General features: G+C 41.9%; 2 protein-coding genes across 3 annotated transcripts; one reads left to right on the top strand and one right to left on the bottom strand.

Annotated features, from left to right (window-relative positions):
• Positions 1-6711: 6711 nt before the first annotated feature.
• Positions 6712-8784, top strand: tmem121ab (transmembrane protein 121Ab). Its single transcript, XM_069657378.1, has one exon. The coding sequence runs from the start codon at positions 6712-6714 to the stop codon at positions 7654-7656; it is 945 nt and encodes a 314-aa protein (XP_069513479.1). The 3' UTR covers positions 7657-8784.
• A 14483-nt stretch (positions 8785-23267) lies between these two features.
• On the bottom strand, positions 23268-65268 carry slc24a4b (solute carrier family 24 member 4b). 2 transcript variants are annotated; one of them, XM_069656422.1, is made up of 17 exons: positions 64531-65268; positions 57550-57657; positions 43917-43993; positions 39260-39334; positions 39080-39164; positions 38871-38974; positions 38444-38518; positions 38338-38363; positions 37597-37650; positions 34337-34428; positions 30681-30850; positions 30274-30415; positions 29932-30098; positions 29537-29651; positions 28228-28340; positions 28025-28090; positions 23268-26621 (listed from the first exon to the last, which is right to left on the bottom strand). In XM_069656422.1, the coding sequence occupies exons 1-17, from the start codon at positions 64691-64693 to the stop codon at positions 26472-26474; spliced, it is 1782 nt and encodes a 593-aa protein (XP_069512523.1). In that variant the 5' UTR covers positions 64694-65268; the 3' UTR covers positions 23268-26471. The 2 variants fall into 2 exon arrangements, with proteins under 2 accessions (XP_069512523.1, XP_069512532.1); XM_069656431.1 differs by having other exon boundaries at positions 30274-30409.
• Between the last annotated feature and the right edge of the window lie 6821 nt (positions 65269-72089).

The raw sequence follows: 72089 nt of genomic DNA, 5'->3' as shown, positions 1-72089 counted from the left end.
TGAATTGCAAAAGGAAGGTGAAAAGGAGTAAACCTGTCAGAAATAATGGCAAAAAAATGCAAAACAGACGTGTTTAGAATTCCAACGAGCGGCGCACGGATCCATTAGATACAGTAGATATTCACTGTGGATAATGCACCGCAGACAAGGCTAAGCCCTACGGGGGCAGCTGAGTCTGGGGGTTTTAATACGTGAAGGAAAATGTGCTGAGCCCCTCGGAGATGTCACACACATTCATCAGTGCGACGTGGGGGAATCAAGCCGACGTCCCTGAATGCAGGCAGGTTGGTTGTTGGAGACACGTCTTAACATGTATTCAGGGATTTGGGGATATAATAGCGTGCCGTGTTGTAATCAGTGCGGGACGTATGTGATCAGTGTTTGGCTACGGGATGTAATCAGGAAGTGAAGGATGGGATAAAGACGTGACCTGCAGATCCAGTCAGCAAAAGTTTCATGCAGGGAACGTGTGTGCGTGTTTGTGTGAGCTTTTCCCCGCACGCACACACGATTTACATATGTGTGTGTACAAAGCGTTTGTTCGGCTGAGCTGTGCTGAGCTTTACTCTGTGTACTCAGAGAATTCAAAGCAATCTGCCACCTCTCCCGAAACTAGCCAAGCGCCGACTGTAACACAAAGGACGGCGCAGAACACCTGCCGAGATGATGGAGATGGCGGGCAGCCAAGACGGCATATGGGTCTCATTCCGGCCCTAATGAAGACAACCTGACATAAATATCGGACAAAACGGACCGCTCTGGAGACCGGCGCCGTCCCACTGCAGCGCTGCTGACATTGACGGAAAGATCTGATCAAACCTCGGTGGTGTGGAGGCAGAAAGGAGAAGTAAAAGCGTGAAAGGAAAGCAGAGTTGTGGGTGTAATACGGTAGATTTAATGCATAACAATGTGGCTTTCGGAGAGCAAAAACATCTCACGCTCCTTTGAAGCCTACAGGTATCAGAGCAAACCATTCACAGTTTGGCGGATGAAATGATTTTGTTGCTGTAAACAAGTGTGAGCTCAAGGTGTATGAGGTGTCAGAACATCTGAGCGTTGTGCTTCTTGAAGCTTGGAAGACGATCCTATCCTTAAGCCCTGAGACGGTGTCAGAAAGACAAACATCAGAGGCAGAAATAAGGTAATTAAGATAAGTCAGTTTCAAAGGGGAGTGTGTTTGCGCATATTCAAAAGAAACACCTTAAAACAGGAGCGATTATACACTTTGACTTGATTTTCTCCCACGTGTGAGAGAGTGGAAGAATCCGGTGCCAACATATTCTTCTTCCAGTTGTGCTGACTGTCTTGTTCTTTGGCCCGACCAGACCTTTTCATTGTTTTTCAGAACAATTGGCAACAAAGCAAAAAAAACTAGCAGCAATGCAACTCTGTGCCCCGACCTTTGTCCTTGTAGTGATCCATGTTTAAGCCTGCGGCCAGTAAGGGAGCCCAACTGTTAATACAACTGCCTGATCAGGAAACTCTGGCTGTTTGGAGAGATAATAACTTGGTCCACAGACGCAGTAATAGCCTCCGTCTGAGAAGAAATGTCGAACTGCCTGTGTGCAGCCCTCCATGTTGTCTATTTATAGTGCACCATAATTAATATGCTGTAATTGTAGCATATAAGCAAAGCTGAAATGTACAGAGGCAGTCCAGATTGGCTCCTTGCTATTACAGGGAATAAAAAGTCCAGCAAAGATGTAAAACGATAGTCGACACGGCTGTCAAATCACATATCAGCGGACATTTCTTCCCTTCTTCTCTCCATGTCTGCGCTGACACCGAGGGCTAATCTCCAGCCTGGGGTTATACATTATAAATGCTCAACAGAATATGCAAAACAGAGCAGTGCATTTCTGTCATGATTTCACACTGACAAAGGCACTTTTCTACACTTGTCGACAGAACGGATTAATAATCATCCATTACTGTCAGAGTTCATCAGCTTCCTGTTTCGTGCACCGCCAAATCACACGATGGATCCGTGTTTCGCAGCCGATGTCATAATTCCTGGGAGGTTCAAACCATCCAATTTAGCGCACTCTGGTATTATCACGGCGGCTGTAATCCGTTCATTAGGGAAACAATCTCAAAGTCTTTTTTGATAATTAATGGCATTTAAATGATGTGATGTACTGTATATGTGGGAGCAGCCTCCCTTATAGTATGTCAATGATCCACAGCATTCTGCTAATCAGTCAATTAATCACCATCTTATGAATTTAATCTCTTACTTAGGCCCTGTTTTACATAATGGGTTTTAAACATTCAAATCCATGCTTGGATTACAGATGAGGCTTGTTCTGATGCCATGCTCTTCTTTGACTGGGCTTCTATTGACAGATTCGAGATGTTACTAGATGTTACATTTCTTTAGCACAAGGATATGTCGGAAGTACTTAGCAAAGCACATCCACTGAAGTTTTTCGCAAGTAGCTCTCCGTGGATGTACATTGAGTTCATATCCTTCAAGGGTGGTATTTTCTGATGTAAAATAACCTCTTCACAATCCGTGGATCTCCTCCAAAAAGGCTCAAAAGCCCATTTTGCTTTGTTGATTTCACACAGCGCGCCTGAAAACAAACTCATGTTTATTTATCACATACTTAAATCTCTCATATCAAGAGCTCAGTTAGTCAGAAAGAGAGTGAAATCGAAGCTTTTGGTTGAGAAGAGTAAACATAGCCGTGGAGCGATTTGTGTATTGACTTTTTAGAATGGATCCAATTAATGTTGCTTAAGAGTTTGGAGTTGTTTTGATAAAAATGATTAGTTCATGGCAAGTGCACAAATTAACGCAGTTGGCAGTCAGTTTTTGTAAGAGACACGGAGCTGATGACAAATTCACAGCTTCAACATTTCTTACATTATTGATTTTGAACAACTTCCTTACAAGATGACCTTTACAAAGGGATTAAAGAGCAGCTAAGAGTTTAAATCCAATAAAACAAAGTTTTTGGTTTACAAGTTGTTAGAACTAAGTGGAAAAGTTCTTCAGAACATATGGACATACTATTTCTTTCAAGGAATACTTTGACACTTTGGGGAATATGGTCATTTGTCTTGTTGTCCACTTTGGAGCCAGCAGCCAGTTAGCTTTGATTAGAATGGAAACACAGCTAGCCTAGCACCGTGAGAGGGTACAAAATCTACTCCCCACGGCACTTTTCATAACTAATTTCCATTTGTATAATTTTTATTGAGTTTAATATGTTCAGATACAAAAACAAGTTAAAATGTTTATGTTCTTAATAGCTTACCGTCACTTTCCCACTTAAGGCGTTGGCAGGGCCTGAACTTCAACACGGCACTGTGGGTATCCGCACAAAATATTCAATCTCGGAAGTCTAGCACTTAAAATGCGGGAGATTCCCGCACAAATTTACCATAATGTTTACAAAGCTCTTTGTCACACAGCCAACATTTGCACGGTTGAGTTCAGGACAGAGGAGATGAAGGTGCCTCATCAGAATGAGTGACTCAGTCTGGACTCCGCAACAGCTTGCTCTGTCCCTCTGGCCAAAGATTTATCAGAACTTAATAATTTATTCAGGAAGTAATGCGGTGAAGGGGGAAGAGACTGCCTGACAACAGACCACTTTACCAAATGTAAGCACATATACGTGCATCCTGAATGTTTTTCACATATAAAACTATTACGTTAGGTCAAAACAACAGAAAGGAAAATTATCTCTTTTCACTGGCTGTAGTGTCTTTGTGCCCAGCAGAGATCCGTGCTATTTTAATCTGAGATGGAAAGGACTCCGTCATCGGTCTAAAACTTTTCTGGTTCAGCCACTCAGTGACTGTATTGAGCTAACCCCAGCGCAAGCTAACGCTAACATAGTTGCACCAGCTTAATAGCTCAAGACAGTAGCTGTGCAGTTTAATTTGCTTGTTATTCCCCTCGTGATTGCTAACTGCAGATTAATTAAACGTTTAATGTATCCCTCTCCAGTCAAAGTGAGACTTTAGAGCATCAGCTGATGTGTAACTGCTTAATTACCAATAAGAAATGATACAGATTTGCTCACCACCTGGCAACCCAAAATGTGTTACTTTTCTATTAATTGGTAACAAATGATTAAATAGGTATAAATATAAGATTCAGTTCCAGTTTATAAAGGGTAGGCTACATTATTAAAAGGTGGTAATCTACTCTTTGTTGAAGAGGCACTTCACAGACACCAAAAAGTCAAAGTAATTATCGTGGAGAGGGCACCATTCAGCCCATGGAAACATGAAATGAAAAACACTCTGGGAGCTCTCCAAAGTGTGAAAATATAATCCTGACGTTGTCACTGTCATTTTATTCCATTATTAGATAGAGATAGAAGAGAGATGACAGGAAATGAGAGGGAGAGAGAGATAGCAATGAACGTGTATCAAAGGTCCCTTCATGCTCGGTGTATGTTGCTTTGATTTTAACCTTCTTTAAAATTGTCTCATCTAGCTCCTCCATCTTTATGGAAAAGCAAGAATAACTCAGAAATACTTAAATAAGCCTTAGTAAACCAGGTATAACCAGTTCCTGGCGGTGCAGAGAGTTAGATTAAACATTACTAATTCCTGTCTGGGTCTGTATGTCAACCTAGATTACCCTCATTGGTGGAAAAGTGGAATATTTTGGGAAGGCTGCATACCCTCGAGGCAGAAGTTTCATGGTCGCTTGCTTCAGTCTGGATACGGGAGCTCTGCGGTGCTCTCTGAATGCTACTTTCATATCTGGAATTGAAACGTAACTCAACTGACAGAAACGCTAATGTGATTTATTTGTGTTCCGCTTGGAGGACTCGGTGACAGGAGGAGCAGACAAAAACGAACAAAGTGACAGATAAATTCCAGTTTCCACTAAAGCTCACCAAACTCCGAGGGAGACTTTTCTGCTCAATTAACACATTTCACTTCCTGTTACCCAGCCTTGATTTCTCTATATGCAAATATTTAGACATGCTGGGTTATTTATTGATGAGGCGGGGGCACAAGGTGGTCGGCTCCTGCTGGCGAGCTAAGCACTCAGCATCTGTACAGCTTTCTTTCGGTTAACGTTCGACTGGACTGTTGATGAGATGCTCCCCCTGACCCAACCCGTCACGCGCTTCAACGCACGCATCAGCGAGAATGCTAAAACAGGTCAAAACAGAAACACCTTGAGACGTCATTTAAGAAAAATAGGTGTAATTAGAGACTGTAAATCGAGCTTAAAGAGAGGGTAAAATGAAATATAAAGAAGACCATTATTATGGTTGAAAATAGTAAAATCACAGAAAGATTTTAGGGAATGTTTTCAGTGAGTGTAAGAAATTCAACCATTCAAACTGCAATCATAATGTCACTGCTTCAGAGTAGAAATTGCCACATTGAATCAAAAAATGTGCAAGAAATGTTCAATCATTTTTCCAATTTACCCTCGCATAAGACAAAAAAGTCGTGCCAAGTAATGCAGAAAAAAGAGGAGGTGCTGGGCAGTTAGCTTCAATGTGAGACTTTAGAATTGCTTATTACAATCTCGTAATAAATCCTGTATTAATATAACTCCTGAAATAAAACCAGAGGGTGTTACGGCTCCAAATATGCGGAATATAATAACATTACCATCAGAGTATATTAAGCCATGAATCCAGATGTTATGTGACACATCCCAGACAACAGAGAGGTAATGACATCCTGAAGCGGGCTCCCTCCGACATGTGCAATATGTTCTGCCCTATCAATAGTGCAGGAGGCTTTATTTGAGCCAAGCTGACACGTTACTTGGCTCCTCATATGTGGAGGGCCATTGGCAATGAAAACTGTGTTATATGGCCCAGTAGTGCTGACAGGTTTCTTTCTCCTTCTCCTTCTCCTCCCCCTTTCTCTCTGCTCTCTCCTCTTTATTTCTCCCTCTTCTAGGCAGTGGAGAGGCCGGCACGTGGCAGGAGGAGGAGGGGGGGAAGGATGGATCTTCAGTTCGGTGTAAGAGCCTCCCCCCAGGGAAGCCGGCGTCGGACGCAAGGCCTCATGGGCCGTTGACCTGCTGTCTCTGTGATTTATGGCGGCTGGGGGCCTCTGGCCACTGCAGACTCCTCTCCTCGGCTTCACGTCACACACACACCGCAGGACTGCAAGGAGCCACACACACTGCACCACCGTCTACAGGAGGATCAGAAGAGGAATTCCTCGCACATGCTGAGCTGCAGCACACCCGCTGATTCCTACACCATCTCGTATTAAAATAAATACCCTAATGAACCTTTCTACGCTGCAGCACCGTGCCCCGCAATCCCATTCCATGTTCGTTAGGCCAAACCGAGTATTCTCCATTTGACTGTGTGTGGATTACTATCAGTCATGGTGTGTCAGCTGTAGAGCCCTCAGTGTAGCTGCTGCTCATGAGCAGAGGCGGATCAATGGAAGTGCGCTGAGTAACGAGGTGATGTTCCTGTTTCCACGTGGTCTGAGAGCAATCAGCAGCCAGCATATCTCCGCTGACTCCACACACTACTCTGCTTCTACATTGAAATAACCACCTTCCTCTGTGGACTATTAGTACCGTGACTTATAGTATTATTTTAATATCCGACAAACTTGCTGGACGTTTGCTTCTAAAATCTTTTTTTTCCTTCAACTGGAAAGGTTTGGCGTGGACACGGTGCCGTTATCACTCCTTGGACTAGTTTAAATTCGAGAGCTGGGGACTGAGAGTGAGAGCCAGCAGGTGCCCTCACCATGGTTCTGCCGCCCCCGGACAAACGCCACGTGTGCCTAACCACCATCGTCATTATGACCAGCATGGCCTTCATGGACGCCTACCTGGTGGAGCAGAACCAGGGTCCCAGGAAGATTGGGGTATGTATAATAGTGCTGGTAGGGGATGTTTGCTTCCTCATAGTGCTGCGATACGTTGCAGTTTGGGTCGGAGCCGAGGTACGCACAGCCCGAAGAGGATACGCCATGATCCTCTGGTTTCTGTACATCTTTGTCCTGGAGATCAAGCTCTACTTTGTCTTCCAGAATTGCAAGGCAGACAGGAAGAGTTTGGAGACGGTAGCCCGGAAGGCTTTGACGTTATTATTATCTGTATGCGTCCCAGGCTTATACTTGGTTCTAGTGGCTCTGGATAGTATGGAATATGTGAGAACTTTCCGGAAGAAGGAGGACATGAGGAGTCGTCTGTTCTGGGTGGCACTGGACCTGCTGGACCTCCTAGATATCCAAGCCAACCTGTGGGAGCCCCAGCGGACAGGCCTGCCCATCTGGGCCGAGGGTCTGATGTTCTTCTACTGCTACATCCTGCTGCTCATCCTGCCCTGCGTGTCGCTCAGTGAGATCAGCATGCAGGGCGAGCACATGTCACCCCAGAAGATGATGCTGTACCCGGTTCTGAGCCTGGTCACCATAAACGTGGTCACTATCCTTATACGAGGTGTCAACATGGTGCTGTTTCAGGACAGCCGTGTTTCCACCATCTTTGTTGGGAAGAACGTGGTGGCCATCGCTACCAAGGCATCCACCTTCCTGGAGTACCGCAGACAGGTGAAGGAGTTCCCCCACCCGCAGAACGCCATGGCGCTCGAGCTGCAGCAGAACTCTGTCAGCCACACACAGCCGCTGCCAAATGCCACCAGTTTGCCACATGAACCTTCGCCGGCGCAGGACGTCATTGACACATGACCGCCAGCGCTGGACTGAACACCATTAGAAACCCTGACTGCTTTTTATGACAGCTCCAGGAGTGGAGGTAGATAGAGAAATCAGCTGCATGACAGGATGATATTCAGCTCTTGTCATGCCCACATGAACTGCTGTGAAACCATAAAAGAGATTTTCAGCATCACCTGCCTGTCAGAACACACTGTAAACCTACACTTGACTTGAGTGCAGCGTGCAGACTTTAGAAATCAAGTCAAAGGTTTTTATTGTGCTATTGTGTTTTTAATTGTTTCCAATGTTTTAAAAGTTCAAAATTTTATTAAGAGACAATCTCTGCACTGCGCAGACAGCTGACATTATGTTGTGTAAAATGGACAGTTGGTTCCCCCTTGGTGAGTATCTTGTAATTTTTTTTAAAGGTCACATTTTCAACAGTGCATCAGTGGCATTTCCTTTGAATTCCAGCACCAAAGGACAGAGCACTCAGCGTGAAGCACTGATGGAGAGGAGGAGCACAGAGTGACAAGGGTCAGTCATGGGGGGCTAACTGTGCAGTGCCAGAGCGCGGGTGGTGTCAGAAGAATGCTTATCTGTCTGTGTTTGGGTTGTGCTGAGAAATGAGCTCTGTGGAAGCTGCTGCCTCGGTCAGTGTGGCGCTTTACGACCAAAGGTCTGATTAAAGCACCAGAGCTCAGCACTATACCATCTACTGCAGGCATCCAAGCGTGTGTTTACCGTGTGCGTGTGTGTTTGTGTGTGTGTGTGTGATGTGCACTCACACTAGTCTATAGAGTATGTATGCCTGCAAGCGTAGGCGTTCACCACAGGAGGTTCAGGCTATTTCACATTGTTTTGGAGCAGATGTGAGTGGTTGATGTGTGTAATGACTTGCAAATGAGAAAAAATATGTGGAGAAAAAAATATATATATGATGGCGGTGAGATACTTTGTTTCCTGTACTGTACATTCCTCTAAAACTAGCTGAAGCCTTGAAGTCAGAGAATGCAGAGATCAGAGTCCAGCGAGCGCCTCACTGAAGAATTGACAAAAAATAACAAAAACATACATACAGAAAATACTTTTTCTGATATTATTCAGTTTATTATTATTATTATCATTATTATAATTATATGTATATTCTTTACTTGTTGGAGGCAAATGATGTTTTAATAAAAGTCTATATAAAAGAACAATGAGAGCATGGTTTCTTTCTCTTAATGCTCATTCTGATTGAGTCAATATTATTTTTAGCTAAGTTAAGGAGCATCTGGTGCTCTGGTTGTAAAAGAAAGCAGCCGCTACACAACAGCAACATACTGCAAAGTCTTTTCTTTGATGTTTTGCATCAAGGACATAAATATTTAGGCGGAGCAGCCGCCTTCTGGACTCCAGCATTAGTTTTCTTCCCCTCAGGCTACTACGTTTGGGGAAAGCAAGTGATGAATTTCTGCTTTAAATGTGATGAAAATGTATGAACCCTTTCTGCACTGGTTTCTTTTATCACCAACTTGTTTTTTGTTCTAATCTCCTCTTGCACTGATCCGTTATCAGTTATAAACTACAGATACAGCTGCTGCCTTTCTGTCTTCATAGACAATTTTTTAAACTGACTCAAAGTGTTGTGCCGAGGTCAGCCACTTGGGTGAAGTCACTTTAGTGTGGTCAGGTTAGCAGAGGTTAACTGCTGATCTCAGCTCACAGAGACGCTCAGACCCTGAATGGCCCCTCTCCATTATCGATAGCCGTCAGCTGCAGAGTGACAAAGAGGCTGAAGGATTACCGGCGCAGCGACGATTCTTTTTTGCTTTACATAAGCACGTTAAAAAGATCTTTGTGATCATTCATGGTTCCCAAAATAGCGCCAAGCAGATCTTTTCTTTTTAAACATTGAAGCTACATAAAACTGAAAGGACTACAAATACCAGAACAAACTACTCCTATTCTGAATTACATAAAAGACACATATGAGTTGATTTAATCTTAAAGCAGTTATTGATTAAAGTTGTACTAATTTTCTGGTGTAAAAATGCAGAAAGAGGAAGGATGCAAGTATAGGTCTGCTCACTGCCAAATACTCTGACAGCCGAGCAACAGCTTAATTATATTTTTTATTTATATTCAGGTAAAATTGTGCTTCGTTGGCAAATTGCTACAAGACCCAATTTAGAGTGTATTTGCTTACCTACAAACTTGGAAGTTTTCTGCACAATATGCAAAATATAGAGACGCAGACTCACCGAAATCTGCATGAAACTAAATATACACATTGAGGCTCGTATTTCATCCCCATTCCTGCTCTATGGTTGCTTCAAGCTCATCAAAACAACTGATCGTTTAACTATGCAAGCAGGATCAGTTTGGGGGCTTCCAGTATCTGTACCAATTCTTCTCTTGGAGTCTCTTCTGCAGACATATTGATTCGCTCCTGCCGACAGAGAGTTAAATATTTCTGAGGCGGATCTCTCCGGGTATGTCCAGTTCATTCTGGTAGGCAGTTTTGAGTTCAGCTCCTGTGTTACAGTAACCCTCCACCATAAGGCCTAATTACAGAGTTGTAAAATATAGAAGTATTGAGCAACACTGACACGGCAGCTTGGGTGTTATTTGCAGGAGATTTCCTGCTGTAGATTCTTTGTTACCATGATGATAACTGTAAGGAACTTTAAGACCGTGGGAAGTTGTTTATGGCGTGATATATATATTTTATGCTTGGTAAGTTTTATTTTACATTACTTATTTATGCATTGCATTATTCTGTAGTAAATATTCACTTTAAGTGATGGAACAAAATGACAGTGACAGAACATTAATTCCAAATAATTCCTGGACTCCAGTTATTTAAGGATCATACTGGTAAATAGTTTTGGCCATGAGTCTTAACGTTAAAAACAAATAATGTACTCACCAAATCTTTGCTGGGAACATGGCGAGATCACTAAAAAGGTCAGAGGTCAGACGATCATACAGGATTTAAACAAACCACCTAAAAAAAGAGGAATAAACTTTATTAAAATTTAATTGGTATTTAACACCAGAAGTGCAACACTGGAAAGAGCACTGTCATTTTTTCTGGTTAAAAGATCAACTCTTTTGACCCCAAATATGCAGACCTGCCTGTCCAGTCAAATTCCTGGGTTTACTCTATTCTACTACTTTATGATTCTACCAAGGCCTGGGAAGAGAGCATCAAAGAGGACGAGAATACCAAGAAATTTAAAGTTGTAACTGTAGGGGCGCTGGTTTAGCTCCGTTGGTAGAGTGAGCGCCCAATACACAAAGGCTACAGTCCTTCATACACTGATCGCAAGCCCGACTCCTGGTCTGCCAATGATTTGGCGCATGTCATCCCCCACTCACTACTCCCAACATTTCCTGTCTCTCTTCAGCTGTCCTATAAATAAAGGCAAAAAAATAAAATCTTGAATCTATATTTTCAGGTGTGATCTGCAGCATCATATGAAGCTGCTTTGTGCTATTTATGTGCTACAATCCATTCTTTGCACTACCTGATGCAAACCAAACCCTGGGTTACCCAATCTGTCCCTGACAGTTAAAGCTCCTGTGAGGAACTTTTTGTTTGTGTTGATTTTGGCGCCCCCTGTGGACAAAGCCATACCTCTTATCTCTTTGCTGATTTTGTCCTGCACATGCTTAAAGGTATAATAAGTAGAACTGTTCCTTGCATTTTGTCAACAACACATTCAAACTGGGCCCCTCCTCCTGGGCTCTTCGTTATCAGAACACCGACAGCATCACGGTTACCTTTGCGCGAGCATGCTAACCGTCGGTTACCGTTACGCTAGCATGCTAACTGCCGGTTAGCTTCTCCTTCCTGGTTTGAGGCAACTACCTGTCCAACAGAAAGAATGCCAACCCTGCATCGCTCTTTCTCCATGTTCGCCGGTCTGAATGGGGCCCAGTTGCTAATTTGAGCCACTCCCACACTCACCTATACGCTATGATTGGCTCAGGGAACCACAACAGCGCCCCTCCTTACGTCCCGTGCAAAGCGAAACAACAGAATAGATGCAGAGAGAACACAAGGGTCTGCACACACACTCACCAACACACATGTATAGAGGCCCATAAGTCATGATTTATATTATATTTGTAAAAGTCTATATTTTATTTTTCTAAGAAAATCCTACTTATTCTACCTTTAAGTGGTGTTTCTCATCCTACTTTCTTTAACACTCATATGCATCACTCACTTTAAATTTTTACCCTGGAAAATGTCAACAAAGGCAGCGTGCATTTAATCGCTTCGTCTGACACCTACCCCCCCCCCCACCAGCAGTTTCAGGCATTAAAAATAACTCCACAGAAATAATCAATCTTGTTTCTGATGGTCTGGTTTGCTTTTGTAGCTCATATAGAGTCATCAGAATTAATTTCAGTCTGTTTCATAAACAACGAAAAAGTCTTCGCAGTAGCTTTAACATGTAAATGTAAATGTAAATGTTCTTTATTTATGCAGCCCTTTACAACAACCCTTTCGGTGGACCAAAGTGCTTCACAATAGATAGTAAATAAAAAGGAATAAATAAAAACAATAAAAGCAATAAAATTTAATAAAATAAAAATAACAGTAAAAATGTCACCACACTACTGCGTGTTAAAAGTCATCCTAAATAAATAGGTTTTCAGTCTAGATTTGAAGAGGCCCAGGTCAGAAATGAGACGCTTTTCGGCGGGGAGCTTCCGAGCCTGGGAGCAGCAACAGAAAAGGCTTGGTCACCCCAACATGTGTCTTAGTTGACAGCATAACTTAAAGGTTCAATTTTGACCTACTTTCTCCCTCTTATGAAGGCGTATGGTTTTCCTTTGCTTGATTTTTTGGATTTTATTCACTTCTAGTTCGACCCCAGAATAAATTGGTTGGGAAAATTTGCATTTTGGCTCATTTATAAGTGGCCTGATCTTTGGAGGGCATGTGCTTCTTGCTGCAGCAGAATAGAAATAGAAAGATCTAAGCTAAATCTTTGGTTAGTGTTTCTCATAACCACTAGAAACAATGGACAAAATTACAACATACTGTATGAAAAAAAGTTATAATGAACTGAAATAATCCCTAAAAGGTGAAAAATGGCCTCAAACACAGGAGATCCTTTGTGTTTACATAAAATACAGTTGGACCCCGGGCTGCGATAGGTTAATGCAGGTCTTCACTCTGCCTGAATCCACATTAAGTCAAAAATTGCAATTACACTGTTTACTGTCAATCACCTGCCAGTCACAGGACGCCGTGTAACTCTCCCTCAATAAATAATCCCTCAACATCTCGTCACCTTGCTGACTTTCCTGACACATTTGGCTCTCTGTATTTAGAGCCTCCTTGTTAGCGGGGGACGGCAGTTAATCTAAATTTGAGTCCCTGCAAAATAAACAAGTAAATAAAAAAATGTAATTACACACCTCATGCACCACAAAATGATTTGTTAAACTGTAAATAGGCCATAACTCTTAATGTTGAAATGACACCGGGAATAATCTTTTAGCTCTAATAAAGCCAAAGACGGAGCATTGTGAGGGGACAGAATGGGAGTGTTTGGAGCCTGTTTTGACAGCTGATGGCCTGGTTGGCTCCCCGCTGCAACTCGCATTATTAAATCTCTCTTATGCTGTCCAAACAGTGCACTCAGCATAATATAGATCCAACATTTAATTAAAAATGTCCCCCTGTATGAATTAGAGCCACAGAACCAGTCCCTGGTATTATTTAGATCCTTTGTGGCTGTGACTGAGACCAAATCTCTGTTGTGGTCTGGATCAAAACTCATTGTTAGCCTTATAGCATTAGCCACAACTGGGTGAATAAATCCTGTCAGCCCAAGTGGTTGAAGGGGGCAAACTAAATGGCAAACTTGGGAATAGAATAAATGACGTGTGGCTGCCTGTGCAGCAGATCACCTTTCTGAGACCTGCCGAGCAAAGGTTTCATCCATAAATCAACACGAGAACCAGGAATGTAATTGTGCTCTTTCCATAAGACAGAAAAGGCGCCTTTTCTCTTTCTGAGATTTACTGTGTATCCATGACTTCCTAAAGCACTTAGTCTCAGCAAAATTAAATCAGAAACAATCAAATGAAGGTGGCGTTTCCGCGACTACAGACTCTCTCTTGCACATTTGGATTTGCTGACTTGTAGGAGTTTGTCCGCTCGGTTTCTCTCCCTGCCACACATTTGTTAGTAAATGTCTCTGTTCTCACACCGTAATCACATTGTTGGCTACACACCCTTTCAACTGTACTACCCACCACGCACAGTAATCTATATGGAAATCGCTCTTTGACTGAGCTTCTATCACAAAACTGCAACACATTTGTTGTTCACTAGAGGCTTGGTTATCAAACAGTAATACTCACTCCTGCAAAATGTGCAAAAAGTTACATTTCCGCAGCAATATAGTTGCAATTTCACAGCTTTGTGTGACAATAACTGTAGAGCAGAGGTTCAGAGACGACCCAGCATCAAGCAGGAAGTAAAGTCAGTGAGTTGTGCTACTTGGCAACAACCTGACACAGATATTTTTAACCTACTTTTACTCACATGTTGGCACCATAGACTGTGAAAAAGATGGAAGACATGACAGCTCCCTAAAAGTGAAGCCAACACATCTCTCTCGCCCCCTGCTGACTGGCTGCAGTATAGATCATAAAGCCCGCCTCCTCCATGTTAACAGATGGGACGAGTCAAAATACATGTCAAAGTTTTTTTCTCAAACATGGTTTCTGTCATTATAGTTAAGTCTTATCATGCTGATTTATGTTCTTGTGTTCATGTTAAGTTTTAATTAATTATGTGATGCTGTCAAAATGATGATTGACAGCTCTGTTGACAAATACGGCTCCTGCAGCTGATCTGTTCCGGATTAGCAGAGTGGAGGAGGACTGTTGAGAGGAGACATAACTAAAACAATCACTACAGTCATTGAAGTTTACATATCTGTGAACGTCTGCTTCAGACCAACACAAGAAGCTGTTCTGCTGTTAAACATGGCGGCGTGCGGGATCTTCGCTGTTTTTTTCCAGTCAGTTAAGTGTGTGTTTTGATTTGCCGAAGTGGCTACGGCGGCTCCACCCACTGATCTCTACTGCGCAACTCTGGCTCCAAATGAGGTCACCATTACAAGATGGCAGTGCCTATCACAGGTGCTATATTGGCATCAATTTCGTACAATGAGAACAGATGGAGATGCGTCCACAAACTATGTATACAGTCATTGGTTGGCACTAAAAGTATGTCCAATAAGCATTAAAAGTATGCCGAATAAGCTAAAAGCAGTTTGTGATCGTAATGTTGCCTTGAAGTGAAGACAACTATCAGTGGATTATTTTGGTACAGAAGGGAATTTAAAACATGAAGATTTTCAGGCAAGTTCCACACTCCCAGGAGTCATCATTTATTAAATGCTAAAGAATAGCAAGAAATACTTCAGCTATTGTGTTCCTCAGTGCTCAGTAGCCTACATAACGTTCGGGGCATCATTTAATTCCCAGCGCTCTAAAGCTTTAACCATTTTAACCTGAGCAGAGGTAATCAGTGAGACTAATTGAAAACACCTGTGAGTGTCTGTGTATGTGTGTGTGAAGGTCCTTGCTTCAACAGAAAAAGCTACAGCAGCTAATGTCTCATTAGGCCACAAGTGCTGTCTTTACATTCTTGTATAAATTAAACAGATTAGATACACCACGTTAACTCCGCAGCTTTAGAAATGCTGGCAGCTGTGTTTTTTAACTTAGGAGAGAGCCAGACCAGCTCTTCCTTCCTGCTTTCAGTCCTCATGCTAGGCTAGTTAAGCTAATTTCCAGCTAGCTCCTGCTTCATACAGTGACATGAAAGTGTTCAGACAATATTAGCAGCTAACTGTGGTACATAGTGAGTTTTAGCAGCCAATGGAAGATATTTACCTTATGAATAAGTGGAGACCACACCAGAGTGAAAGAAGAGTGAATACTGGACTTACATTTGATTCCAAATTGATGCTAATGTTGCTCCCCAGCTGCTCCATGTGTAAATGGCTTAACCAGTGATAGAAGATCAACATTGCATTCCCTGGTTGTTACTGCCTCCTACTGACCAAAAAAATAATGACTGAAGTCTAAAACAACTTCTGTAGGTCGAACAAATCAAACAGTGCCATAGAAATGTGGCACATAGAAAAGATGTACATACATGGACTAAGAAATATAGAGGAAACTAGACATGTAAAAAGAAAAGAAAAGAAAAGACAGGAATAAAACTAAAAATAGAAAATAGAAAAAAATACACATGAAGGAAAACAACGTCCTCTGGTCCCCACCATGAACGGCACTTTGTCGTTTCCATAATATTGTATTTTCCTCTCTTTGTTGTCTCTTCTACAAACCGCTGACACAAACATCCGATCCGACACTGTATGCTGCAGGCGTAGTAACACGTATGTGTTGCGGTCCTCACAAAGTAGTGCCAAATAAAGAGCCGTTCTTACTGAAAAGTGAAACACTGTGAATTATTCAAATATAGCATACAATCTATACCACCATTGATTTTTAGGTGAGACTTCTTTATAAGTGGATAAATTACGTGTGGAGTTGACCTTATCAGCAGCGACATGTAGCCTAGCTTCCGTGTCGGCATTCCAGCCAGTTAGTTAAACACCGGGGTCGTGCTGACCGGCATCCACTGTATGTAGCACACTTACTATTGATAAGAATGTCATACAACCCCACTTCAAACAAACTGAACTATCCCTTTAAATATTATAAATGTATATACAGTGAGTCTTTGTGATTTAATAATTAAAGACCCCCCCCCCAGAGAAAATCAAGTGTTTAACCTTGTAAACATCTCCATGTGATGTTTCTCATGTGCTATCAGGGACAACACCAGCAGTCATCTCCATGACTGGGCCTGTCTGCTTTTAAACTGCAGTGTACCAAGGACAGGCTGAACAACATGTTTTCAGATTGACAGGTTTGAGACGTCGCAAACCTAAGGAGCCAATCCTGTTAATGGACGGGGTGACGCTATGCATATCATTGTGTGCAACCTATGGCAACCACTTCGGCGATGCGAGAGCCAGCTGTAACCGTCATCGTCATTTTTGCAAACTCACTACTGACTACTAACGTTAACGTTACTATTACTAATTACTCAATTTCAAGCTAGCTAAGTTTCAACAAGGTGCCACTAAACGATGGTCTTGTTTTCGGTTGTAATTTTACATCAGGAGAAATGTAGTACATAATGGGCGGGGCCTATACAGATTCAGGAATTTTCAATGAGGGAGAAGGAGGAGATGCTTTGGGAGGATTTTTACAAGGTTATTAAATGTCTTTTGCAGAAAAACAAATCAGACACAATCTATTATTTCAAGCAGAGCATTTTCTTAAAACATGACTGGAGCTGGTCATTAATAATTTCCCAAGTTAAACGAAAAATAATTCACTAATGAAAGCGGAAGTATCCCATTTTAATTATGGATAAGCATATGTTGACTTATGACCATGACATCTACAGGAAACCATGAAATGTATCTGAGTCAGCTTTACTGTTTTAATTTAAAATTAGATCAAATCCTAAGTGGAAATCTATATTTCAGGCTACAATGAATGCAAACCTTGGACTCTTTCCAACACTAATGTGTTCTTTCTGGTAATAATGAATGTCTGTGGAATAGCCCAACAAAAGTCAACATAGCGCTCAGTGATCTATGGCACGCTGCACATCCTCTCTAACCTTGATTAAAGGGCTCAATGCACGGCTCACTTATCAGAACTATCAGTCTCCATTGCACACTGCGAGCCTGGCTGTTTAATATACATACAAAGATAAGAAGGTGTTGTGTTACCTTCATGAACCGGACAGCGTGTGCAGAATGGATTAACCACTGAGCCACTATGCACAGGGGAGCAGACTGTATTAGCTGTCATCAACTTATAAGCATTAATGAAAGCTGAGTGTGCATCGTCCCTCTGTTAGTTATGAAGAAAGCTGACTCTCCTCTGAGTTTATGGCTTGATTTCTGTGCTATTTAAACTTAGCTTCATTATAGCCCGAGGTGCTAAAAAAACGACCCAAAACAGCCAGTGACCACAGGTACCAGCTCTGATAATGTCACAGCCCTCATCATTATTCAGTTTATTTTAATTTTATCGAGTTATAAAAAATTGTCGACGTTTTAAATACCAGAGAAAGGTCACAACGTACCACTTAAGGATTGTGGAGTGTTAAGTAAGACACTTTAAATGAACCCTGCCGATGGGTTTTAACTGTCTTGACTGCTGAATAAAAAGACAGGTAACACACAGATTCTAAAAGAGCACCTGGGTGTCAACAATGAAAAGGATCAGCATGATAAGAGCGGTGTTGACAACGTAATCCCCAAAAAGGCCTTTGAAACTTTCTGTGCAGTGATTTGAAAAACATGAAATAAAGGTTTAGTTCAAGACAAATCAGCACATTTCACTTACCTCTAGTTGTGTGGGTCTTCTTCCAGAGGATCTATTTAATTCAAAAGCTCATTGACATCAGTAATTATTTTAATAACTACAAATAAGCCTCGCAATATACTGTGAATTACTTATTTGTCCAAAAAAGTGATGGTGAGATCTTGAAAATGATTGACGTTTGTGTTTCTAGGCAAGATCAGTCTTTGGTTGTACTGACCACCAACCAGTGACTTTTGCAATCTGTGATAAGGTTTGGCCAGAGGACACCGCTTCACTCTAGCCAAAATGATTTGGAACCACTGCTTTAACAATCACGATTACCCATAAGCCCAAGGCTTGACGGGCTGAAGCATGTGCCAAGCTACTGCAACATGATGCCAAACAGGGAGATTGATTATTATTTCTGTCAATAGTTTTTATTACATTTGTTTTTGTTTTTTGGGGGGGGGTTGTTCTTGAAAAGTCAATGAATCACTGATATCACAATGATATCCAAACTGCCTTAAAGATGCAAATGACTACAAAGAGGCACAGAACAACTTCAAAGTTACCCAAAAACAACCTCAAAGGATACACAAATGACCTCAAAGATAAACAAAAACACTACAGAGAGACACAGACGACCACAAAGATAAACAAAAACACTACAGAGAGACACAGACGACCACAAAGATAAACAAAAACACTACAGAGAGACACAGACGACCACAAAGATAAACAAAAACACTACAGAGAGACACAGACGACCACAAAGATAAACAACAAGACTATAAAGAGACACACATGACCACAAAGATAGACAAAAAGACTACAAAGAGACACACATGACCACAAAGATAAACAAAAAAGACTAAAAAGAGACACAAACGACCACAAAGATAAACAAAAAAGACTAAAAAGAGACACAAACGACCACAAATATAAACAAAAAAGACTAAAAAGAGACACAAAGGACCACAAAGATAAACAAAAAGACTACAAAGAGACACAAATGACCTCAAAGATAGAAAAAAAGACTACAAAAAACCACACATGACCACAAAGATAAACAAAAAGGCTGCAAAGAGACTCAAACGACCACAAAGAGACACACAACTACAAAGCAACATAAAACAACTCCACAGCTCCAAACCCAAACGACAAGGATAAGCACAATGACCACAAAGGAACAAAAACACCTAAAAAAAGAAAAGAATTAGAAAGACCAGACACAGAACAACTACAAAACATACAGAAAATTAGTACTCCTGTGAGTTGTCCTTGCAAACGCTGTTATTGTGAGCAACAAGGCCGTTGCTTATGGGAAGAGATGTTGCTGTTGAATTGAGTTTAATATATTTTTTATTGTTGGGAGCACCAAAACAATTTTCCTTCAATCAGACTTGGGTTGGAGGAAGAAATCTCAGAGATTTGTAGATATCTCGAAACGAAAGGTGTCTGCAAAAAATAAAATACACAAGAGGAAAGACTTGAAAAGAAAACAGAGTCAAAGTTCACCAGATAATGTCAATATGCCACAGAGGAAGCCAATCCAAAGCAGTATTTAAGGACACAGGGGCGACCCATACACCTTGTGTTCAGCAGCACAGGATGCCCTTATGAGGGGGTGCAGCGAGCAGCAGCAACCCAGTTTCCTCACCATCCATCACTGCAGCATAGCAATTTAACCATAGAGCAGAGTCAAAAAAATACTGCAAAGGCACAAACTAGGAGAGAAAATGTCCCCAAACTGCATCTGTGGGGGCGTTAGGGCGAACAGATAAACAACTTTTCAAAGCAGGATTACGGGGCTGTGTTTGTCGAGGCCAGGATGCGTGGGCCTTGTCTCTAAATGTGGCACAACAAACGGTGAAGGGGAAGCTAAGCCGGCGCTCACAAGAGACCCGCGGTAGCTGCCCAAACGGGCTTGTTAGGGGGGCAGAGAAGCAACTCATCAATGCGCAAGATCCAGGCTGACAGAGAAGCTTGTTAACTGGTGCACGACAGCCAGGAGGGTGGCTCATTAGGGAGAAGGACCAGTAGCCTGCATGGGCCGTGCTGGTCTCACCAGATGGCTTCCTGTCTGCTGCCTGATGAAGGATGTGGACATCCATCATTAACAAGTCATGTGCAGTGTGTTTTATTGTGTGTGGCAAATCTTATAGAAAGCATTCAGTGTTGTCCTGGTTTGACTCTGTCACAGTTTGATGTTTAAAACTTTAAATCATAGTCTGCCAGAGTCTTATTCACATGGGTAAAGAAGCTCCATTTTCATTTCATCCTGAGCTGCAACAAAGTTTCCCTATGACACTAGGATACGAATCCTGTTGCAACATTGCCCCCTACTGGTGCTGAAAGCTTCAAACTCCACATTGATGCAATCAAAACATGCATTTTCCAAACACTCACCCCTCAGTGGACCCTTCACACGCTGCCAGACGTCACTATAAATAACAAATTGTTTGCAATCACCCCGTCTGGATAAGAAGCCTACAGCGCGCTCCAGCTTGATTATCACACAAGACAAGTTTCCATTAAGGACCAATAAATCATTATTCATCATTCTCTCAGGGGGAAATACACGCTGCTGCAGCAAAATCATAAGTGGAACTCAGTCATTTAGATTTTGGTTTCAGTGAAGCTTCAAACAAATGGCAGTTGATTTATTTGCTATCTAATTTCACCCATATTGCCAGAATTAAAAGTATTGTTGCATGGTATCACTGCGAGCGTGGAAGAAGCCGTAACTTTAATTAAAAATCAGTACATTTTGTAATAAAGGAAATCTCAGTCGCTGGAATGGAAAAATAAAGGATGCAATCAAGCTATCGGATATGGCCGGAATGTATTAATGAGTTTTTTTTAGGGGGGATAAGTACTTTTCTTGGAGTGCTTTATTCACTGCTAATGCAACAGAGACGCCTTGAGGAGCACATCAAACTCATTAACTTTACCTTAAGGGTCATTTCACCAAGAAAGATTTATTACGTATCTTAAACTGCTCATATCAAAAGTGTGAATGCAGCACTGTGTCACTTGGCTCCTGCTTTAAGGAAAGAAACACTTTGAGTCAGCAAGTCGGAATTTGTCCTCCAGTGTTTCACTTTCTGTTAATTAAATCTGACAGTAATGAATTTGAATAAATTACAGATAAGACCATTTTTAGTACACATTATTTCTGGAAGATAATTATTGCTGTTAATGTGTTCTGTATCTCGGGTTCAAAAAGAAGCAAATATTTAAAGAAAGATTCTGCAATAACAACAACACTCCATTAAAAGTGAAAGTACATTCCCCCAGTTCCTAACCCTAACTAGAGTATTATGACAGCTTTACGAGATCCTAAAGATGGCATCAGACCCTCAAATCTCTGATCCCTAATCTTTACCCCCCCATCACTATCCATCCATCCATTTTCATCTGTTTATCCAGGGTCTGGTCACGGTGGCAGCAGGCTCAGCAACTTAGCCCAGAAGTCCCTCTCCCCAGCAACATTTTCAAGCTCCTCCTGGGGGATCCTGAGGCGTTCCCAGGCCAGGTGGGATAAACTGTATAATCCCTCCAGTGGGCTTTGGGTCTACCCCGAGGTCTCCTCCCAGTTGGACGTGCCCAGGAAACCTCCAAAGGAAGGCGCCCAGGAGGCATCCTAATCAGATGCCCGAATCACCTCAACTGGCTCCTTTCGATGCGAAGGAGTAGTGGCTCTACTCTGGATGTCTGAGCTCCTTACTCTATCTCTAAGGCTGAGCCCAGCCACCCTGCAGAGGAAACTCATATCGGCCTCTTGTATCAGCTATATCATTCTTTCGGTCACTACCCAACGCTCATGAGCATAGGTGAGGGACGGAATGTAGAACGACTGGTAAATTGAGAGCTTCGCCTTGCAGGTCAGCTCCTTCTTCACCACGACGGTCTGGTGCAAAGTCTGCAACACTGCTGAAGCTGCACCAACCAGTCTGTCAATCTCACGATCCATTTTAACCTCACTCATGAACAAGAGTTTGGGGCAGAACCTCTCTTTTCATCTTTTTCCCTGGAGATTAATACTAACCCTGACCCCTAACCCTAAGGCCTAATGCTAACCCTAACACCCTAAACCCAAGCCCTAAGGGTGCTTTCACACCTGACAACTTTGGTCCGGACTTTCAGACTTTACTCGGAAAGTCCGGTTTGTTTAGACAGGTGAGAACACACTTTGAAATCTGTTGTGGAGCAAACTACCAGATGGTGGTTTTCTGCCATGGTCCGGCAGAAAAGACGAGACTCGATCTGTTTGCAAACGAACCACTACCAAGTTCGATTCAGGTGAGAACATAAACGGACCTAAAGTAGGACCAAATATAGGAAACAAACCAAGAAACTGTGCATTGTGGGTAGTTAACGGGTGCTGACACTTGCAGAGACAGATGATTAGAGGACAAATGTGGGGGAGCGACGAGGAAATGTTCACGGAGGTGTTCAAACTGTTCAGTGGAAAACTTGGAACTGATAACGATTAAAAGTAAAAAAAACTCTGACAACAAAACATTAATCACTGTGATCGTTTTGAGTGTGCTTGAGGAGTGTGCTTTCTCTCTTTGTATCTACGTGGAAATTCTGACCAATCAGAAAGCAGTTTCCTCACGCATCAAAACGTTTGGTTCACTGGTAAAAGCTGCGGCAAAACGCAACATTGTAACAATTTGGTCTTTGATTCGATCAAACAAAGGAGTGAAAGCACCCTAAGAAACTAAGCCCAACCCCACCAACCCTTCCCCTCAAAAGATAACGGTAACACCCTAAACCCTAACACCCCTTATCCTTGTGCTAACCCCTCGCTCATTAATTATCAGTCATTATTAACTACAGTCCAATGCTACATGACTAGATTCAACTGATAAATGGAGCTGTTGTTGCCTACATCTGTTATTTACATTTTTTCATGCATGCTGATCAGTTCAGGACCAGATCACTGAACTTGATATTTTCCACATTTCAAAACTTTGACCAGCCGAACAAACAGATCAAATCTGACCAATAAATTCAAATTAAGGTCAAATGTGGGAAATCTTGGCCTCTGCTGCTTTCATTTTGATCACTTTCTCAAGCCTGCCCAGCTTTACTCACAGAAGAACCTACTGTTCCTTCCACTCTTAATATATGGCGTAGGAAAAGTCAAAGTGCCCTTTTAATCACTTTTAAACACATGCTGTAATAAACAAAACAGCACAAGCATCAGATACATGTACAAATGGCTTCATTTAATTTATGTATTTCACAAACAATCCAAGAACTTCTGAGACAAATGTACAGGAATTATTTTGCCATTTTATTTTTTTTTCTTCACATTATTGCTTTACAGTAAAATGCATTGGTTGGATATGTCCAGTATAGCAAGACAATACATTCATATAAGTTATACAGATGTCCTCAGTAATGTTTTATAGTAACTAACTTTACATTAAATATATTTTTTAATCATTATTTATTCTTGACAAACAACTCCCACGTCACATTGAGCTCACAGTGCATCAGGTCGCATTCAATCAAGAAATACATACCAGTCTTCTCGGGGTCAATTGCCGTTTCTAATGTGTTTTCTAAAGTGTGCGCTTATTTTGTACACAGGATTTCCATATAATCGGAATTTAATGCAGAGCTACGACAAATATGGCGTTTGAATTCTACAACTTTTTTTTCTCTCTCTTTCAAAAAAGTGACTTGGTAACAAAGAGTCAGACAACGCAGTCAAGATGATGACGAGAAAAAGAGGAGCAGTTGTTTTTTTTGTTTTTTTCCCTGCTGTGGTGTTTCCTGTCAAACCTGGCAACCCGGGACATGACCACACAGAGCGACAACAAAAATATACACAGAAATCAAACGGAAACCGTAACACTGCACATTCTGAATCAACTCAAGAACAGTACAGACTTGCCTTCCTCAACAAAAAGCGTCAAAAAATTAGGTCCTGTTTGTACAGAAAACCCACTGATAAGGTTCAAGGGGAGGAAGGGTGATGTACAAGCATGTCCCTGTGTGGTCACCTCCGTCCAGTAAACACAACCCTGATGGAGTAGCAGCTTAAGGGGGGTCAATCTATTCTTTTAATTCCTTGAAGTCTGCTCTCATCCAGGTCCTTTGAAGAAGTAACAACGTCCCGAGGGCGGCGCATGAAAACCATCCCTCCACCCGTGCGTGTCCTGCTGCCCCTCTCTGCTCCTTCAGCTCGGGTTGGTGGAGAGTTAATGCCCTTGTGCAAGAGGGGACGAAAGAGGAGAAAAAGGAGCGTGTGTGCAGGAAATCAGACTTCCAGAAAAGTCAGTGCTTTGGGCTCAGTTCCTCAGCTGTCACAAACACACACCTGTGAGCTCACACATCAAGTACTACTAGACAAACCGACGTCACATCTCGGCGGGATCCCCCGTCTTTTTATGGCGACCTTGCGGGGGGGGCCTTCTGTCACATAGATTTCTTTAAATTGCATATACAAGTGCCTGCTGCCGACGGCGCGGCAGAGGAATATTTTCAACACGTAAAACACTCCCCACGCAATTTCTCAGTTCGTAGTCTCTGCACCTCACTTGTAGGCTCCTCACAGGCATTTTTGCATGATGTCAAATGTCTGGATTGCAGTGTAGCTCGTAGCTGCCGATTTTTGTAAAAGTGGGCCGGGGCGGTTTCAGCGGACACGCCCAGATGGCCCTCAGCCTTTTTCGCTGTGCTGTGGAGGGAGCTGCGTTAAAATGTCCCAGCATGCACTGCAGACAAGAGGCGGGGGGTGTGCTCATGGTGTTATCGAGGTTCCAGTCCGTTTCGAAGAGCCCGGAGTGAGAAAAACGTAGCGTGGGCCCGTACTAAACACACACACACACATACATACAATGATCTCTCTCGCACACACAGTCACACAGACACACATGTACTGAAAACACACACACACACGCACGCACAGAAGGAAGCACTAGTTGATTCAGAATGAGAGGACGGCTGTTAAAGTGCAATATCTACATGTAACTCAAAATCAAGAGACCATCACCATCGACACCTCCTGGAGTTGTCCATCTCCGAGTTTCCCTGATAACCGACGGCTGTGGTTGGCACCCCTGCCCTGGGTAGCGGGGCTGCAGTGCCCCCTACTGGCCAGAGGGTGTTGTAGCAGACAGTCAGTGTTGAGAACCGTCCGGTTTCTTTGCATTTTGTCAAACAACTTCCTCCGTTCTGCTGCGAGCCGTCTCAAGACGAGAACAGGCCACCTGATGATGACAAAAAAATCAGATGCGTCCAACAGATCTGGAGCCAGTTTGTTTTTGTTTTTCTGAAGTTGTGCGAAGGGAAAAGTGGACTGACCCATCACTGAATGAAAAAAAAAACGCTGGAGTGGAAGTCTCCACCGCCAGCCAGACACCCCTCTGAGTGGTCAAATCTCCTTACAGCACAAAGCAAGAAAAAGCGTTTCCATGTGCAATTTGTTTCAGTGAAAAAACAGGCAATGTCCTATATTTGCAACAAGCTCTCCTCCGTATTTCATACTAGACAAAACCTTGTTTTGAAAAAATAAATACAAAATAAACAACAAAAAAACTGTTTACAAGTTTACATTGTGCCGTGCTGCATATGCATAACACCCTCACAGTCGACTGATCCGGACTGTGATACATCATCAATGTCCTGACAAAGTGTCTTTTTTTTTTTTTTTAAAGAAAACCAGATTTGATCAAGCAGACGAGGGTTGAGAAGAAGTCACAGAGGGGAGGGGGGAGTTAAGCGCTAACAGTATCTGCTCCCTGATGCCAAAGGCCATGCCAGGGGGAGTTGGGTCCAGGCTGGAGGAGGGGAGCTGCCAAGGACAAAGCCCTCCTCCAAAAACAAGAGTGTACTTTTTCTTTGGGTGCTGGGGTAATTATTTTAGGAATGACTTCAAGGAGAGTTCTCTCTACGTGGAAGTTTTGGTTTGAGTCATGAGATTATTTTTTTCTTCACAGACTCACAGGTTTGGTTTGTGGGGGAAAAAAAGCTTTGAGAAAATGGTGTGTGGAAATCTACAATGTGAAAACAGTGAAAACGCACACCAACACTCGACAGGGGCACTTATGATTCTGGAGGTCCCCGACATCTAAAGGCATGCTAGATGGGTAGAAAGTTAACAGGCCCACAGAGGAAATAAAGACTTTACTGCAATAACAGGCAATGCCCGAATAACGGGCATTAAGGACTGGCACTGTGTGACAAGAGGACAAATTAGAGACACGAACGGAGTCCACTCTTACAGCTTGCACTGCCTCTTGAGGGAATGAGATTCATACTCGGGACTACAAGGGAGAGAGCGCAAGGGGGGAGAAAGAGTCTCCTGATAGGTCCAGTATTATTGGAAAAAAAAGAAAAACATTTGGGGCTTGCTATGGGCGGCTGTTGAGGTTTTGGTATCCGAGGCATGCTGCTGTGCTCTACTCCTCCATGCACATGGGCAGGTTGACGAAGGTGAAGACGTTGTACTCGATCATGACGGAGAAACAGAGGAAGATGGCGTACAGGATGATGACGTACGCGCCCAGCTTGATGTCCAGCCGCCATTTGTTCAGGTGGATCCCCAGCACCTAAACACAGACAAACACGTCAAGGTGCAGGTTCTAGTATGTTCTGAAAGACAGCTTAATGTGCACGAGAGAAATGTACCAAAATAAAGGAATATTTAAAGCAGCACATACTCTAATACTAATGTATTTACCTGCCTGAAATTTACATCTAAAACACTTAAAGTGATAATCTTGAAGATTTTCATGTAAATAAATATCAGTTAAGTCTCCATCGCCCAGTGAGGTAACACAATGGCGATTGTGGCCCACTGATGAAAGCCTTTGCATTCACAGTATTACAGACTGGGTGTCTGTGGCGACTTTCACAGGAAACATGAGAAGCGGCGCCCAGTTAGTGACGCGTTTTCCATCAGCCAGCAGTGGTTGGTCTGCCAGAGAGGGTAGGCGGAACTAAGCGGCTGCTTCTCCGGTCTCTGCAAGTGTTGCGAGTAAACAGTAATCTACTATGGCTGAACAAACAAAGAAAAGATGGATGACTACAGATACAACTTCAACAATAAGTGAAAATCCAAAGAAAAATAAAGAAATTTGACACTCAGATGAAGGCAAACAGTCTGAAAAGGAAAGTGACCGTCAGCAAGGAAAATCAAGAGCTACAACCGGAGCCAACCGTGGACGTCACACATGCAACACTGTCTGGATATCTGGGAAGTGTGCTCCCGCAATTACCGTTTGTCGCCACAGGTGCCGCCAAAGAGAACAAAACTGAGATCTTTGAGATTATCACTTTAAATATGCAGTCCAGAAGAGGCTTTTTCTTGCTTCTTTGATCAGTGATGACAGCGCTGCAGTGTGTTCATCTTTTTTAAGTTTCAGTAGCCAACATAATTACTGATTTGTGTGTTTGGCACATGCAGAGTTTGTTTGGCTGCTGATGAGCTCTAGAAACTCATCAACACGCGCCCAACAAACAGAAATTACTGCAGTTATTAATATAAAAACCAGAAAGCTTCAATAAAAAAAATCTAACTAACAGGTGTACTTGATGTGTGTTTTATGTCGCATTGTGAAGCACTAGTTTGCCAACTGTGACTACAACTCCAAGTGCAATTAAAGGTAATTTTGTTCAAGTAAGAGTTTATTACTGACTGCAGTTTTGCTCCCAAATTTTGTTCTATTTATTCCAAAATTAAAAATGCATTACTTCACTTACAGAGGATTTTTTTCAAGGGAAGAGTCACAGTGTTTACAAAACTGAATTTTAACATTTTGATGAACCAATTATGTAACTTGCTTCAGTCACTGTTGCATAACAGTGCAGCAGCAGTCAGCGCCGAGCGCAGCCAAACAGGAATGTAAGTACTGTGGATTTTCACGTTAAACATGTATGGTACACAAGAGCAGAGTTTTCTTCATGGAAGTGGTCGATCTGTGCATCGTAAACATCATCAACTATTGCTCACCGTGAGGAACACAGAGCCCAACAGAAGCACCACGGAGTACACCAGGCCCCGGCTGTTGATCATCACCTGCAACACGGCAGACAGAGAGATCAGCAATCCTCCAGCAGCTCTGAGATCTTATTGTTCAGTACAAGAGAAACAGGATTTTGGATGTTTCAGAGGAGACAATGTCTGAGCTCTTGTCAAGTAAACAAGCTCGTTACCTCCGATCCATAGCTGACACACATGGTCTGTATCGCCCAGGGAACTCCCAGTCCCACCAGTATGTCAAACACATTACTGCCAATAGTGTTGGACACCGCCATGTCTCCCAGACCTGCAACAAAGGAAAATAAAGTTATAAAAACGGCTTTATTTGACTCCTTGTCACGACTTACACTTTGTTCCCAAATAAAGATGAACTTTCTCTGTTCTGTTCTCTCTGATGTTCAAAAGGGCCCGAACCTTATTCAGCTGGGAGGCAGTGCTGCAGGAAGAACTAGACTTCAGTGTCTATTAACAGCTCTGCACTATTTTCTCTCGTTCCTGTGCTCAGTTGTACTCTGTACTTGTTTTACTTATTTCTATGCACAGAGGAGAAGATTTTAGGATGCTACAATAGATTTGCAAATGCTAACAAAGTATATCTTTCTAAATTTTGGAAGTCTTTGACTTTTATTCTTTATAGCTAAAATGCAGACACGCATGTCAGTTCCATCTACATGGCTTAAAATGCAAACTTAGATGGACATCTTAAAGCTCCTGTGAGGACTTTTTATCTGGTTATGAAACAGACTGAAATTAATTCTGATGACTCTATATGACCTACAAAAGCAAACCAGACCATCAGCGACAAGATTGATTATTTCTATATAGTTATTTTTACTGCCTGAAACTGCTGGGTGGGGGGTAGGTGTCAGACGACGTGATTAACTGCATGCTGCCTTTAATTTTCCAGGGCAAAAAATTAAAGTGAGTGATAAATATGACTGTTAAAGAAAGCAGGGTGAGATTTTTTGTTAAAAATCACCACTTAAGCATCCACATCCACAAAATTACTTTTTAACCTAAACCCCCTCCAGAGAAAATCCAGTGTCAACATCTCCATGTGGTGCTTTTCATGTGCTAAGCAGTAAGCAGTCACCTACATGGCTGGGCCTGTCTGCTTTTAAACTGCAGTGTACCAAGGACAGGCTGAACAACACGCTTTCAGATGGCAACCACTTCAGCGATGCACGAGCCAGCTGTAACTGTCATTACATTTTTGCAGGAAAAAAACACATCAGACACAATTTCCAGCAGGGCATTTTAAATGTCTTCAAACATGAGCTTGTCTTTAACCTTTGTTTAATCCTCCTCAGATCAAATCTCTTTTTCATGGGAGACCTGGCCAAGTTAGCAAACCATTACAAAGGTTGAAAAATGTATTATTAGAGCGAATAAAGGGCAGGGTAAAGGTAGACAGAAAAAAAGGATGGCAAATTGAAAAATTAAATTGCTCGATCTAAAAATGTGTCAGAGGGAGACTTGTACCTTGCCGAGCCACAATGAGACTGGCTATGCAGTCGGGGACACTGGTGCCTGCTGCCAGGAAAGTGATGCCCATGATGACATCAGGGATCCCCAGAGTGTAGCCAATTATAGTCACCTGAGAGAAACGCACAGAGTGTCTGAGATCAAGAATAGCTTCCCCTGAAAGTGGGAGAGAAGTCATGTCAACCTTCAACACCTTCATTATTTTTTAACAGAACAACAACATCCTCTGTCATCATGATGCTAATGCTAACCGGTAAAGACACCGTTTCATAACAGCTAAGCTAACATGATTACATCCACGATGCTCGGATGTATTAGGTGCCTTCAATAAATGTCCTCATGTTGCAGTGTTGATAATCTCGGCAATGCCTCGACACAAACATTACACTCACCATCCAGACCATAAAGTAGGAGAACACGGCGATCCATACGGTGGACAGGATGAAGGAGACCATGAAGAACTTCTCCCAGCGAGGCTTGGCACAGTTCGGGACGGTAAAGAAGAGCAAGAGGAGCAGAGGCCACGAGAGGAGCCACTTCAACTTGCTGCCAATACCCCCTGCAGCAGAAACGCACGTTAGCACAGGAGACTTTTCAGGTTTTTCCTCAACGGACATTGATGAAAACAGATTTACAGATTAAATAAATGGCAGTATCATTTTTGCCCTTTAGAAGGATCCACCAATGAAAGCTTAGTTTCACACATTCATCTCGTAAATACTTGAACCATGTACTTGGAATATGAAACGGCGAGATGGTGTCGTTTTCCTCCGGCTCGGTCGGTTTGTCCTCTGGCACGTTCCCGTTCTCGATTTCAACCTTCCCGTCGACCACTTGTGTCTCCACTCCGTTGGCGGCTTGGACCAACTTCTGGCGCTTTCAGAAAAGAGAAACTAAGTCGAAGAGCACACGAGCAGCTGCTGCGATACAGCTTTACTTTAGAGGCACTTTGCTTCAGCAGTCAAAAATGTAAAACACAAATACATGAACACTGTGTGAGGGAGATAAGGAAACTCTTTGGAGCTCTTTGAAATTAAACTCAGAAGCACAAAGCTGAAAATGGTTCGCACTCAAAATAAACTCTTCACAGACAGCAGTAGCAGCTAAATCCTCTTATTGGAGCACCAACGGCCCGCTGTACCTCTGTAATGATGAGGCGACTGGCCATGCGCAGACGAGTCTTGGGTCCAAAATGGCTGGTGACCATGACGCGGAGGCCGGCTTCTGGGAACCTGAACTTCGAAGGGCTGGCGTTCATGATCTCGTCCACCATCACCACAGATCCACGGCTGTAAGCCTTGCTGGGCTTGACTGAGGGGTGGAGGGATATCACAGATATAGAAACATCCATGTAAAGAGTAAATGGACTGTGGATCAACTTATTAGATTATTATACAGAAACAATCCATTCAATATTAGCACACTTTCCTGAAAGTAAACTGCTGATAGGTCCAAGCTTCTACAAAAATATTAAGGGATGCTGCACTAGAACCATTTGTCACCATGTCAGACTTAAAGCTGCACCAGGCAATATTTTCATATACCATACCATTCGCATTACTAAATCACATTTGGCATCAGTTGCAAGGAAAAACTTCCCTTTAACAGGCAGAAACCTCGAGCAGAACCAGGCTCATGTTGAACAAACATCTGCCTCGACTGGAAGTGTAGTCTATCTGATCTGTTTTATTGAATACTGGAATTAAATGATGATCACATGATAAATTATCTGCAAACGGGCCAACAAACAAGTTTGCATTTGGAGATACATGCAATAATAATCTCAAAGATCTCAGTTTCGTTCTCTTTGGTGGCACCTATGGCGATAAACGGTAATTGCGGGAGCATACTTCACATGTGTGACGTCCACGGTTGGCTCCGGTTGTAACTCTTGATTTTCCTCGCTGACGGTTGCTTTCCTTTTCAGACTGTTTGCCTTCATCTGAGCGTCGAGTTTGTTTCTTTTTCTTTGTATTTTCACTTATTTTTGAAGTTGTATCTGTAGTCATCCATCTTTTCTTTGTTTATTCAGCCATAGTAGATTACTGTTTACTTGCAACACTTGCAGAGACCGGAAAAGCAGCCGCTTAGCTCCGCCTACCCTCTCTGGCAGACCAACCACTGCTGGGTGATGGAAAACGCATCACTAACTGGGCGCCGCTTGAGATTCGCCACACCCAGTCTGTAATACTGCAAATGCAAAGGCTTTCATCAGGGGGCCATAGGCTCAGTCACCATTGTGTTACCTTATTCGGCAACAGATAGTAACTTAACAGACATTTATTTAAATGAAAATCTTGAATATTATCACTTTAAATGGTACAGCGACAACTGTTCACGAGTGCCATTTGGACAATACTTTTTCAGAGAATCCAATGCTTCATTTAATAGTTAAGTTTGATTCAAGGGTTGAGAAAATGATTCTACCTCTATATGAAGCATTCAAAAGTCACAACATTTTTTAACTGGAATGTGACCATGTTCCACCCATGGATACATGTTAAATCTACATAAACCTGCATATACTAGCACGATTCAGCTCGTGTACATATGTCAGTCTAAATGAGACTGTATCTGATCTGCAGAAAAAAAAAAAACTTATTTTGGGTTACAATGAAACTACTAAATCAAAAATCAGCAGATTAATAGTGCCAAATAATTCACTTTTCACATAATTCTATCCTCATGTTATGGAGGAAAAAGAGATTTTACAATCTTCAGGGAATTACCAATGCTGAACATCCCCCCCCCTCTCATCCCTTTGGTATAAAACATCACACACCTGCTGTGTTAGCTCGAGTGTGCTGAGTGCAGGTACGGACACCACATGATTTCCAAATGTGCTCAACTTCAAAAAGCTTCCTCAAATTGCCTGGTGCAGCTTTGAAGTCTGCCTACTAGTTGTGAATATGTATGGGTGGACTAGGGATGATTTCAAAATCTTAAACAAGGAGGATCTCTGCTATCTTTGAACTAACAACCTATGTGGGTGGCTGAGACATTAAACACATATCAATTAACAAAAGACAATTTGTGATTTAACAATAAAACATATCTTAAAACATATTATTGATGAGCCTATAACACTTAAGTTTCCCTGTGCTTACAATTAGCTATAAGATGCAGTGGATGGGGAATAAAAAAGTTCTACTTATTAGTTTAACTCTGAATTAATTTGACTTATTATGCATGCAAGAATGCACATAAATTAACAGCGTAAACACAGCCGGCATAAACATTTCCTCTTGTGAAATTCATTACCACTTCAGGAGTGAGTGGGTCTGCGCCCCAGAGACCAGCAGAGGAAGAAAAAGTAGTATGCAAGCAAACAGAATAGGCACACAGCAGCACAACACTGTAGACAACAAGCAAGAGCAAGTTTAGTAAGGCTAAACAGACAGGCGTGTTAACACTAACGCAGCCAAAGTAGGAAAGGGTAAATATCTCAGAGGGTTGAAATGTCGCTGAGGGGATTCAGAAAGTTCAAAGGCAGGAGAGGAAGAAGTGGAGAACTGTGGCTACAAAGATATCTCACGCAAACATGACATTAAAGATGTTATTTTGAAATGGCTCATTTTTATTCTGAAGTTTTAATAAGTTAAGAACCCAAGACAACAAAGTCCCTTGACATTAGACTGCATTACCGAAGGAAGATTAAAGAATCTCTTCATTATGCTGTTCCCATTTCAAACAAGAGCATTTCATTTTGTGCCCCCTGTATGCCTTGATAAGCTTCGGTTGCTTATCACCAAGAAAAAGGACTTAGCAGGCAGACAAAATGAATGGAGGAACATAGCTAAATATTATCACAAGAGAAAGCACAAAGTGAGGTGGAAATTTTGACAAACCGTCTTTCTTCAGGTAGTGCAGTTCACTGGAGGTCAAAGAAACTAAAGTCTTCTTGAGCTTTTTGTGGCTCTGCAGGGTTATATTTAAAGGAAGAGTTTGACATTTTGGAGAGAAAAGTGTTTCTCTGCTTTCTTTCTGTTAAGAAGGCCACTCATGTCCGTGCTCTTAATATAGCTACAGCCAGAAGCCGGTTAGCTTAGAAAACTAGCAATAAGAAGAAACAGGGGGCAACAGCTAGCCTAGCTAAGTAAAAAGAGGCACTTCTAAAGCTTGCCAATGAACACATTATCTCTTTTTTGTTAAATTCATACAGAAAGCGACACCTACTATGTCTGTACATACTGAATATGAAGCTATAAAGCCAGGAGCTTGTTAGCTTCAATAGCATTAAGGCTGCGGGAGAAAAAGCTAGCTTGGCTCTTTCTTAAGGTAACAATATCTGTCAGCGCCACTCTTTTAAATATTATTTCTTCTTTATTGAATTTGTACAACGGTGGAAGCTTAAAAACAGCATTACGTGGTTCTAAAGCTTTTAGTTGACACACTGTTACTAGTTTACACAGGGCCAGCAGAAATGGTCAGTATGCTAACCAGCTGCTTGCTAGCTGATGTAGGACAATCTTCTCTGTCAGCAAATTAGGGAAATTAAAGGAAGTTAGCAGAAGATAGTATAAGCTGAAGCAATTCTAGTTAGTTCAGCAGAAAGAAGATAAGATTAAAGCCACAGACCCTCTAACAGAAACAAACCACAGATAATCATTGTCAAATTGTAATATACTAAAATACATTTCAAAGTCTAGGAACCCCAATCTTATTATTTCAACATAAACATTTCAGATCATTCATTTCTTGGTTTCTTGTGTATCCAGCCTGTCTGATTAACCTTACCTTTTGCGAGTAAAGGTGATGACGGGTCGTCATCTGAAACATAGTCATAACTAGTATTACCATCCTCCATTTCACTGCTGGCAGCCGCGTTACCGTTGGCCACGTTCTTCTTCGACTTCCCCATGAAAAATCTCTGCATGCTGGAGTTGAATCTAGAAAAAAAGGTAGAACATAATCTCTGAATCAGAGATACTGAAAAAGTTCAACACGGTCATAAAGGAAAAAACAAACAAGAAAGGACATAGGCAAATAGGGTTTAGATGAAAGGCTGCAGCTTGTTTCAAATATGGGTTTATTATATTAATTAGCCAAAATAACGAGGTAACTTTCCATACACTTCTATAGAATGAATTTACGTTAAAGTGCCCTACTTTTTAAAAGACAGCATCAGCATTTTACGCTTGCAAAAAATGGCTGAAATCTGCTGTTCTGGAAGAATAGAAATGAAAAGAATGAATCAAAAATCTAAAGAAATGTGTCTAAAAGCCGATCAATAGGCTTTCATCAGCCACACAGGCCCTCACAAAGACAATTTGAGTGCCATTATGTGAACATTGATCCCATAAAACTGAACAGACTGCTGCTGCCTTTGAACAAAATGTGTGCAGAGTCATCACTGGTACCATCATAAGAACTGTGTACAGTTTTAAAGAAGCAAGTCAGTGCTGAAAATTTAATTCCATTATATTTTATTTAATGAGTTTTCTTATCTGAATTTTAGTTTTTAAGGTTATTATGTTTTGGAGAGTTTGTATGGATGGTGAAGTATGGAGCCCAAAACCAACAAACAGCTGTAAAAGATTAGCACAGTGTCAGAAATAGCCTCTAACAATCAAAAAAACTATACTGTTGGTTACACAATTAAAACTGTAGCACAAAAAGTGTAGCACAAAGCTTTTTCTTCAACTTCCAATAAAGGTGATGAAAAACAGAAAAGGCTATTTTTCAAAGTTGCACTTGTCATTTTGATAGCATAAGTTTGCTCACGCTGACCGTTACAAGAACATGTAGACCATTATGAGTACGGGGGTTTTGTTCTCATCATAGTCTAAAAAGTTGAGTTTGAAACACTGGAATGCATGTTGTGATTGTTATTTAAGAAAAAAAATGCACAACAGCCATGCATGCTTTGGTCCAACATTTCCCTGAGGAAATTTCAGTACGACGCTAATACCGGTAAGTACATAGTGTACACAGTGTACTACATGACGTATCTCCATTGAGACACAGCAACCGTTTGCTAAACACACCACCAGCCTTGTTAGCTAGCTCGAGCTAGAACTTTCCTCACAAAACTACATCATATTGTCTGTGCAAGTGGTGTTAATTGTCCATACTGTGCACAGTATGTTGTTCAATAGCATTGTGGTATAAACATTTTTAACAATAGCTTAAGCAGTTAAGCGCTAAAGCAAATGCTAACAAAGTTAGTGAGCTAATTGTACTCGAATGGAATTAAGTCAATGTAGATGTCTTTTTTCTCATGTCAAACAATTTCTGTTGCTTTATGAAGACATACGACATATATTTTAAGATGGGTATTATTTAGAATTACAAACATGCGTTTCTAATTCTGTTTTAATTAAGTGCTCGACTATGGACATACAAAAAGAAATGCTTGTGATTTACTTTTTCTGTCTTTAAATTAAGACATTTCCCGATGCTGTTATTTGTTTGACCACTGGCAGCATGTGTGCTATTCTAGGAAAGGAAAAAAATAGTCACAGCTGGGAGGAGGAAGGTCACCTCAGAGAGCACTGATCGCTCCAAATAAAACCCACTCTGCTGCATTTTGACTGGAACAGCCCTAAAATTGTCAGCGGATATTTTGGGAGAGGGGAGACATATGACAGCATATCCTACAGTAAGCACTTCTTTCCTCCAAATGAGAAAGGAGAGGAGTGATCTGGTTAAGCCGGTGCTCTTAGCCTCTGCAGAGGGAGAAAGATTAAACTCTTATGGCAGGGAGAGAGCAGGCTGCTGCTGAGTGTTACACAGATTACCAGCTGGACAGAGACAGAGGCACACGTTGTGGGTGGTATCACACAGTTTGGACTAAAAAGACACAAATATGGCGTATTACAGTCCGTATTTTTATGCAGTGACAAGAGACAAGAACTTCTCAGGACACATTGTAACCCAAAATTGAGATAAATTTTGATATGTACGGTCATTTTCATATAAACACAAATAAGTGTTTACTGTATGAAACTGCATCATAAAAATGCACTTAATTCAATAGAGGAGCAACATTTCCAACAGAAGGCTCCTGGGCCGAATCTTCAGCTAACATCTGGTAAGGGGACATGACTGAGACACTCCCCACCAGCTGGAAACCCGCACCTCTCCTGTGAAGCTACTGAGCGCACAGTTGGTCATAATAATCAGCCCACAGGTAGCAGTGTGTTAGAGTTTAAGCATCCTTCCCACGCACACACACAGGTTGCTGAAGTGGGAATATGATATCGGCCGTGGTGGAATTTAATAAAACAGGTTCACCTGATTACTGAGTATAATTTTTTGATAATTTACAAAGTACTTTGGTTTTTAAGCTACTTTTTACTACTACTTGAGTTCATTTTAGAAAGAAAAATGGCGTTTTACTCCTCTACATTTGTCTGACAGTTACCTTTCAGATCAGTTTGCAGGAAAAAAGTTGAATAGTGGCTACAGTATCAACTAACATAAAATATTAATTTACAAAAATAAATCGTATTTTAATTGCACGATAATGTTTTTTTCTTTTTCTACCCCATTAAACATCTCTTGACCCCTCAGATTTATCTTGTGAGGCTTTAAAGGAGCCTGACTCCTGGGTAGGAAACCAATGGACTTAACGCCAACTATATATAATTGTTGTAAAACTAGCTCCCCCCCTAAAGCAGCTACAACAGTCAAAGGATGTATTGGTATTATAAACCTTATATTGAAATATAAAATGATAATCACAAGCCGTAATGGCGCCTTTGACATTTTACACTGAACCACGCAACGCTGCCGTAAAGCTGCCCCAGTGTGTGTTTTTAAATGCTGGCTCCACCGTTTACACCGTCACCATCTCGCCTCTGAGCCCGGCTCAGAGGCAGACAACTTCACCCCACCATTCTGCCTCCGTCCGTTTTACATTGAAGACGTAACAAAGGCGTAATAATCCCGCCTTGAACTCCGCCTTCCATGTAATAAGTACTTTTACTTCTGATATTTAAAGTACATGTATCTGATTGCTTCTGTGCTGTAACTAAGAGGGTTTTAGAATGCAGGACAGTGACTTGTAATGACAAGAAACAAGGAACAACTGAGTGAGTTTATAATATACTTACTTCATGACAAGAATATATCCAGCATACATGAGCACCAGCACCAAACTCTCCCACCTGATAAAGAGAAAAATACATTCTGGTTCCCAAACACTTTAAGAAACAAAATAGGGGATACATTTTTATAGTAATACATATTTCCAGGTTCTGCCTGCTTGCTACAAACATTATGATAGTATAATTACAAATCTGTTAAGTCAGGGCTTCTGGGGCGCTGGTTTAGCTCAGCAGTTAGATTGCGTGACCCACGTACAGAGGCTACAGTCCTCTGCCTTTTGCCACGCATCGTCCCCCACTCCCTTCCCTAGTTTCCAACACTATCCACTGTCCTCACACTTCATAAAGCCATAAAAGGCCAAAAAAATTATCTTACAAAAAAAAAGGTTAGAGCCTCTGAGGGGTGAACTTGACATTAAACATGTCGATGCTCATTGTTTTATGAACCTTTACCTGCATTTCCTAAACTTCCCAACAATTGAAAACCTACTTTTTAAATCTTTAACGCAATACCATGTTTTGCTAGCAATGACCCCTGGTGCTCTAAATAACAATTTCAGGATGAGATCCAGGATTAAATTGTAGTGTAACAGTACCACGAATAATGTAGTGCTGTAAAGTCAACAGCAGTTTTCCCATCTAAAGTTTGCTAACATTAGCCACAACAAGCTAATGCTCATACCAGACCATTAGCCATTAAAATTACACAAATGGACACTTTTAAATCTCCCTGGATGGGTAACTTACCAAACTATCTTCTCGTCGTAGATGAACTGAAAAATGAAGGGAAAGATTTTTTAGATAAATAACAAAGAAGAATGTTGGAGTTCATTTAACTTTAAATCTAACTTACTGCGATCAAAGCCAGAACAGACAGGATGTAGTAGAAGGAATCCCTGAAGACGGCCCACCAGGTCAAAATCACCACCTGAGAATAAACAACACAAAGCGCACAGCTGCATTTGAGTTATTTTCTCTAACTGCATCAACGTGTGTTAGAGTTCTCTGAGGCGATACATTGGGTGTCATCAATAGCACTTAATATGGTAATTTTCTTGACAAAAGGAGCTCAGAGAAACAGAGTTATGATCCGTTCACGCCTCCAGAGTTCAGTTCTCCATTTCCACTCAAACCAGTGGTGAGAAAAACTAACTGAAGCAGATGGTTTTGTTTCCCCTCAGCAAGTGAAACTTCTGCCACACATGTGCCTCTCCGCAGTATATAGATAAACAGAATGCAGCGGGAAGCCACTCTCTCAAATAACACACACACACACACACCTGTCCGGCGAAGATCCCACAGACACCGATGATGCAGAGGATGTTGAAGACCGCTGAGCCAACGATGGTTCCCACCCCCACATCGCCGTGGGTGATGAAGACACCTGCACACAGGGAGGCAGCCAATCAGGATCAGCCATGACACCAACCATCTGGATGTATGCACATACTGCTCAAGTGTGTGTATGTATGTGTGTGCGTTTGCCTACCAATGACAGACGCAAAAAGCTCCGGTGCAGAACTCCCAGCTGCCATGAAGGTGGCTCCTGCAACATCTTCGCTCAGGTCTAGTTTCTGCATGAATACAGAGAAGATGGTTGGTTTGGGCAGACAAACAAGCGTTGTGTAAGCGCAACACTGAAAGATGAAGGACCACAACTCCCATGTACCTCACAGATCTTCTCCAGCGATGTCACAAAGTATTCGTCACACGTTATTGCGAGGGCCAGAAACATGTAGAGCGCCTGGGGACAGAAGCAGAGGAGTTAGGTTTGCACAGTGTGTGTGACAAGGGCAAGAACAGAGTGTGTGTGACAAGGGCAAGAACAGAGTGCGTGTGTTTGTGTGTGTAGATACATCCTTAATCAGCAGAAATTAGCTGAGTTGGTATTCTCCTGGCAAAGGGCAGGTGAAGGGGACTCTCAAATACAACCCCCAATTAAAACATGACCCGCTTTGAATTCTAAAGTCAATTCAGCGAGGAGCAGTTTTCTTATACAATTTGAAAAATCCACAGCAGCCTGTTTCAGCAGCTGAGGACAGATCTATAAATTATAGATCAGGTGTGACATCAGCTCCAGCAGCTGTGCTCTGCTCTATGCTATCCACAGGGGGCAGTGCAGGACTGCAGGATGTTCAGACCCCCCCAAACACACACATTATATCCTCCTCTCAGCTGGGACAGTTTTGATCATATTTGATACATAACTTAATATCCTGCTCATGAATATTTCTATTATAGAATAATTACTATATTTACTCAGTACTCTTAAGTGTAAATATCAAGGTATTTCATTTGAAAATGCACATCCACACCAGAGGAACATTTGTAACCTTTACTCAACTACTACTCGTAATTTTAAACGTATAGTTTCCAGTTACATTAGGATATAAATGTTTTGTATGAACACATAATATGCAATGCTTATATATGATGCTTTGCAATGAATTAAACTACATAACAGTAAATGCCTAACAGCTTCATTGATTTCTCAATCTCCAGAAAGATAATTGGCTATTTGGTCATTTTTTAAGGGGCTTTTATGCTTTAACTAAAGAGAGAGGACAGTGGATAGTGTTGGAAACAGGGGAAGAGAGAGAGGGGATGACACGCAGCAAAGGGCCGAAGATGGGAGTCGAACTTGGGGCCGCCACATCAAGGACTGTACCCTCTGTGCATGGGACACATGATCCAACCGCTGAGCCAAACTGGCGCCCCATTAGTGATTTTTAAAGCAGAAATGTCAAATATGAAAAAGTGCCAGCTTCACAAACATGATTTTTTTTGCTGCTCTTCCTTTTCATTACACCCTTTTATTTTTTTATTTAAGTGTTGGACAAAACAGTAACTGCAAAGGTGATGGTAAAAGTCGTTTAGTTGCACTTTAATCCGTAATAAAACATTAAACTTGCAGCCCTATATCAAATAATACGATGCTGCTTTTGTATAATTTATGAGTAAAAATCGAATCATGTGTATATGAGTCACATTCATTTTTCTGCATTAGTTTTGCGTCTGAGTATTTTGATGTGTAGTATTAGTACAAGAATCTTAGCTAGAATACTTCATCCACCTGTGTAAATGCAATTAAAGTTGCTTTATTTCAGCTTTCATTAAAGGGGAATTATAATTTTCTATTATTCTAATGTGTTTCTGAATCACGTTGGTGAAGTTTGTTTCGTTTTAAAAATCAAAACTTCTTTTAATTTAATTATTTTTCGGAGCCTCTCCTTCCTCCTGATACGAACGAGACGTTTTGCCGTTCAAAGGTCAGACCGTAGCCACGATTGGCTGACATTATTCGGAGTGACCGTGTAGCACGTGGGATCGCACACGTGGGTGGATCGGCCACACTGCACTGTCAGTCCAAAGTTGTAGAAAACATGGCTGCTTGAGGATCAGTTATTCAGCCTTATATGTACGAGCCAGAATCGCCAGTAGGTACCGGAATGGTAAGCTGAAATCTTGACAACGACTTGAATACAAGCTAGTGCAAAAAGGCAGCCTGAGGTGAATGACGGTGAATGACGATTAGTCAAACACCCTGAAATGTGAAACCCATGCATAATATGAGAATATCCATTTAAAAAGATACGGCCCCTCTAAGGCTAGGGGAAAAAATAGTTACTATAAATAGCTACTCCACATGTATCCCAGGCAGGAATGTCCTTGATAATTCAATCTTTGTGGTGAAAATGGCTTCGTCATAGTTCTAGAGTTCTTACACCTCTGCCCAATAGCCCTCATTCATCATGCCGGTAAATTTGTCAGGTCTATAAAGAGGTCAAAGCCAATAGGGATTGTTCAAGGCTGTCAGTACTGTTGATGACAACATGGTCATGGCCGCTGTAGATTCATATTTTATCTATACATTTATTTTTTGTGACCTTTTGAACTCCTTTTTTGCTCGACATGTGTACATTTCGCTTTTAAAAAGGATGTGTTTACAATGTTAAACCGGTGCCTGAATGTGCATTGAATTAGCCATGACGACATCCCTTCCTATTGAACCTCGAATTTCAGAGGTAAGATGCACAGCCCACGTCTGGGTAACATTTTTAACATATTTTTGGACAAAGTTAATACGTGTAGTCTGAGACAAATCAATAATGTTTATCTTTACTATAAATTTCCCTCTGTGCTGCCTGGCTGAGCTGCTGCGGAGTGATAGGGACAAAAAGAGTGAATTTCTCACTAAAGGACCGGAGCTTTAAGACAAACTGAACCTATCCTTGAACCTAATAAAATACTGCATTTCCACAAGGAAATAAAAATGTAAATCTGTGTGTGTTTAATTTTTGTTCGCACTTTTGTGAGCAGGATGAAGAGTGTGTGTTTGGAGGGGATGCTGATCTCATTTTTTCTAAATCCTGGTTAAATTCATGAGTTGAATTGAACATTTTTTTTAAAGCCAGTTAAATCCAGCATGAAGAGCAATACTTGAACAATTCTGAATACCTCCACAGGTGGCTTGTGTCTTTGTATCAAGTCAGTGGAGCTTAGCATGACTGAATGTGGACAATAATGGATTTCACAGAGAGAATGAGCTCATACAGTATAAATAATGGACATTTTTCTGGTTGTTTCCTGACAGAGGGGCCTTTCTGTCTTAAGCCTCTCAGCATTGTTCTAATGAATCATGCTTAAATTTAAACTGTGGCTAAAGATACAACGACCTCAGAGTAGCACTACTTTATTTATGAAGCGTTCTACACACACACTCCTGAGTTAAAGCTGCCCTGTGAGAGACATCATTGCTCTACACTACTTAGTACCGGACATAAGAGACGTCTTGTGGTTTCTCAGCTGATGTAAATATATCAGCATTACAAGTTTTTAATGTTACAATTACACATAACAGTTCAACTTTTATGATTGACATCAGCTGATTTTAGTCCATTGCTGCATCATGTGCGCCTTTGTTAGTTTGCTTTTTGATTTTTAGCCTTATGTATGATATCAAAGCAGAGGGTGTCATTATGCATCCACAAATAGTTGAGTGAAAATAAACTTTAAGAACTATTACAAAACATCTAACTTTACTGTTTCTTAAAACTGTGTTGGCGTGACAGATCACATTTTGATTGACATCTCTCTGGCTCCGCACACAGCGATGGCCAATGTAACATTCATCCTAACCGAGCCCTAAACATTATGTATAAGTAGTCTGAGTCAGAATCAGACGGGGAAGCAGAAGCCCTGCCATTTGAATTACTAATTTCCTTTGGTCACTGAATGATGAGTTACAAGATGCTTCCTATAAATATCAAAGTAAGAAGTTAGCTTAAAATGTCATGTTAGCTAAGAGGCCCTTTTCTGTTTTTAGAGCTATGAATTCAATACTAAGTGATAGCTATGTAAAGTTAGCTAGTGAATACTAAACTCCCTCTGCCCTTAATGTTATGTTATTTTGAATCACTAATTTCCTTATATAACTGAATGGTGGGCTACAAAATGCTTCGTTTTAATAGTAAGCAGTTAGCATACAAATGTCATGTTAGCCAAGATGCCCTGTTTTGTTTTTAGAGCTATGAATGAAATGCTAAATTATATCTCTGTAGTCCCGTCATATTGACACTAGCTAACGTTTAACTCCCTCCGCCAATGCTAAACACTCGCCGCTGAAAATAGATCAAAGGCCCTTATCAGACTTCCTCTGTCAACAGTCGACACCTGCATTAGCTAATAATATGATAATGACACTTTTGTGGATTTGGGTTTCCACTGGCTTTAAATATGGTCGCATCATGGCTAATATAGTTTCTGAGATATTTTTGGAAAAATATGCTCAACAAAAGGTTTAATTAGCCTACTTATAAATTTCCAGGTCTTTTGGCCGTATTTCACGGCCTCTCTCAGCACACGTTTGCTAAAGACAACAATGAATTAACACATTTTGAACTGATACGTATCTGCTCTCATGAAGTCAAGTGCAATTTCTGCTATTTTTAAAACAACTACACTGTAAACCATTAATAACAAATTACTGATTTTTTAATACATCTTCTTGAAAAAAATCTGCGTAGATCTGTGTTGGATTTTGCATCAGTAATGTTTTTGAATGGCTGTATGCTGATTTTGATTATTACTAAAAGCTCCTCCTGTGGCGTCTTTACCATCTGGAAAGAAAAAAAAAGAGCAACCATGGCCCCACTCTGCTTGATTTGAGCTTTTAAAGCCTTGAATGTAGTTATGGCCGCTTTGTGAAAAGCTTCTAAATCCACCTGCAACCAGCTGAGCCCCGCTGATAGAGTGAACTGGGGACCGATGTGATCGGAGATGCAGGTGCAGCAGCTTCAAAAAAAGAAGAAAAAAGCTCCTCTTACCGCCACAATGTGCAGCGCAACGGCCCCACTTTTTCGTTCTTGGCTGGTGAAAATGTCATCGGGAAACTCGTGTATTGCTGAGGAAAGAGAAAATGTCACAGTCACCACACATCAGCAACATGACGGAGTGGTATGTGTCCCTTCATGCCCTACTACAGGAGATGTGATTTAATGATTGGTGCTGATCTCAAAGAGGAGCGTGGGATGTCCCCTTTGTTCTTGTACTGAATTAGTTTATTTGTTATACCTATGTGATTGTTAGTCATTCATTTCTTGTTTCATCTCTTTTCACTGGAGTGTCTAATACAGGAAATTGTCATGTATACCTGAAAAAGGGCACCACAGTAAGAGAGAGGGTCGAATGCAAATTTAATAGCAGCCTGTGATCATCATCCTAAAACAAGCCGAAGACGCAAACATCAAGAGCTTTGAAGTTTCAAAGGACCGAAATGGCTCTAAACACTTGGTGAAAACATTGTCAGCCTGCGGTATGTCACGCCACTCGACCACCAGTGACTTCATACCTATTCACAAACAAGAATAGTCTAGCATCACATCCCCTCTAACTGATGTAAAAGCTCGGGCTATATTAAGAGTCTGAAGTCACACAGAATTAAGGCAAGCAGGCAGAAAAACCTCCCATGCTGAGGACTCATCGTCCATCATCCAGAGCTCCAGCTGGAAAACAGTGTGATCATGGTGCCGCCATACGGCTCACATCTCTGGGAGCACAAATGCTCCGCGGTGCACCTGGCCAGGGACAGAAGCTGGCCGTCTTCCTGAAGAGAACCAGCATCTGTGGAGAGCGGCCTCTGTGCGACCCGTTCCTGTTTGGACCGAGCGGTGGGCCCACATATTGTCTGTTTGTCACAAGCCTGCGTTAAAGCTAGCACAGTGCTTACACAAGCTACAGCTAACATACTCCAGGCAGAATAAACTATGTGAACAATAACAAAAAAGCAGTGCATACAGTCATGCTAGCAGATGTGTTGAGGTTGTACTTCGGCATAGCATGCTTTGAGCTTTATGCTAACGTAAGTGCTAGCATACTTGAGAATTGTTTTTATTGGCATTTTTATAGTCATTAAAGTAGAGACGTTACATTTTTTAGGCAGTTTCATATTCTAAAATCATTTTGGTATTGATATTTAGCCATTTTGAACATGGTGATCTGTGAAGCTCTCATTGGATTACTGGTAAAGATTCAGCCTTCTTGTACAGTGTATAATACAGTATATACGTATACTGTATATTTTTACATTTCTTTTTCTTTTTGAGCAAGTACAGTGTTTGCCATGTTCACATCTTGGTTTATTATGATACTCACTGAATTGTTAACTTAGGATGACCCTTGAGGAAATGTCAGGGGATCAGCTAAGTTATTACAATTAAAATTTTTAATTAATGATTATTAAAACTGATTATTGCGAACAGAGCTGTTGCTTATGCCAGCTTAACTTGTTTCTAGCGTCTCTGTTTGTATTTAGTTTGGACTCCTTAAGAGTGTTGGGCCAGGGTGACACTTTTTTTGGCCTTTTATTAGAGATAGGACAGTGGATAGTGTTGGAAACACAGGGAGAGAGTGGGGCTAACACGTGGCAAATGGCAGAGGTCGGAAGTCGAACTCGGGGCTGCCACATCGAAGACTGTAGCCTCTATATATGGGATGCGCAATTTAACCACTGTCCTAAACCAGCACCCCGGGAAGACACATTTTAAAGATAAAATTTACCAAACCTGCCAAGCATAGAACCATAGCATAACACGGCCAGGAAAAAAGTATGCTAATCAAGTAGAAGTGACGGTTTTGCTTTGGTGCTAGTCATGCATGGCCCAATTTAAGCAAAAGATGATAAAAACAAATATGAGAACATTAGCTGAAGACTGAGCCAGCAGAACAATCCTGTTTACAACTGACAAAGATTTGAGCCCTTGTCACATATGGACTCATGAAGTGGAACAGTGCTCACCTGAGACTTCTCTCTGCATCTGTCCCGACCTCACCGCTGCCTGTTTTTATGATATTCGATGTTGTGCACACATGACTGACTCGGCGCAGCATTTGGAACACTGCACAGGCGAATCAAATATTCACACAGTATGTAGTCGAGCCCGCTTAATCATCTGCACGCCTCCTGGATTTCACTCAATTACATCACACACATGGAAATGTGGTGCATTTTGTATCTACACATGTCATCTAACACGTTATCTCTGCAGCAGAACAAAGGGCTTTAACACATAGGAAGTGGCTACTAGCTAACAGAACTATTTCTGGCAGTGGGACATAAATTAATATGCCTGTGATTTGGATCCTGAGTTTTATGCAGTAACACTGATCGTGACAGAATAATAAAGCGCCGAATGCATGAGTAATGTAGATTATGACCTTATAATGTAATGAGAAACCGGAGAACACCTGGATGACATTGGAGGCTCACAGCAACATTAAACTGTGGCAGGCGGCTTTAGCTCATTTAATTTCTGACAGGTTTATGTGCTGAGTGAAACGTGTCGGAAAGCCGACGGCCACAAAGAAAGGCGCCATCAATTACAGGATTTGTCAGCCGTGCCCTCAGAGGTGACTGAAAACAAACTGATGCCAATACAGACGGCTAAACTCCAACTGATACCTCATAGACAAACAGCCCAGCAGCCTTACATTATGATAACAGCTGAAGGTTCCCCGTTAGCTTCTGAAAAGTACATCTCTGTAGTACCCTGTTGTCCAAGCTTTTTCACCTCCTGCTTCCGTTCTGCTACCGAACCTGCAGGTCCACCACCAATCAATAATTAAACACCTTTGCCATCCTTGCTCTATAGTTACCTCTCATTCCCTTGCCACCGTATACATTTATTTCTGTGGAGAGTGGGTTAAAAATAGGCGATCACAAAAGGTGTTTAAAGGACGCTGGCAATAAGACAGCAGAGACATGACAGGCAGGCAGGGGTCACCTCGCAGTCGCTGTAAACATTCGACCAGACAGCGTCTACAGGGTTTGTCGGCATCTCCTCGCCGTAGGGGTCAAAGCGGACACGGACATGCTTCCACAGCCAATTCCAACACAAGGACAGGACAGGATGTACACACAGGAGGGGGACCGACACACAGATTTACTCAAGTGATGCATCTCAAATGAGGCCCATAAATAGGTTCATAAATAATGTGTGAATCTGTTGAATTGTTCATCATCATTTTTATTGAAACTGAAGAAATATATTTGAGAGTGCAAATCATTATTATGTGTGGGGATGTATTTGTGAAGAAATTATTAGATGATTAATATTTACTTATGAATCATTGTAATAATTTATCATGTGAAATTGACCAAACATTAACAGTTTACAATATTTTGATTGCAAAGAGTTTGGGGTGATAATTTACAAGTACTTAATTACATTTAAGTACTTAAAAGAGACGGTTAACATTTTTTATAATATGGCTGTGTAAAATACTTGATTCTCAATAACAGACCATTGCTAGGGATTCGGCTCTAATCACAGAATCCGGAGGACTAGCTGTAATCATATCATCTGCTAAAAGAAATTTCGGTAAAATCCGGTAAATTTGATGTAGGTTTACAGAGGGGAAAAAAGAGACAAAACAGCGGAGAGAAAGCAATAAAGGTTAAAAGACGCAAAAACTGAAGGCTACGACAGAGAGATCTACAATCTATTTAATGTGAGTAAAAACAGCTCTGTTAGCTCGTTTTAATATGAGTTTAAACAGCTAGCTTAGCTCATTTGAATGTGAGTAATAACAACTAGCTTAGCTCATTTACAGCTGGGTTACCTCATTTGAATGTGAGTAATAACAGCTAGCTTTGCTCATTTTAAGAAGGCTTCAGAGTTAACTGTTCCTATAAACTCGGCTCTCCCTGTGAGTGTAACGGACCATCTTTGAACAGAAATATAATTTTTAAATTAATAAAATAATTTCCAAATCAATATTTTGTGTCAAATTATTGATTTCCTAAGTAGGTAGCTGTGCAATAGGCGGGATAATGTACAGTGAGCAGGTTATTATTGTGGAGGAACCCCTTTACGGTGAGACAAAACCTGCTCACCCTGTCGGGGTTCCATTCCGCAATAACAACCTGCTCTCTGTACATTACTGTTTCATATAAGCATATCCAGAATACTATACAGTATATTTCTGTGTCAAAGATAGTCATAGACCTTCTGATTAGAAAATATAGTGGCTCACTTTAAAAAAAAATTGATGATTTGCCACTTTAATTTATCATGCAGTATCATCATCTCAGGCACAGACTTGCACTGATATAATTTGACACCTTGAATCAAACGACAAGTGCCAATTTATTATTAACACCACCAGAAAGTCTTAATCTTCAGGTAATCATGATTAAGATGACTGGTGCCAAGCAAGCTGCTTTCAGAATACACTCTGCTATGCTAAATCAAGGGTTTTATAACTTTATTTAAGGGGAAAACTAAAGCAACTTTTATTACCCTGCTGTTCTTGTGTTTGCTATCTTCTTTGGAGGCGATGAGGGAGGGAGAGCATGAACGGGGGATGTCTGGACCGCCGTGGTAGGCAGAAAAAAAAAAAAAAAAAAAGGCCTTTCAGAAGCTAAGCTTCAAATCTATAAATATCCTGGATTCTCTGTTTGGACACCTGACTGTGGCGCTTATGCAAGAAATTACTGGCAACACTTTTGTTCATCTGTCTCCCCAACCCCCTCCTCCTCTTCTTATCTCCCCCAGACGTAATTACAAGTCCACACTGAGTCCTCACAAGAAGTGTTGGGAGGATTTTATGAGATGCAGTGCTGCTGTCGCTGAATGAATATTGGTCATTTAGGGACAGCATGAAAATTATTAGAAAGGCAGGGATGGGAAAAAAAGGGTAGTCAGAGACAAGTAGGATTTTTTTCCCCTGCTCCAGATTTATACATCTTATTTCAGCCTTCCCTTACAGGATAATACAAAGATGAAATAGTACTTAATCAGTGGAAACAGCGGGCCATAGTGGAACACTTTGCCAGATATTTTCCCTAAATAAAAAAAGTCAAATAAAAATGTCAAAGTTAGCCCAAAATACAATTCAAGTTTAACTCCACGTGTTGAGCGCAGTTTACTCAGTTGGTGACGGATATAACTGTTTGCTTAAAGCCTCCAGTGAAAATGTGTTTTTTCCAAGTGTTTAACCTTGTAAATTTTTGAAAAAAAAACCTCCCTACTGACTACTAACGTCAACGTTACTACTACTAATTATTACATTTCAAGCGATCTAAGTTTCAATAAGTTGCCAACAAACGAGGACAGAGACGTGTTTTGTTTTCGGCTGTAGTTTTACGAAAGGAGAAACGTAGTACATAGTGGGTGGGGTCTATGCAGATTCAGGAATTTTTGATGAGGTAGAAGGAGGAGATGCCTTGGGAGGATTTTTACAAGGATTTTATATGTCTTTAAACATGACTGGAGCTGCTCTTTTATTGAAATAAAAGTGACGATACACAACACTTAAAACATCACTTTATATTGCTTTATTGCTTTCCCTGTTTAGGCTATGAATAAAAACAAATAAAATTAATACTGTTTTATTGTTTTGAGATATTTTGGTATGGGTGTTTCTTGCTTAAACCGTCTTTTTTGTTTTTCTTTTAATAAAAAGGAATCCATGTTCAGCCTCACCTCCATACTACAATAATTTGTACACGGTCCCTGACACCGGTGTCACGAGATTCCTGCTTTTCCATGTACTCTAAACAACTGTATACTGTCTGGGATGTGTTGTGGCACTGCTACACAATTTGTATTATGGAAATTTACACATTTTAATTTCAGTAATGTAATAAACAGAATCAATTAAAAATGTCAGCCTTATATTAAATGCATTCACACATGCAGCTTTCTACAGCTGTCTCGTGCTACATACAGAAATCCTTGGGGATGACCTTAATTTATTGACGCATTAAAGCTGGAGCATGCCAGCTATTCTTTACGTTTGTGCAATTATAATTCCATAATCTGATATTATTCCAGATATTATGGTGCGGTTACATAATGGAGCTCAGTATTGGGTGCCGTCTGTTCTCCCAGCGATATGAGCAGTGGTGGGACAGAGCACACAGCAGGCCAGTCTTAACCCTCCTACTGTGGTGGTCGGAGCAAAGAACGCCAGTTATTATCATACACGCAGCAAAGAGGACGTTTCTACAATCCCGTGTCTCCTAAATCTTAAAATAGATCGTTCTGACACGACGCCATCATGTATTAAACAGCCAAATAAAAATATCATGATGCAAGCAAGATGTTTTGGCGGCGTGCCTGGCGCTACCTTCTGTCACAGCCTGCACGCAGACCCACAAACCTGCCAGGTCATTAAGAGAATAACGTTTGACACTCCGGTACAGTAGTCGAGAGACTCTTCAGAGGAGAACGATTCCTCCGGGTCATTATTAGTCCATTAGATAATTAGCTCGCTCCGGCATGCATCAGTGAATGCAGCATGACTCGACTGCGACTCAGCCATTCTTGCAAACATGACGACAATATCACGAGTCGCCTTATGGGAAAATCTGGACAATAGAGCCATGAAAGGAGCAAGAGGCTTGGTCAACACAAAATACATTATCCTCTTCTTACGTCAATACCTTCACATGCTCAAACATCACATGTACGACTGCTCTCACATGCTCATGTAAGCACTTAAACGCATGTATTTTCACCTGCATGAACACACTCGCATACCTATCACACTTCTACTTTTAGCGTGAATTCCCCTCAGCCGTTATGCGATGAGTATGTGAGTGGGAGTAGGGAGGCTGTTGAAAGAGGCCAAAGCAGGTGGACCAGAAGCGTCCTGGTTCAATAACCTAAAGGGGACACCACTGTGAAACGTATGCATTCAGCTGTGTGCGGGAATAGGTAAACAAGTCCCTCGGGGCGAGGTACGGATCTGCAACAACAAAAATAGAGCAGAGCTACATTACTGCTGTGACTGAAGGCTTTTAGAGCTGCTGAAATGTCCCTCATAGCTCTGGTTTTATGAAAAAAAAAAAAGGTCATACAGCTGGCAAAAAGCAGGACAAAATGAAAGTTTGAGTGACCGAAACAGAAGCAGAAGAGAATGTGAATTAATGCACATAAAGAGGTCAGGTGTGTTTGAACTGCAGTGCGCATAGAGAGCGTTTCCTCTGCAGGTGCTCTCGCCCGCGCTCCCCTCTCTCCGCTGCATTGTTTCAACACTGGCATGCAAGCGGGAAGCAAAGCGAGGTCAGTTTCCATTATGCACAGCAGCATAATCCCTGCTTGTGTAATTCCCTTTAAAATAGGCTCCTTCTGGTGTTTCCCTGGAGTTGACCAACCTGCATTCCGACTTGGACTGGCCGCTACACGCTGGCAGATTTACCCCTCATGCTGCAGCCAAAGTCTCCCCCAAAATAACCACAATAGTTCATCCCCTGTTTACCTCAAATCCTGCCTTTTATTACAACTTGACTGGCTGGAAAACAGTTGCACCAAATCAACTAAAGGCATTCGTAAGGTTAACTAGAGTTCCTCCACACCTATATCATTTTATATGCCTAAAATGCAACATGTGCACCAGCAGCCTATGGGCAGATTAGAGCCGTATCTAAAACTACTATAATCAAAGCCTGTCGGATTAATTCGTAGTACAAACAGTGACATAAAACATTTTCTTTGTTGTGCACGTCTGCTTTCTTCTGTCGTCTACTCACACCAGGCCAATTAGGCCACCCAAGTGGGAGTTTTCAAGATATGGCATTAGCCGCATCTTTATTAAAAGCAAATTATTCCTCCTACAGGACATTAGCCACGCCGCTCTGCCCCCTCTCCAATTTTCTGTGCTGCATAGTTGGCATCAGTTTGTCCCACATGGAGAGGGGAGGGGGGGGTAACATATGAGAGAGCATAATCTAATATTCTGTGTCCCCGAGTAAACCTCAAGTCTTTTCTCAGCAAACACGCATCTCCTCACAGCCTGGGAGCGCTCGCAAAATATCTGAATACCAAAATAGAAACACTTTTGTTCCAGAGGTTTTGCAACTTGTCAAATTTAGGTGCTAAAATGAGAGCACATGTGTGTCATTCGTCATGGGACCGCTGCAGGGGGGAAAGCATCCCAAGGGTGGTATGACTCAGAGTCTGCATGTGACTGTTAAATAAGGAATAATAAGAGGTTATATCAGCCCCTCGGACTGCACTCTTTTGTAGATTACAAGCACGTATTATAGTCGAGCAGGAGCATAAAAAACAGTTTGGACAGAACCTTGTGCTTCCCAGGAGTTACGACCAATAAAAGAGGCACTTGTGATGAATGGCCGCCTTACTAGCACAACTCTCAGGACAAGCAAAATAACATTAGCACCCCATGAAACCCGGAGAAGGGCTCCCTCGCTGATCACAGAAATAATGATGAGGAAAAGGCAGCGAGACCAAAGCTGGCTGAGTGTAATCTATGCAGCCCACAAACAGCGGCTTAATTAAACAGCGCTTCAGATGTTGCATACACTCAGCATAAAACGAGAAGCCTCCCAATAATAATTCTCTTCCAATCGAGCCCTGGCACATCCGCGGCGAGAGCTTTCCCACCTGAGGTGCGCACACACCGCCGGAGCCACCGCTGCTGGATCAACAGCTCTGCACAGGGAATCAGGACAAACACACGGACCTGTGATACAAACATGACTACGACTACAGGGGGACTTCGCTGCCCTCACCTGAAGCAAGATGTCCATTCAGTTTGGGGGAATGTGGGGATAGTAAAGACAGCAAGCAGACATTCTGATTCCTACTTTCTTGTCTTCCTCAGGTGAATTCAAAGCTCACCAATTCTCAACCAACTTTTCTCAACTGTTTAAAAGATTTCGCCTTCTAAACAATGCAAATTCTTTGTTAACACAGGTGCAAGTTAGAGCTAGACCGATATATCTGTCATTCGATATTATCGAGCCAATAATACAGCCAATATCAAAATTGGCTTACGAGTTCGAAATGCACCAATATAAAAACGTCTTTTAAAGAGCATATGCCGTATTGGTCCAAGTATAAGACGACCTTGATTATAAGACAACCCCCTCCATCATCATTAGCCATCAAAGTGAGGTCTATTTATAGAACAGTCTTGAAACAACTGGATGACAGCCCTGGTAACGGGCATACCTTCGTTCTGTTTTTCAGCGACATACTCACACACTCTCTTGTCAATCACTTGGAAGCGGACGCTTTTGAGGACTGAGGTATAATTTTCTCCGTTACCATCCGTTCGGTAAGAGTAAGACCAGTTTTTTGGTCTCGCCGTCGGCACTCTGTGACACCGTATTTCTTGGCTGCTTGACAGTTGTTTTATGATTCTGCTGCACTGATAATAATTATCTTAATATTGACATTATTTCACCGCCTCAGTTGCTGGTTAACTTCGCCTACTTTTCAGTCACATTGTTCCGGATGATCACCGTGATTGACGGTTGCTCACTTGGGGTACAGTTGTTTTACAGATCAGTGGCGCCCTCTACTGAATGTACAGTATATTGGCATTTAAAAGTCCAGAACCCGAATAGAAGACGATCCCACTTTCTCAGATGTATTTCAAGGTTAAAAAAAAGTCTACTATTCGGACCAATACATTAATTCAGAAAACAATGCTTGGGTGGATTTAAAACTAGGGGGGGGATCTTATAGTTTGTCAATCAGAGCGTGCTCTGCTGTGAATATAGGGGAGTGTCAAAGCTGAGCTAACTGTGGTTGTTTAAGGAGCGAGTCGTCGAATTACCTCTTTATAGACATATTGATGCAAAAATTGGTCGTTAGCAACAACTGCTAATCAATGTGTGCCATTTTAATATCTCTACACACAGAGTCCATGAGGGCAAAGCTGGCATGACTCCAAGTTAGAAAATTGAGAGAACAAGAGCTCCAAACCATTTTTTTCTCTTTCAATCATGTCCATGAATCATGTGACGAAAAAAGCTCCTTAAGCTGATTTTGTTTTTTGGTAGGTTAAAATCACACAAAGTTGAATTAATCCTCATTTTGTTCATACTGAGGCAGTGATTTATCATATGACCGGACATTGCCTTAAACATGTTAAACTCCACCGTGAACAAGTACATTTATCTTAACTCAATGGGCCGTTTTTTTTTTCTTTTTTTAATAGAATTTGGCCTTTAAGTCTAAATGAATTGCAAAAAGGACTACTTGTGTTATGATGTCATGTAAATGCAACATAAAAATAGAACAAAAACAGCCTCTCTTCCTCTATATAATAGTTTTAATAAGCTGTCAGCTGACGTGTCTGAAGTCTGCAACTACAACAGGATTATTCACAAGACCCAAGAAGAGTCATATGATCAGCTCCCACTGACCAGCAGAACAGTGGCAGTGTGAGACAAAGACGACTGGAGCCGATGAGGAATGTGTTGAATGTGAAGTACAGTCTGGTGCCTTCGCTGACGAAGACATTTGAATGGAAAAAAAAAAAAGGTAATCCTGGAGGATTAGGAGGAAAACTTCCAGCACATAATCTTGTCATTTGGCGCTTGTTTCAAAAGGAACCGACTGCGAGTCTGAAAAGTTCACATTGTAGAGGCCACAATACTGAACACAGCTCATAACAGCTCAACAATAAAAGCTTGTTTTGCTTTTTAGATATAAAACAGCAGGTGACCGCAGCAATGAGTCACCGATCGCTGAGGGATTCTGCCTGCTGCCACCAGTAATGAAGTAATAGCCAGTTAGACCTGACTGGGTCACCTGTGAAGCTGCAAAAAACAAATCACTTCCTTAATTATCTGCCCCCTGGTGTCATCATCTGTGTACAAATACTAATACAAGTCCCAGGATCGAGTTACAGCCGACTTTGCAAAATATTTATTTTCAGGGTAGAAAAAAAATCCTAATTTAGGTCTCAAATATTTTCGCTTCATGACTTTGAACACATTTTTAGAGGTTATCAAAATCATCTTATTTTGGTGTCAGTCTGTGTTAATTAATTAATAATTTTGGCATCTTTTTTAGATTTAGTCTGAAGGGGAATCTCCACCGACACCGTAGCATCAGACGAACGTGCGCGACACGTAAGCGTCACGGCAGCATCTATTTTGCAGTCTACACCGGCTGCGACTACAGCAAAGACGAGTCTCAAAGTTAGCCAATGGTAGTTGCGATTCCTGGTCATAAATAGGGGTAGCAGTGAGGCCGAAAGTGTGCAGTCTGCCACAAACAGAAGAAGACAACTTTGCAACCGACGTGGAGACTTCTTTCTTAATTGTGCATAAATTCTGTATTTATGTAGGATGTAGAAGTCAAATGAGACTGAATCAATAGGATTGGTACCCAGATGTTGAGGAGATGTACATATTCATTGCTCTTTGCCTGCTCATCTAGCCTGTCAATAACATCAACAGGAAAGTGAAATCGAAGTTGGCCAAAATGAAGAGATCACATGGTTTAACATGGATTCCTTGGTTGTGGGCATGTGTTTACATAGTAGTCAATGGCTTTCTGCGCTTCACTGACGTGCAGACTTGACGTGTAACTCGAACGGAGCAGCAGAAAATTACTAACGTATTATGCCTGCCTCCCGCGCAGCATACACGGCTGGTGGAGCGGTTCTGTCACGGCACACGCCTACAAAAATACGCTTCAAATACAGCTTGTGTAGCGTTTCCTGTCTAGATTCCCCTTAAGTCTTAGTCTTCTTTAGTCACAATTTTGACAGTCCACCATTAACATTTTAGTCTCGCCTCGTTAACGAAAACAAAACATACATGTCGTCAGAGTTTTTATTATCAAAGATCTATTTTTACTTCGTCAACGTCTCGTCTTCATAGACAAGCCAAGACATCCTTTTCCCACGGCAGCTTTAAAAGTGAGATTGGATTTGGAGTCGAGATAGATATAACATATCTGTTTGACTAATTAAATCTAAATTGTTGTCAGATGACGGGATCGTTATACTGCGGATTGCGTTCCCCAAATATTGCTCTCCATAGTGACTGTTCTTCCTGCATGCAAACAAAGCCTGCTGATACGTGATTGGTTACATACAACTTGGACTACAAATGCACTACTAAAGGAAACCAGAACATTTCTGGTCCTGCACATACAGTCTGCATTCATGCAGAATGTGTGAATAGAGATTAGTCTGCAAACATTGCAGAGGTGCATATCTGTATCATGAATTGGCCATGTGGGACTAAACATCTAACCCTGCAGCCTTAATGCTTTCCCACAGGGTCATTCAGGATCACACAAAGCTCAGGTCATGACTTAGGAAATTCAAATGACATGGAAATAAAAAAAACAAAGCCAAACAAATGATTTTCCAGGTGCTTGTGTACCTGTTCAATCAATCCCTTCATGAAAACTTCACCTTGATGTTTTCGTAGCAGATGCAGACGTCAGCAGTGTGAGTGGAACTGTCAGCATACGGTCCAGAATAACTCATTATAGAGAACGCTGCTTTCCTTTGAGAGGCTCTAACATAATCAATATTGGACTCTTTTAATAGCCCTCTCAGTGCTTATTACAGCGCAAGTCATCTAAACTGAGTCGAACAATAGAGGCCCGACAAGGTGAATTAAAGCATCAACTCAAAAACTTCAGACCTACTGGCTGCTACTTTGAGTTTTTCCTACAGTTTAATTGATTCAATGTTTATTCGCCTAGAACAAAACACCCCTTAACAGAGTTCACCCACAGATATGTTCTGAACCTCAGACCGTATTTGTCATGCCCTGTTTGTTAACTGCTGGATTCTGAACTGGAGCACACAGACCAAGATAATCAAATCTTTTTTAAGAGTCTAAATTGCATTAAAATTAAATTTCCTGGCTTAATTTGTTTTGGTGTTGTCTGGGTCTCCACTATTATAACATTAAAGAGATCTTGACTATAGTATTCATATGAAGTTATTAATTTAATGCAGTATTAATTTATTTTTTTGCCTGCATGGGACATTGTCACCTCTTGATGTTGTTTTGGCTAACCTGTTAGCAAACCATCGCCTGATTTCTACATCCAGCAGACATGGAAAAACACTAACATTTTTCATTTTTCATCATGTTTCTTACCACCTGACACAAGTTAGGTCAAATATTTAACTTCTTTTCACTTCATTTTGTATTCTTAACGGAGCTTTTGAGGGAAATATCTTTCCGTTTAGCTTTGAAATGCTGCGCTACGTTAGCTAGGTTGTTGCTAACTTTGTTCGTCTGCCATTTGAGGTGAAAACTGAGCTTTTGATGGACATATCTTGCTTTTTAGCTTTGAAATGCTACGCTACGTTAGCTAGGTGGTTGCTAACTTTACTTTTCAGCCATTTGTGGTATTCAGAAAGTGTTTAATGGGTTTTTCAGGGTTTTGTTTTTATGGAAAAACCTGCCTTGCGAGTGTCTGTGTCTGAATAGGTGACAGCTGCGAGCATTGAGAGTGTGAACAGTCAGGTAGCGAGTCATGAAACTACAACAAAAAACCAAAAGACATTTAAACGTGTTTTTTGGCCTGTTTAAACTGCAGTCAGGTGATAATTCTCTTTTGGTCCATCACTATGAGTGACATCTTTCACACTACACAGTCATTTTAATGCAGTGTGATTTTTCAAAAAGGTGATAGGTGCAGCTTTAATCATAGATTAGCATACCTGGCGACGAACAGTTCTTTGGCTCCGTTTCGTTTTCTAGCGCTGAAGCCATTAGCCGTCTGCCCCAGTGCTCAACGCTGGGATGGCCCTCCACTATCATGCCATGACCTGCAACAGCAAACAAAACAGCTTTGGTCATTATACATTCAATATGCAAGAATACAACACACAACAAGTTGGAAGTTAAAGATCTCCAGAATTTTAAAGCATGAAACTCCATTTTGTACATTTTAGAAAACATTCAAAACCAACATGGCCGCTCTGACACAGAGAACGTTCCATGACCCAAAACAGCCACAGTAATGATCGCCGTCATTAATCCCAGACAAGTTTGCCTCTTTAATCCCTTAAAAGTTTTTTATTTATGTCGATATGAAACTTTCGTCTGGCGGCGCATCAACACATCATCAACATGCAGCTGCTGTGCCGTTATGTTGTCAGGGTGGGAGAGAGGGAGGAGGAGCATACAAGTTTCATTTTTCATTTAACTGCTCTTAAGCCTCTGTAATGAGGACATAAAAAACTGCAGCTCCAAATCTGTTACGTAAAATCATTCAAAACGAGCTGCGCAGCGCTTTAAAGTCGCAATTTTTATAAAAGGTTGCATACAAATGCATTTTTGACTTGGTGAAGCAGGAAGTGACTCACTGCTGTATATCTGTACGATTAGGAGCACGAGGGTATTCCCAGGTGGTTTGTGTTTAATTCATGTACGGGTTGTTCTTCAGCAGACTGCCTCTGTCTGGCTGTTGGTTCGAGGTTACACAATGGTGGTGAAACACTTTGATGCAGCAGATGACTCACATGATCTGCGATTTGTAACGTCTCACTGACCATGTGAACGTCTCCGTAAGAGCACTCATGATTCCCCTTCTGGTGACACTTTAAGGAAGTGACGGTGATCACAAAGGAGTCAAAGATCACTTTAAAGGTCACAAATTGTAGTATTCAAACTGGAATCGTTAGACAATGTACAGACAAATGTTACATGGAATATACTTTAAATTCACCAATATTAGCGTAGTGACCGTAAACTGGCAAATAGAAATGCACAAGTGTTTGTAGATGGGCTTCAATTAACTTTTTTAATGACATTTGTAGACCATGTGCCTTATGGTCTACAAATGTCAAAACACTCAAAGATGAGACTTCACATGAACAACAATTGTAATCTTATCTAATTATTTTCCTGTACATTAAACAGTTTTAGCCAAGTAAAAACAAAGTTCACATTGTTCTTTGTCAAATGTTTGGCTGTGATGACTGCTGTGGATGCCTGTGGACAGCAAACAGGCTGTAAACACATTTTCACCCAGGAGGATCAGTTAGCCAGCAGCAGCCAAGTTTACGCATAGAGCGGCACGGAACGGACCATCCAAGTAAGCAAGTCATTCAATTTGCTCTTTTTCAGTATCCATATCTTTAGCTGCTAAATCCTCACAACAGTATTAGTTACAAACTTTGTCCAGCTGTTTGGCAGGATTGGAAACAACGCTGGTGAGGGTATTGAAAATGAATCAAAACAATAACGTTAAGGGCAGAAAGACGCAAAAAGGCTCTGAAGAGTTGGCAGGAACTACAGGGTCTGTTGATAAGTAACATGGTCAGTGACATCACACGCAGTTATTGGACCTACCTTTTAGGGATGCTTCAAACATTCTTAATGTACTGTTTATTTAGAAGTGATTGGCAAATATCAAGGCAAATGTTTTCATACCAAAAATCAACAATCAAGTCTGGCTTGTGAAAATTAGAAGCTGTCCTCACTAAAAATACGACCTTGGGGGTCAATTGTACAACAGCCCACTCTTATAATTAGATTCGTTATAAAGACATGAGCAAAAGTGGAAGTCAGGTGACAAAGTCTGTTTGGGAGGGCGATCAGGTTGCTATAACGAGGAGACAGGGTTCTAGTCTGGGGTGAAACCAAAAGTCACGGTTGAATTCTTCAAAGTTACGTGCGTAACGTCACATACAAATTAATTTATGTCTTTTATGTAACCTAACCCATGTTCCTTATTTAACTCACAAAACAAGTGTTACTTATTTTATCCTAACCTAGTAGTTGGGATGCCTATACCTGAACTTTCTACCATTTTTCTTTGGCACTGTTCCACATTTTCTCCTCTCCCGCCTTCCAGTGACTGCTGTCCTGAAGTCGTCTACCTGAGCCGAAAGGTATTTTTGGTGCGCTGACACAGAAATGTCTTCATTAAATGGCTTTCAATCCAGAACAAGTTGGACAGCCTGACGATCAGCAGGCGCTGGACCGACAGACTGTCCACGAGGCAACTGCAGCTGCTTCCCACAGCTCTCCGATCCAAGAGACCGAACCCTGCAGTCATCTCTCCAACCTGTTCCTCCTCACTAACCAGCTCGCTTTCACTCCTCGGCCGCCTCTGGTCTCCAATTTCTCTTTTTCATTTTATTCCAGCTATGCTCACAATAAAACACTGTCCAATTTGAAGGCAGGGGAAGAACACGGATGCCAATTTGACAAACAAACATGTGGACACTGAGCCAAGAGATGATGGCTTTGGTCACACATTGCAATTAAAGAGTCATGTGTTAGACACAGGGGCTCATATTTCATATTAACTCAACAATCTGGTTGTGACAGAGCAGATTATTGCAATTTTTTGGAAAATAATCCATGACCTAACATAAGAACGTCATCTAAATGTAATTTATGCAGCCAGTTATGTTTAGAATCATTTGACCACATCTGTGAAATCTTCTGTTTTATTACAAACAGAGAATCTGTGATGTTTCCCGGATAATGAAACATGGCGGGACAAACTGCGTGTGTGTTTTTCTATGCATGTGATTGACCCGTTCAGTATGCGCCCTCCCTGCCAAGGATCTGAAGAGGAAAAAACAATGAGGACGTGATTCTGTCTGTTTACCTCTGGGCTGGTTGGGGGGTAAAATTAGGGCTGCAGTCTTCTGTGGGCGTGACTCACTTTGATTAAGCATCTAATTCTTCCTGTTCAGTGACTGCAGTGATTCGGGGTCGTGAACTTTTTGAGTAACCACAACAAATCCACCCTTGCTCGTTTCTCAGCAAGAAGTCTAAAAAAAAGTATGATTATCCGTGAAATTTTGTGATTAATAAACTTGCCAAGAATCCTGTGATTTGACTTTGTGTTGATTTGTAATTTTGATTTCAAGGTTTATAAATTCCTAGAGTTGGACGCATATCGGCTTTTTGAGATGATATCAGTTTTAAAGGGTTGAATTCACAGATTACCGATATTGTGGCCAATATAGTGAAGCATAAAGCTGGAATGATAACAGACCCTTTCTATGTGGATTGTGCACTGATATGACTTATCAAAGGTAATCAAAATGCTTCTTACTCAAACTAGTAAATTTTTAAAGACTATTTCGGGGGTTAAACTAAATGACGACACCATTTCCAAATCACCATAGCATTGTTTGTTTTATTGATTATATATGTTTTACTGTTATATATGGACACATGCTGGAAAACATTCGCTCATGCAGATATATCTCTGATAGGTAAATATCGGCCTAATAATATCAGCCATTTGGATATATCGGTCAGGCTCTATTAATTTCCCCACGTGAAAACAAAACATTACATTTTACAGCTTAACAGATACATCCTGTCCCCTTCAGAGCCTAATAAATTAAATACTTTGGACTTCAACAATTTGGGGTCTTTCAAATTGAAAGATCTTTTAAACCTTTTGCACCAACCAGGCGTGGCCCATGTTATCTCGTTGAATCCTGTCATACGATGACAATAAAGGCTTTCAATTCAATTTACTTAGGGTTCTGACAGCTCGTGTTATGTTTGTCATTTTAACAGTTCTCAGTTAAATGATATGATCATTAAAGATATAATCTCCAAGATTTTCATTTAAATAAATGTCTGTTAAGTCTCTATCTATCGCCGAATAAGATAACACAATGGTGTTCTGTGGCGACTTCACAAAAAAAAATCACAAGCAACGCCCAGTTAGTGACGAGTTTTCACCCAGCAGTGGTTGGTCTGCCAGAGAGGGTAGGCCGAGCTAAGCGGCTGCTTTTCCGGTCTCTGCAAGTGTTGCGAGTAAACAGTAATCTACTATGGCTGAACAAACAAAGAAAAGATGGATGACTACAGATACAACTTCAAAAATAAGTGAAAATCCAAAGAAACAAACAAATTTGATGCCCAGATGAAGCAAACAGTCTAAAAGGAAAGCGACCGTCAGCGAGGAAAAACAAGAGTTACAACCGGAGCCAACCGTGGACGTCACACATGCAACACTGTCTGGATATCTGGGAAGTGTGCTCCCGCAATTACCGTTTATCGCCATAGGTGCTGCCAAAGAGAACAAAACTGAGATCTTTGAGATTATACCTTTAAAGACCAAACAATGAATGAGACACAAAACTAAATGTGCAGATTAATCCTTAAGGACAACAAAGAAGTTGCAGTGCAAACAAATTAAAAGAGATGCTTGGTGTACTTGCTCATTTGAAGGCAAGAAAGCTTTTATGGGATGGAAGGCTGTGAGTACATCTCCATCAGAATACACTGAGCCGCAGAGGGAGACAGAAGTGTGTAAGCAACAATAGCACTGTGGTAATGTCATCCTCCTGGTCTGCTCAGCAGGGGGATGGACCAAGGACAAGCATCCATCAATCCTTCTGTGCGGTGAGCATGCTCTCCTTCTCCCAGTGTTCACCTTTCTGCTGCCAAAAACATCTCCAACTCCTCCTCCTCCTCCTCCCCATCACCGTGAGCCTGCTGCAGCTACCTGTCAGAGCCGAGCCCTGCCCTGCTTCTCAAAGACACCTGTTCTACTCCCTCATGCGGAGCTCTGTCACACACACACACGCAGCCCGATCAGCATGCACGACAGCATGTCGCGCCCCACCCCTCTTTATGGAGATGTAACCCAGGAGTAGTACATCAAATCCCATCCATCTGGACCGTTCAACACATCAACACTCCCCCACACTGCTATCAATCAAACGGGCGGTGCACGCGGGCCACGGGTTTTTTACTGTGACATGACAAATGCTCGTTCCGGTTGTGATGGCTGAACAACGAGAAGGCCACAGCTATTCAATTAGGCCGATCTGATTATGGGTGAGAGCTCTGGGTGTCGTCGGTTCAGAGGGGATTTCTGCTTCTCATGCGTGTCACCTTGAAATGCCACCATAACCACTATCACAACCACCAGTACTGCTCCTGTTCCTGCTGACGGTCAAACAGGCCGGAGCTCACGAGAAACAGCTTCTGTCAAATACCCTCACATGACAATCTCTGTGTGGGTCAGGCGAACTTGATTAAATAAAAAAAAAAGAGGCAGGCCATTAGTAGGCGAGAGTGGTTGGGTTAGTGTGTGTGTGTGTGTGGGGGGGGGGGGTACTTTTGCTCCCAATGGCCGCCTTTGGAGATAACAGATTTGCACTCGCATGTATGATATCATTCCAGAATAATCTTTTAAGCCTCTTGTTGTTTTTAATGTAATTAATAAAACTCCTGATACATGCGTTGGCAGTCGGACAGTATAGTTGTGGAGAATTATTCAGCTCTGGGGACTAAGTGGTTGCAGATGGACAGATCCCCGGACAGGAGCAGGGTCAGGGTTAAAGGTTAGAGGTGCAAAAACAGGCCTTCGTATTCAAGCACAAAAATGCTAAATTCTCTGATTTGAATAAAACAGGAAGTCTCCCCTGCCCCCAAACAATGTCTGCAAAATTCATGTTGGCACAGTCTTATTGTTCCCTTCACATGAACACGACTGCCCTCAAGGTGTGTTTCGCCTAGTTAACCTCTGATCCCGGTGCTGTGTCAGATATCATTCTTCACCAGCAAAATGTCAAGGTTGCTCGTTGGATTACATAACCGTGTGTGAGGCTGTGTGGGATGCTCTGCGTGTCAGTGTTTGTACGGGCCTGAGGTAAGAGTTTGGACGTGCGTGTGTGTGTGTGCGTGTGTGTGTGTGTGTGTGTGTGTGCGCATGGAAGGGTATGTTTTGGAGAGTGTGTGTGTGTGCCCGCATGTGGGCATCACACGCATCACGCATGATCAGCCATCTGAGTCGTTTGCTCAGCGCACACCTCGGGCATCAGGCTATGAATATTGCAACATTAAGGGAGCTAAAGCATCCCACTGTTTACCCGCACCCTCCCTCCATTCCCCCCTACTCCCTTTAAATGATCGTCAGTGGCCTCTGCGTAAAAAATACAAAAATCAACCTCCCTCGATGGCAATGCGGAACCTGGAAGCATGATGGTGATGCTCGAGTGTGATTGAGGTGATCCAGTGTGTGCAATGGTGTGTGAAGCCCCGGGCCAGCAGCGATCATGCCAGCATTATGAGCACGATGAGCTCCAGCGTGGTGTGACCGATGATGTGCCTGCGCTGGAGCCAAAATACGGGCAGATTTGAACCAAACAAGGCGAAACACAACAAACCAGAACCAAATCGCGTTCGTTCTGGGGTTGATTGCTGTGTGCATGTGGGGCATGAGGTGTGCGTGCGCCGTGATTATGAGCCTGCCTCTCAAATTAAAAACGTGCCGCTGCCACGGCGCGCACACTGCGGCATACACGGACACACAGACGCATGTGTGCTCCAATATTGAGATAAAAAAAAAATGCTGTGACCTGGCAATAACATGTGCATCTGACTTAGTCTGTGATGGGCCGGAAACAGAGTTTTTGCTGCATTTTAAAACAAACTGCACACTTCATCTAAATGAGCAGGAAACCACAATCAGAGGCATCGCACGCATTTTGGACAGGACGGTGGTTCTGATACATTTAGAAATGCAAAGCTTTCATCCCATGCCCTTGACATTAAAGCATATGTTTCTGATAAATGACAGATAGCTCTATAAATATGTTGAATTTGTGCGCATGGTGCATGATTCCACTGCAGATTTCTGCTCCATCCTCAGCTCCCAGTGCCCCGGTGCATCTCAACCCATCTCTCCCCCCCACACTAACACTCACCTGTCTTGGTCAACAGCGCCGACATGCTCCACGCCACGAAGAGGACACTGCAGATAAAGCACACCTGCACGAAAAGCATCTCCCTCCTCTTGCGAACTTTAAATATCTTGGCGATTATTGTCTTTTTGGACGCGCTCACGGTGTCGGTGTCGTCCCGCTCCATGTTTGCAGCTCGGCCCGGCGGCCACTTTTATTTTTGCGTCCTTGAGAGCACGAAAGAAAAAAAAAAAAAGAAATTGCCGCCCCGCTTTGCCTCTTCTTCACACGGAGCACAGCCGGGATGTGGTCCTCATTTCAAGCCGTGCAGGGCGCTGATGAAGAGTAGTGAAGCGGACAGTTTCTCCCCTCCTTCTTGTCTCCGCCGCTAAGAAGACAATCTGGTACGCTGGGCAATGACACGGCGGTCAAATTCCGATATATGTCTCCAAATCAATTCAATGCTCCTGAATTCAGATTCTGCAAGAGGGTGAGTATCGGACAGGCTCCCATTGCAACGTGCATCCCGTCCTGTGAAAAAAAAAAACCCAGCTGCAATATCCTCAATCCGTGTAGTTTCTGTGTTTGGCATCAAATGCGTCAGTGTCCGGTCATAAACATGGGATGGCTCAGCTGCGCCGTATCGCGAAATCCACGCACCTGCGCCTGATAAGTGAAACCAATCTGTGTTCATCAAGGTTAATTGTTGGATTCGGGCAGCAGTCGTGCCGCTCGCCTGGCTCGGGCGCCTCCCCCCTTCACGTGAATGCCTCCTCGGTGCAGAAAAAGCCGAGCTGCTTGGTGAGAGAGAGGACCATCAGCTCCCTCTTCGCTTCCAGCTGCTCTCCTACTATGCGCCCGTCATTGCGTCCAATGAGACCGGGCCCCTTTAACTTTCCCGAGGAGCACACAGCCAGTAGAAAAACATGCTTTCCTTCGTCTTTGATCTCTCAGCTGTCCACAGTGAAACCTCCGGACAGCTGGAAATCTGTCACGTTATTTTCGCGTGAGAGCAAACGTGTAAATATTGGATTGATGCGCCGGGGCAAGCCCTATCATGTCTCTCACAACACCCCTATCCCACCATCACTGCTGTGTTATGAAACCAAATCCAACATCTGTATTGCTCCTTTAATAACTGGCCCACAACTCACCTGCTCTCCTCATTTTGATGCTGAATAATTGAGGTTATAGATCTTCAGGCTCACAGGCACAACTGCTTGAAAACCATGAAATAATTTCTCACCGCCTAAAGGGTTTCTTTGTCAAGATTATAATGGCTTTTCGGAATATAGCTTCACACAAACAGAGCTGTTTGACTAGAGATGCATGCTGTATAATGAATGAGGACCTTTATGTAAGTGTGGCAGTAGCAAATTAAATGTGTGTAAAATATGTCCTGCAGTAATGAGGCAAACAATCACCATAATAAGGAACAAATCAATTGCGCTGTATATCTGGAAAAGCATTTAGCCTACTTCCTTTTTATGCCTTGTAAATGTTCCACAAACGTACGTGTCAGCTTAAAATGCTGATTTAAGTGGATTTAGCTTCAGCTACACTCCGTAATTATTGTTTGTTCGTTGGCAGCTCTGCAAATGTGTCACCCAAGCAGGCCAGCCGATGACTCCCTGTAGAGTCCTGGAGGCTCCTCCACTGAAAGGTGAAGGTCAGATGTCTTTGCTCACCTATTATTTGGTGTCAGCTCTTGTCACCTGGAGGTGTCACTTTGTGTCACAGGAGGAACCTGGATGTAGATATTATCTCTGTTCTCACATTTTCTTGTACTGTTTTCTCCCGCAATTTTAATATTTAGTTTAAAAGTTTTTTTATCTCTCTAATAAATTACGTTCTGCAGAAGTGCTGGTAAGAGTAGCCCTGCTGTTTTCTCTGTTATTAACCAGCTAATTCTGGAATAATTAACTCACTTCCTGTTATTGGAGTTTAAGTAGTTTGGCTTGTTTAATTAAAAAACAGCTGATGTTTCCACTTACCAAAATGTGGTGAATAGCCTGATTCACTACCTAACAGAGTTAGCCAGAATTGGATGAGAAGAATATCAATTACGCTGTGTATTTTTGGCATAATTATTGAGACTTTAGTGACATAAAGCCATTGAGTTTAACTGAAATATTAATGTCACGCTTGTGTCTGTCACCTTTTACATAAAGCTACTGTCAGGAGCAAGTAGCAAAACTAATGCCAACATGTAAGTGCCAAAAACTGCAGTTACTCGACTGGCCACTTGAGGCTGACTCCAAAAGTGAGTCAATCCCCATAGAGGCCCATATTAAAGTCACTTAACTTGACATCTTGGCCGAGTTTGTGTTGTATGTTTTTTGGGAGCGTTTTGTCATGCAAATATCCTACATATGGCTCGCTGTGTGGTTATTTGTACAGACACAACATAAGTGTTCCTGCTTTTTTTGGCTGACCGCGAGGGTCAGCCCTACACATGGGTCTCATGTGACTGACTGAGTAACTGAGTGAGTGAGTGATGGTACTTTCACAGCCATAGAGAGAGAGCGTTGTGACATAACAATGGCGGATCATGGAGCATATTGGACCTCCACTGAGGCGACTCTGTCTATACGGCTCTGGATACTTTGTACGGGGAGTAGGTGGGGCTGCTCCTCCGCTGCTCCTCCGCTGTCCTCACCTACGTCTGCAGCGCGCACCTACTTTCAAACACGTTGTCATCGGCCTCATAAGGACAGTCCTTGTAACACGAGGTTTTGACATAGTCTTGTTTTTCAGTTAGTGAATTCAAGAATAGCTATGTTAGCACAAATTAGCAGGTGTCGGTGTCTTTGCTCACCATACCTGACTTAGGAGCTTGTTAAGTGTGTGTAATACAATGATATATTTGTGAAAGTTCGAGCATGGGAGTCTTTGTTGGCAGATTGTTGTTGGCACTGCAGGAAGGTTAGCTGGCTGTAGTTATGAAAGGAGCAGTTGTTTAAAGTAACCAGGTTTGTTTTGCTAGCTCTCCCAGCCGAGATGTGTGCAAGCTAGCGGTGAGTTTGCTTTTAACTCATTACTAAAGCTACCACCAAGACAAGAACCTCATTCTGTGGTAAACTCTTCATCAAACTAGCTTAAAAGCTAGGCTTGAGCTTAAACTGGGTGACTGTATAACCTTAATAACTTAGCATCCGCTAACCTCTTGCTCCTCTCCTGTTGTGTTCGGTCATCCAAATATGGTAAGTCCTGGCTACAAAAAACAACATGGCAGTCATAACACTGAACTCCAGGCTTTAAAACGGAAGTTAACAAACAGTTGACGTCAAGGTTGCTAAGTGTAGCCTACTTCATTTATACAGTCTACAGTCAGGAGTCAGTAAGCTAGGCTTAGCACAAAGAATGGAGACGGGAGAACAGCTAGCATGGCTCTGTCTGAAGGCAACAACATTTGCCAAACAGCACTTCTGAAGCTTATATGTTTAATACTTGTCAAAGTGTAAAAATAACAGTTTGTAGTATTACAGGGGCTATGAGCTGGAGTATTTACATTTTACCTCTTGTCTACAACAAATGTGATGTAATGTTTGGACATTTAGCCAGGTTAGCTGTTTCCTGTCTTTATGCTAGGCTAACCAAGCCCTGACTTTAGCTTTTTATTCAGCAGATAATTTTATCTAATTCTCTTGAAGAAAGCAAAAAGGCATGTTTTCCAAAATGTCTCATCTTAACCTTTAACACTGAAGTGAAATCTTTTCTTGAAATTACAAACTTGTCTGGAGACATGTGAGGCTGCAGAGCAGAGCCTGCTCCTGCTGCCTCCAGGCCTGCTTGCGGGTCACCTTAACTGCCAAGATAACAGAGAGGAAAGCTGCCGCGCCCTCGGAGCCATCTACACACAGATTGACACGGCTGAAGCAGCATGTCAACTTTCTCAGCCACCGCTGCTGCCCACTTAAGCAAAAACCGAGCTGCATATGAGGGTCAAAGGCCTAACACTCAGTCACAATCTCCTGCAGGCCGAGGTTATGTAAGATCAGGACTGTCCCTGTCTGCACAGTGCGAGGCAGACCTCAAAAACACATTAGCCGTTAGCGCAAAGGAGCATCCAGGACTTGCTGGCTGCATGGAAGGCGTTGCAGGTTATAAGTCAGTCCTCTCTGAATCTGTCGCCAGGCCTTGTCTTTATCCTGCAGCTTGGGTTTTTCTGCATGAGAACAAACACACACACGCATAGACACAGACATCAACATGTGTGACCTCTGCCCATGCCAAGGGATTAGTCCCCTCCAGGCCCCTGCCCGCACAGCAGGCAGGCAATTGGGGAGCAATGCCAGGGCCTGCTTACAGAGATTTAGCTGCTGCTGTACACTGCCTGGCTTGGTCAAACATACACACATGGCCTCCTTTGCCGTCTGCAGGTCCCAGTGAATGGCCGCCGATCTGCCGCAGAGATAATATCATGTGTGAAATGTGGTTTCAGCAGCAGGGAGACGGTGAGAGATTGGCTCTGGAGGAGTGTTTTAATGTGGGCAGAATGTCAAAAGGAGCAGTCAGTGTCATGTAAATGTGTTGTTTGATATAAATGCCAAGCATGTGTCACGTCCCTGCACTGCAGATCAGTAATGACTCGATGTCAAGGGTGTTAACAATGCACTGTGTGAGTGTTGCACAACAATTGCCGTTTTGACTAAGCGTTGTTCATTTCAGCTTCCAACTCTGTTATTGCTGCGATGATTCATGCATTTCACTGTTTCAATGCAGTAATTAAGATCCAGGCTTTAAGGCCGTATGACACGACCATGGCACTGTTTACACAAAGCTCTGCAGGTTTGTGATGCAGAAATTACCATGTAGGCTTTTGTTTGTACTGACAGTATGTGTCTGTCAAACAATACATTTTATATGGATTGTCTTGATCATGTCATTATGTCATCATGTTCAGAACTAAGCTGAATAACTAGACTGTAGCTACACTGATGATTGCCACCTGCTAGTGTTTGTTGTGATAAAGATAGATAGATAGATAGGTAGATAGTTGGACGGACTGGCGGACCAAGGGACGGGCAGATAGATAGATAGATAAATAGATACATAGATAGATAGATAGATAGATAGATAGATAGATAGTTGGACGGACGGGCAGACCAACGGACGGGCAGATAGATAGATAGATAGATAGATAGATAGATAGTTGGACGGACAGGCAGATAGATAGATAGATAGATAGATAGATAGATAGATAGATGGATAGATAGATGGAGGGACGGATGGACGGGCAGATAGATTTTAGATAGCTTTGGACATAAGCGTCTGCTGAATGAAATTGTAACTATGGACAGACGGACGGCAGCTACAAATGTTGTATTTGTTTGTTTCTATAAGCTGGAGTTGTTTTTATAAGTTGGAGGACCTGTGCTAAAAGAATCTTGTTTTCACATCATGTCTTGTCTCTTATAAGTTCAGATCAACAAAGACAGTGCATCTAAAAGTTTAAGCCTTTGAGAGCTTGAAATTAAATTAATATTTGTGAAAACCTGCGATATAACTCTGAGTGTAGCTTTAAATCCTGTGTTTGTGTGTTCAGATGGTACAAAGGGAGAAAAGGGCAGATGGAATACAGTATGTCCTTTCACAGTAGCTACACAGAGCTGGGATATCCCGTGTATAAGTGGGGCTGATTCTGCTGACGTGTGTTTGTGGCAGATAGAGATGACAAGGTGACACCGAGCCAAAGAAGCAAGTGTGACACCGTCCATTAACGCACTGCTGGCATTGTCGGTAATATTTTACCCATTATCTGAAGCAAGTAAACAGATGGAGAGAGAAACGCTCTGAACCGTTTTTCCCCTCGATCTGCCAACTTTTGCTGAGCCCATTTTAGCCAACGGCTGGTACTGACAGTACAGTACAAGCTCGGTCTACATGCACACGCACAGGAAATGTCTCCGGAGACCTGCTGATTTTACTCCTTGCATAAGCTCCTCAGTCAGCTGCAGGAGAAAATAAAATATTAATCACGAGTGTTGAGCATTCTGTGGCAGCACTGCAGGTTTATTTGTATGCCTGCTCAGGTGTGAAGAGTAAACAGGGCGGAGAGGAGCGACATAGAGTCTAATCTGTGTATTCTGGAGGCAGCAGCCATCTCTTGCTCTCTCTTCATCTTCCAGGACATGAAAAATTACTCGTACAGCTGTCGACAACGCGAGGCAACTCAGTCAACCCCGGACAGCCAACATCAGTACCCAATATTATCATTCATACAGTGTCGTCTGTATTGTATCTAAAAGAAAAACAAGTTAACGTGCTCCAGAAACCCGTAAATTGTTGATTTATGTGTCTTTCATTCCTGCTGATAGTGAAATATTTCTGTATCCTGCAAAAAAAAACTTTTAATGCACATTATATGAGCCAGAGTGGAGTACATCAGGTGGTTTCTTATTGCGTGTGCTTACATTTCCCATTCAAACGGCTATCAGAGTGTTTTTTATCTGCATATTTTGTCTTTCTATTAAAATCAGGAAGCTGGGGCGCTGGTTTAGCTCAGTTGGTACCAAGTAAAGAGGTCACAGTCCTTGACGCACTGATCACAGGCTCGACTCCCGGCCTTCCGATCATTTGGTGCATGTCATCTCCCACTCACTCCTCCCCACATTTCCTGTCTCTCTTCTGCTGTCCAATCAAATAAGACAAAAAGCCCCCCCAAAAATTAGGAAGCTAGGGAGGGACTTGTAGCAGGTATTGAGTGTCATTTAACGCAGGCAATAGACCTGAATGTGGGACCATTCAAACACAAACACACTGTGTAATTAGTAGCTAGGTCAAGGGATATAAAAATTTAAAAAAGCATTTTGTTGAACGCAAAAAAAGCGGGCTTTTAAACCCACAATTGCAGGATGAGTCATTGTTATTTTAAAAGTTTTCCAGGAAAACTCCAGACACAAGCGTCTGCTGTCGGCGACTGTCGGTGAAAATCAGTGAAAAAAAACATAATATCTATTTTGACTTCATGGGAACTTTAAATATTTGGTCTGTTAATTTAGAAGCTCTTGGGTGGACAAAATGTGATGGACACTTCTTTATATCACGTAACCCGTGACATTAGACATGCTACAGATGCTAACTCTGTTTTGCTTATCTTGTTTGTTTGGGGGGGTTTGAGACAGTGTCAGAGATTAGTCACTCACTCCAGTTATAATATTTGAGGCTGCTGAGGGGGACTGTGAATTTCCATTGAGAGAGCCTAATGGTAATTAGATTTAAATATATTTATTATTTTTTTGTCTTTAATGGGTAGGACAGTGGATAGAGTTGGATATGTGGGAAAGGGCCGAGGGTCGGGCTTGAAACAGAGGCCGCTGCGCCAAGGCCTGCGCCTCTGTAAATGGGACACGTGTCTTAACCACTGAGCTAAACTGGCACCCCATGAAATATTGGTATTAATACTGATACTGATATCAGAGGGGAAAATCACTCATTACCAATACATCAGCCAATAAAGAATTCTTAAGCAGGATGAAACAAAACACTTGATGATTTTACCCCAATATGATAAATTAAAGGTACTCAGAAGGCTTCTCTCTTGAACAAATAACTTTTAAACATTGTCAACTGATTCTTGC

Source organism: Semicossyphus pulcher, unplaced genomic scaffold (assembly GCF_022749685.1).
Source record: "Semicossyphus pulcher isolate SPU_LCO1_2020_fin unplaced genomic scaffold, fSemPul1.0.p SCAF_11, whole genome shotgun sequence".
Classification (NCBI taxonomy): Eukaryota; Metazoa; Chordata; class Actinopteri; order Labriformes; family Labridae; genus Semicossyphus; species Semicossyphus pulcher.
Note: the sequence above shows the minus strand (reverse complement) of the source record. Positions and strands in the feature narration are given on the sequence as shown.

Excerpts from the sequence above, each read along its gene's own strand:
- tmem121ab (XM_069657378.1), top strand. The coding sequence starts at position 6,712 with ATGGTTCTGCCGCCCCCGGACAAACGCCACGTGTGCCTAACCACCATC.
- slc24a4b (XM_069656422.1), bottom strand. The coding sequence starts at position 64,693 with ATGGAGCGGGACGACACCGACACCGTGAGCGCGTCCAAAAAGACAATA. Across the intron at positions 39,165-39,259 it reads CGCTGGAGAAGATCTGTGAG|AAACTAGACCTGAGCGAAGA; the intron begins GTACATGGGAGT and ends GTATTCATGCAG. Across the intron at positions 29,652-29,931 it reads CCTACTTTATGGTCTGGATG|GTGACTATAATTGGCTACAC; the intron begins GTGAGTGTAATG and ends CGTTTCTCTCAG.